General features: G+C 34.2%; 1 protein-coding gene across 2 annotated transcripts; it reads right to left on the bottom strand.

The window, feature by feature from the left end:
• Positions 1–18,082: 18,082 nt before the first annotated feature.
• LOC103487197 (uncharacterized) lies at positions 18,083–62,610 on the bottom strand. 2 transcript variants are annotated; one of them, XM_008445428.3, is made up of 25 exons: positions 62,336–62,610; positions 61,297–61,420; positions 61,114–61,176; positions 60,026–60,127; positions 59,758–59,926; positions 59,481–59,579; positions 59,190–59,339; positions 51,525–51,564; positions 49,135–49,192; positions 48,959–49,041; positions 48,753–48,851; positions 48,538–48,653; positions 48,350–48,468; positions 43,057–43,127; positions 34,909–35,014; positions 34,614–34,753; positions 34,314–34,472; positions 34,136–34,239; positions 28,978–29,147; positions 27,307–27,496; positions 22,837–22,936; positions 19,658–19,826; positions 19,433–19,515; positions 19,262–19,338; positions 18,083–18,661 (listed from the first exon to the last, which is right to left on the bottom strand). In XM_008445428.3, exons 1-25 carry the CDS (start codon positions 62,441–62,443, stop codon positions 18,490–18,492), a joined length of 2,871 nt encoding a protein of 956 aa, XP_008443650.2. In that variant the 5' UTR covers positions 62,444–62,610; the 3' UTR covers positions 18,083–18,489. The 2 variants fall into 2 exon arrangements, with proteins under 2 accessions (XP_008443650.2, XP_050937611.1); XM_051081654.1 differs by lacking the exons at positions 60,026–60,127; positions 61,114–61,176; positions 61,297–61,420; positions 62,336–62,610 and having other exon boundaries at positions 59,744–59,893.
• Positions 62,611–72,089: the final 9,479 nt, after the last annotated feature.

Genomic DNA, 72,089 nt, shown 5'->3' with positions numbered 1-72,089 from the left:
TCGTTCAAAGGTTATTGAATGATCGTTTAAATTTAATGATAATATCATTTAGATCTATTCAAATATATTTTTAACATGAACCTGCGATCCTTTCCGATAATGACATAATCGTTCACATGTTGTAAATAATCGTTTTCATATAATCGTTTAAGTACAGTTTCGTTTAATATATATTAAACAATAAGTGTAAATGTTGGTTTGTGGGCGAAAAAGGTATGAACCATCGTTTAACGTTGAAGATCGTTTACATTTTATTAACAAATTGTTTACATGCATAAACCATCGTTTATACAACACTACATGATCATTTGTGATTAACAACCTAAAGATCGTTTGACATAAGTACACGATCGTTTAACATATTACCATGAAGTAAAACATAGAAAGGGTTAAGGCGAAGTGGGGACCATGTGTAGAAGCTAAATACACGTGTTGTAAGTAATTGTAATCAATTCACATTTATTAAGCTGTCAATAAAAACAACGGAAAAAAACTTTTCCATATCTGTCGAATCATCTTCCTTTGGAACACCTACTGTAAAAAGAAGAGTTTGTTTACTTTTTGTTTGAAAATCATTTGGATTTTATTACAAACTCGTTTACTTACATAAACGATCGTTTATACAACACTAAATGATCGTTTAACATATCATACTTGATCGTTTCGATTTAGTAGAACGATCGTGTAGGCTTAGCAACAAGATTGTTTACATTCAGATCAGATATCATTTTGATTACAGTTAAATCTAGATTATTGTATGAGGTTGATCGATCGTTTACTTGTATCGTGTAGTTAGTGAGAGAGATTTCAGTTATAAGATTAAAGGAATTAAGGCCACGTAGCGTATATGTGTAGAGTTTAGGGTTTGTGGATGAAAAAGGTAAATATGTATTTATTAACTTGTCAGCGAGTACAACACAAAAAAAATCTCTTCCTTTTTCGTCTCTTCATCTTCCTTTAAAACCCCTTCTCACAAACATTATATTTTAGGGTTTCCAAACTTTTCGTTAAAATTTTTCTCTCAAACTTTTAATCTCAAACCTTTCGTCATTCCCACAAAATGAACTCCAAAACGTTGAGATTCAAGGTGTTGCTATTTGGATAAGGAACAACAAGGTCCAAAAGAAAAAGGAAAAAGCGTGCAAGTTATGAATCTCCATAAAAGACTATGGTATACTCTTATTAACTTCCTTTAGGAAAGAATCTGCTTCTCCTTTATCTTCGGCTGTCTAACAATCATGATGGTGATTTCGAAGATATTTTAATTAAAAATATAGCAAGCTCTTATATGTCAAGTTTAGCCGACTCTAGAGCTTCCGTACAAAGCAGATAACATTTACATGTAAAGCATGTATAGTTTTACATGTTACGTAACATTGGCGTCCTTTTCTTCACCCAAACTGTGATGGTGATTCCGAAATTGTCTTGAAAAGACTATGGTAAGCTCTTATATGTTTCCTACATTCTGAAACTTCCAGATCCTTCCAAGAGAAATGCAAAGTTGGCTTCACAACAGATCTCGGCTTCGATTTGCAAAGACCGTTTCAGAACTTGTAGACAAGAGCTCCACGAACTTCAGTGTTTTTGAACAAATTGGTTGGACGATTTTAGCATAGTCAAGATTCGTTGCAAAATTAGTAGATAAGAGCTCCAAAACTTCAGTGTTCTTTAATCAAATAGTTGTACAATTTTTGGATGGTGGAAATTATAAACACATTCTGTATGTACATTTACATTTTATGAATGTCCATTTTACATGTTCTGTAACATTTAGATATAATGAAAAGTTGGTTCGAGGAAGGCTGATAACATTTACATGTAATAAAGTTTACAATCAATGTATAAGAACTTTTCAGAACTTCTCTGGTTTATACTTCTTAAACTTTTACATTTAATCGTTCTGGATTCAGTACGAGATTGTTTAAATTGTATAATATTATCACTGAGATGTTGTAGAACCATCGTTTAATATAATTAACGTTATTGATTAGATATTATTGAACGATCATTTGAAATGATTAACATTATCACTTGAATTTTGGAAACAATCATTTAAAATAATTAACTTTATCGTTTATATCTTTGAAAAACATTTCATAAACATTCTATAAACAGAAACTTTCGTTTATACAGCTTTACAAGATCATTTATATATAACAACTTCATCGTTTATAAATTGACGATCGTTTTGGTTTATTATCAAATATTTTGCTCACATAAACGATTGTTTATGAAGTACTACGAGATCATTTATCATTAAAAACATAATCTTTTATAGTTTATGTATAATAACAAGATCGTTTAGACATACCCAATAACATTTGTAAGTAAACGATCATATACACATTCAACCATCACGTAAAACGTATAACAGTATCGTTTCGATTTACTACACGATCGGGTAGGTTTATCAAAATGATCGTTTATATTTATTATTACATGATTTTAACCGATTGTTTACACTTATCGTGTAATTACTGAATGTGATTTCAGTTATAAAATTAAGGTATTATGTCCACGCACCAAGCATGTGTAGAGTTCAGGGTTTGTGGGTGAAAATGGTCACTACGTGTGTTGTAAGTAATAATCTTCGCATTTATTAACCTCTCAACTCTTCTTTATAAATCTATTAGAGAGTATAAAGCAAGAAAACACTTCATTTTCCTTTATAACCATCTTACAAACAATTAGATTTATCAACTTTTTGATTCAATCTTTTCCTCTAAAAATTTTCCTCCTTCTATCAAAATAAGATTGTAAATGCTGAGATTCAAGATGCTGTTATTTGGATAAAAAAACGATAAGATCAAGAAGAAAAAAGAAATGACGTGCAATGTGTTTTAGAAAATGCCTATAAAAGACTACGGTATGCTCTTAAAAACTTCCTAGATTTGGAAGACTCTTCCGACCTAATTTGGAAGAGTATATGATTCACAATGAAAGATGACATCGGTTTTTGGTGCATGGTTCTGGCGAAGTTATCCAAGAGCTTGGTGAAGTAGACAACCCATGGACACTGTGCAGGCATTACCAAACATTGACAAAGACCTTCTTTTTGTCTTTAACCACTTACGAAGTAGGTGGTTGAGGACAAAGTAATTCGTTGCAAAACTGATAGACATGAGCTGCAAAATTATAAAAACACTCTGTGTATAAACATTTACATTTTATGAATGTCTATTTTATTTGTTTTGTATCATATACATACAACGCAAAGTTGGTTTGAGGATGACAGATAACATTTACATGTAATAACCTTTATAATGAATGTATAAAAACTTTACAGAACTTCTCTGTTTGTATAACAACTTTACATCATTTACCTTGTATAACTTTATCGGTTAGTTGTTGTACACGATCGTTTAAGTTTTGTATCATTTTCGAATAGATGTTATGAACAATTGTTTAAATAATTTAGTGTATTGTCTAGTACATTTAGAACGATCATTTATGCTAAGGACAATATCATTTAGGATTTAAGATCTAATGTTTATCTTATTATTCGGTTTGTGAAATTATTCGGTTTACGTAATTAATGATCGTTTAACATTTTATAAAAACGGTAAATACGCGTGTTTATTGGTGAAAAAGGATAATTAGTCGTGTTGTACTATTACGTAACTGCACGATCATTTAATATGAATGAAAGTGATTTACGATGTGAAAAGTTTAAGGTTTGTGAAAAGGGTAAATATGCGTGTTGTACAATTACATAACTGCACGATCGTTCAACATTGATTACCATCATGTAAAGCGTATAACAGGATCGTTTACCTTTATTAGCATGATCGTGTAGGTATTTCAACACGACCGTTTATATTTAAATCAGATATCGCATAGATTTCAGTATTGTACAGATTATTGCATAATCTCATCGTGTAATTAATGAAGAGATTAGCATCACGTGGCGAGCATCTTTGAGTTAAGGCTTTGTGGCTGATAATGGTCAATAAGCGTGTTGAAAATAATCAATTCGTATTTATTATCACAAAATAACTATTCCTTTTTCGTCCTTTCATATTCCTTTAAAACTCTTCTCACATACCATTACATTTAGTGTTTCTAAACTTTTTGTCTCAAACGTTTTTGTCTCAAACTTTTCTTCATCTGAGAAAATAAGTGTCCAAATGTTGCAATTTAAGATGCTGCTATTTGGACGAAGAAGGATAAAATCAATAAGGAAAAGGAAAATACGTACAATGTGCTTTCGAAAAAGTCTACAAAAGACTGTGGTATGCTCTTATCAACTTTCCTAGATTCCAAAGAATCGTCCCACCTTCTAGTAATCTTAGATATGGTGAATCAACTTTGCAAATATTTTGTAACGACCAAACTCTTTATACGAAGTTGAGGTCATTACTAAACAGAAACAATAACAATAGACACTTTCTTGAAAGAAAGGAAGACTAAATATTCATTAAAAACTGAATACTAAAACACTGATACATATACGCGGAAGCAAAACTGAGTCCCCATATGGCATGTCACGGATCCTTCTCTGTCGATCGCTAGCTTTCCTCTACCTTTACCTTCGCCTGAAATATTAAATGTAGAAAGAGTGAGTATAAACATATACTCAGTAAGAGACTCACTACTAGTCCCTTTAGGTGTCTGTTAACTTCCCATTAAAGTCATGTAAAGTAGTATCCCTGAAATGGCACGTTTTCGAACACGTGCAATCTGTAATCCCGTAGGAACATCTCTGGTCTTCGGTGAACCCAAAGGAACACCTAGGACAAACTGGTCTTTAGTATACTCAAGGGATGACGATCGGGTTGTAAGTGATCTCGTCGAATCACTAATAGTCATGTATATGTCATATTGGACTGGTGATCCCGTCAGACTACACAGTCATAAAAAAGGTGGTGATCCCGAGGAACACCCATGTGGGTACGACTCTAATAAATAAAGTTAACAGAACGCTCATCCATAGCATGTAGTATATCATAAACATCATAAACATGGCATGAATATTAATCTTAACATCCTTAATCATGTGATTAACGTAAATCAGTCATCATCATCAACGTAAATCAGTCATCATCATCAACATAATATCAGTCATCATCATCAATCATCAATATAATAACAGTCATTCTCAATAGCATCAAGTTATGCATTTTAGCTACCATCAATGTATAATCATAATTACATGTGGTCTCTTAAATTCAGTTCGAAGGTCTAGTACGAGAATCTCTTACTTGGAGATTTTAGCCAAATAAAGTACTCCCTAGCTGACAGTAAAAATTCTCCAATTAATTTGATCATAATCATAAAAGAAAATTTAGTATCTTAATTAATGAAATTAGCAATTGGCTATCATCCAAAAATTCTCCCAAATTAATTAACTATTTTAAAAAAATGGGTTGAAACCAATTCAACCTTGATTGGAAAAAATCCAAGATTAATTCTTCAAGAATTAGGCAATTGAACCTTTAAAGAAATCCCAAAAAGATCCAAAATTAGATTAACAAAATATTAATTTAATTTCATTAGCTTACCAAGATTACTTAAATGGAAGTTGAAAAATTCTCTTATCCTTGATGAGAAAATTCATCGCTTTAAATCTTTAAGCTTTGCCAAAGGGACCAATCTTAACTAAAACTGGTGAGGCGACGACAGTAGAGGGTTATCTTAGTGAATGAGATAAAAACCTTTTTCTTTTTCCTTTTCTTTCTAACTTAAGCATTCCAATGCTATTTATAGACCCAAATAATAACAATAATATTTATTATTTTTATTTCTTTTTCCTCTTAGGATATATATATATATAATACAAAAATATACATATATCTTTATTCCCATTATCTTTTCTCAATAAATTTCTTAAATGCACAAAATCTTAGACATTTATAACAATTAATAATAATAATAATAATAATACTTCTTTATTATTATTATTTTGCTCTCACCAAAATCTATAATAAACATATATTTATTTAAACCATCAATCTCTCTTTTAAATAAATATATATTTTCTCGTCCAATTAAATCAATTATTTCCCTCTTCATGGATTATCTTCTTTTTCAAATAAATATAATTATATTCCGTCGTATAACTAACTTCACTTTTCCATATTAATTATTTATACAAAATCAAATAATTAATATCATATTCCAACAAAAATCCAAATTATTAATTAAATATATATATATATATATTCAATTAAATTCAATTCCACCAAAACCAACTTTTCCCTCCCAAAATCTCAGATTAACTTAAATTCTTAATTCTTTTTAATCAATCAAATCTTTTCCAATAAATCACTCATAAAATTCCAACATGAATTATCTTAACTCAACCATTAAATTCTTGCTCCAATCCTTAATATAACACCCAAATAATTTAACCTAATTAATAAAAACTACTTAAAAATTTGAGATGTTACATTTCTTTTTCCCAATAATTATATTTCAGTACATAATTATCAATTTTCTTTTAAATAAATCCAATTTCTTCTCTTTTCTTATTTACCGAATCATAACAACTTCTCTCCAAAATCAATATTTATCTTTTTCTAAAATAATTAATTATTATTTATCTTTCTCCAAAATAATTAATTATCTTCCACAATAAATAATTTTTATTTATCTTTCTCGAAAATAATTAATTATCTTTCACAATAATTAATTATTATTTGTCTTTCTCCAAAATATAATTATCTTTACTTTAAATAATTATATTTCAACAAATATAATTATCTTTTCCTTTCACATAATAATTATATATATATTTATACATATACATATAATTATCAAATCTCCAACAAACTTTCCACCCCACAATTTAATTAAATAACATCCATAATTATTTAATTTAATTCAACTTCAAGAACACTAAATTTCACAACTTTACTTAATCCTCTTAACTTGTCATTTAATCAAAATCTCAACAAAAATCAAAATCTCAACAAACACCACATGTCAAAACCTCTAATTAATTAAATATTCATCCAACAAATATTGAATTAATTTCAATTCTCACATAATCAAATAATTCTTATTAAATGAATTCAAAATAACGTCCAATACATTAAATCTAATTAAACAAAATTAAGATAATTAACTCCAAAATTATCTTAATTTTTTAGGCGTTACATATTTAATGTGAAAAGACTTGTTGAGTGTGAAAACTTATTAAGTGTAAAGACCTTCTTTTTTAAGCTTTTTAGTTTCTTGAGAAGGGAATGAATGTTTAAATGTTTATCGCAATGAATGCAAGTTTACAAAGCTTTGTGAAAATAATGTATAAGAGTTTTTCAGAATTTCTCCATTTTATACTTGTTTAACTTATGTAACATTATCGCTTACGTATTGTAAAGCGATCGTTTAAAAGAACTAACATTATCTCTTATATGTTTTCAACAATGCTTTAAAGTAATTAACATTATCGTTTTGACTTAAATAAACAATCACATAGATTATATTAATCAGTATGATCGTTTTGATATTATTGGGAGATCTTACCTAACAATCGTTTTAAGTGTATCGTTTACATAGAACAATGCGATCATTTATATATATATATTAAACAATAAGCGTAAATGATCCTTCACACATATAATGTAAAAATACGCACTAACATGTTAATGAATGCGATTCGACGTTTTAAAAATGCACGCGAATTTACAATATTGTCCCTTTGGTAAAAACCAACAATATACGTATCGCCTTCTTCGTTTTCCATCACACTGATCACTTAGCTTTTCGTCTGAAAGATTTCCTATTCCCTTACTCCTTTTCTCTCAAACGTCCATTTTTCTCTTCAACGTCAAAAGGTATGATTCAGTATAACTCTAAATTTTTGTTGTTGAACTTGTCGTACTATAATGTTACGTTTCGTCTTCTTTATATTTCAAATGTTTCCACTTATGTCTTGAACACTATCGTTCTGTTGTTAAATTTTTATTCTCAAGCGTTTTCGATTCTTTTAAACTTTTATTCAGGAGATTGTTAAATGTTTCGATTTATCATTACTTGTCGATTAATTGTATCACGAATGTCTTTCTGTTAGGATTAAACGATCTATTAGATCAAGTAAACAATACTTAACCTAGACTAGAGGATTATCTATATTGGACTGAACGATGCATAGTCTAAACGATGTTTAGCTCTTACATATGAATTTTAGGGTTTAGGGTTTAGTGTTTGTAAACGATCGTGTACATAACGAAAATATATTATGATCATTATTTTAAGGATGGCTATATCTGGAGACAAATGTTTTCCTGCCACTGTCTCATGTCAAGTGCACAAGATTGGCAATCTTATTAAGGATAAACTGACCAAGGAACAGTTGTAGATGTTCCACAAAACAATTTTTGGTCCATTACTAAATGTCAGCATGATCTTCAACAACTAATTGATCCATCATTTATTGTTGAGGCAGATACCTGAAGAAGCCCACGCAAATGGAATCTGTTTTTCTGTTTTGAGAAAACATGTCTGTTTCACCTAAAATGAATTCAACATCATAATAGAGATGTGGTCAACCAATGTAACATTGGATAAAAATTATGACAATAAGCGCCTACAAAGCCTCCTATTTGAATAAGAAAACAAGAAAATAATAACGTGGTTGGAAGTTGAGGAAATTTTTAAAAATTCTAACTTTACGAATGATGACGATGCTGTGAAGGTTGCCTTAGTCCTTTTTATTGAAATTTTCATGGTCGGGAAGGATAAAAAATGCAGTTTGATATAGATGTTTTGGGAAGAGTAGACGATGAAGAAATTTTTAAGAACTTTGATTGGTCAACTTTCTTCTGCACTCGTTTGCTCAACAACTTGAAAACAATTCTATAAGGAAAAAAAGAAGCATATGAGTTAAAGAAGGCAAGAAGTTCTAAAGCAGTGGCATACTACAACTTTAAAGGCTAGTACTTGCTTTTCAGGTAACTTTTATTTATTTATACACTTTAGTTAAATACAAACTAAACATCAAAGATTAACATATTTGTTTGACTATTTTAGGTGTGGGCTTATGAAACACTCTCAACTGCAAGTGATCACCTGACCACACAAAACAGTAAGAGATCAATCCCTAGAATATTAAGATGGAATTGCACACAAGCTTCATCGTACAAAATGTTGCAGAAAAATATATTCGACAACAAAAATGTAAGTAAAAGTTGTCAACGATCATTTAAAAAAATTGCACAATCGTTTACAATTGAAATGTGATCGATCTAGTCTCATTTTATAGACGATCGTTTAACTCAATGTAATATCGTTTACATTGAATACCATATTGAATATCATATGATTTTATTGACGATCGTTTACTAGCTTAGTTTGATATATAATGTATTAACAATTCTTTGATTAGAACATTGTAGACTGTTGTTCAACCTAAACTGAAGCTATCAACCCAAGAGAAAGTTTTCATGGAGAGTCGAATTCGAGGGGATGATAACATGAAAATTGAAGACAATGAATCCATGCCAGATATTAACAGTAGTGATACCAATACTCCTGCTAATACTATGAACAATCAATCATTGGATCATAATGACTTGAATAAGTTGAGATCAACTTCATCTCCACTGCTTCAGTACAATGAAAATGTTGGTGGGCTTAATTCTGCTGTGCAACCGTCACCACGAAGAAAAGAAAAACAAACAGTGGTTGACCAGTCTAAAACGCATCCAATAACCAACAAGAAGCATTCCATATCCAATGACAAACCAAAACAAAGTCATTCGAAATCCTTCAAAAAAATAAAAAATGACATCTACGAAGTTCGTAAGGATTTATCCATATAAGCTTCTATTGTCTGTAGGATGGATAAAGCAATTAGAAAGCAGTCATTGGAGCTGTCTGAAATGAAGTACATGCTGGAGAGATTGGTCCAAGTAAACTTTGTTTCCAAAAAGTATTTCGTTTATTAGATGTTTAAATAAACGATTGTTTAACTGAAATATCCGATCGGATATCACATTTCAACGATCGCTTATCACAGTTACAGATCGTTTATATAGGATACATCTTCGTTTGCTTTTATATACACGATCGTTAAGCAATCGATTTTTTTTATTTATTTTTATTTTTATTTATTTTTTAGAATCAGAATGAGAATCAAAGGAATGATGATACTCATCACTTCCAAGATGATCTTCATGATGATTTTAATCTCGACAATATGGAAAAAAATAATGATCATTAGAATAGAGAAGATATGATCAGTAATGAGCAACCATGTGTTGAAGAACAACATACTCAAGAACTCACCGTGGTGACTCAAAGGTTAACATTTCATTCATTATTTACTTATTTAGAATTTTCGTCAATATAAAGAAGTAACAATTGTATTTTTTTTGTTTTTCTCATTTATTTTTCTCATTTTGTTTAGAAAAAAAAACTTCATCTAAACATCAAGAGGAATCAGGCAGTGATATTAGCATAGACGGCAAGGATGCAGACTTGCTATTAACTATAAGCAATATATCAGATAATATGAATGCTCAAAGTCAGAAAGAAAAAGACCTACCAGAAATGATTACTACTCTTCCACTTATAAGACAACCACTACCACTTTGTGAGATACTACCATCAAGTACTCTCAAAGATCTTGCATTAGCTCCATTATAACAAATTTTAAAAATTCACGAAGTGCCACCATCAATTTCATTAGTAAATGAAGAATGTCAACTGATATGTATACATAACAATTGTATAGTCCTTTAATTAAGAGTTTGTTTCTTATCTAATATAATGCATCGTAGAAAATACAAGAAAATGATCAAGCAGTTACTTTGGTTGAGATAGAAAAAGAAAATGAACAAGTAACTGAGGAACAAAGTTTAACAATTGACAATGTGCAGCACTCTACTTTAGCTGAAAAAATAGAATCTCAATTGGTATGTACACATAACAACTGTGTAGTTCTTTTAATTAAGAGTTTGTTTCTTATCTAATATTATATATTTTAGGAAATAAAAAAAACAATAAAGCAGTTACTTTGGTTGACATACAAAAAGAAAATGAACCAGTATCTCACAAACAAAATTCTACAATTGATTTAGAATCTCAAGTGCTATGTATACACAACAATTGTGTACTCCTTTAAATTAAGAATTTGTTTCTTGTCTAATATCACACATTACAGGAAAGACCAAAACAATAGGTTAGAGATTCAAAAAAATGACGAAATAGTTACTTCGGTTGAAAATGAATCAGTAACTGAGAAACAAAGTTCTACAATTGATTTAGAACCTATATTGGTATGTATATATAAAAACTCTGAAATACTTTGATTCAATTATTATTGTTTTATTCTTTTTTTCTTATTTAACATTGTGCATTATAGGAAATGAATGAACAACAAAAACCAATAAAAAGAAGGAAGCTATGTAAAATAGCAGATAAAAAAGTGTATGATCAACAAGTTAATCCACCCACAACATCCACTGAAGTCATATTAAAACCTACAATACCTGTCCCAGATGTCAGATTATGAGATGTAGATAGTTATAATCCCATGTGGCCAGTGGATCCAAAATTGTGGAAGGCCTACTTATCTTAGAAGAGATCTAGAAAAACAAATAATGAAGGGAGGACAGTAGTGTTCACAACCAGAAAGAATGATTTTTTCAAAAAGCTTGAAGAAAATACATAGATACTAGGAGTCGTAAGTATTCTTTCCAAATTTCATTTTATATATAAAACTACACGATCGAGTACAATATTATTTATGTAACTAAATGATCGTTTATATAATACATGATCGCTTAGTAAGTAAAAGAATGATGTAAACGATCCCTTGTATTTTCTAAACAATGGCTTGAATTTTGATAAACTATCGCTTCTATTCACTAAACGATCGTTTGATTTTTTTGATAGACCATGGATTTGTTATTGCACCGCGTGCAGAAAAAAATGTTGCATATCAAGCATCTTTGCAAATATACTTTTGCAATACTAGATTCGTCACTTATAGTAAGTTGTTACTCTTTAATATTTTTTTTTTGTATAGAAGTTAAACTGCATAATTATATTTTGACTAAATCTTTTTATTTGTTTTGCAAGACTGGAATCAATAAAGAACACTGCATAGTTAGACAACGATTTTTTGATAATCACAACAACACACTTAGCACTATCGACATTACCAGATTTAAATTACTATTTTAATTCAGCTGTTGGGGATATCCAAGATAAAGAAGGGTGGGGAGATGTCAACTATGTGATTGGCTGCATCAACATAAAAGAACATTGGTTAGCTGTTGCAACTGATATGAAGAAATGCAAGATCTATATGTTTGACTTAATGCCCAAATATGTTGAAAAAAACTTGTTGATGCAGCTCTTGAAATACCTGCACAATGCATCATCTCACTGACAATTTCTATTGGAATACATGCGTATTCAAAACGTTTCACATATGGCCCTTGGCTAGTGGTAAGATCAAATACCACATTACAAAAAGATGCTTTATTAAATTGCGGGATTTTTTGTGTCAAATTTATTGAATACCTTGTAACAGATGTAGACTGTGATTGTCTAATTATGAATAACATGAAACTGTTAGACAATAGTATGTAGTAGAATTTTGGGCAAATAAATTCTTTTGGTAAATAAAATATATGTTTTGGTTGATGTACATGTACAGTTTTTTACTTTTAAATTTTAATCAACTTTTGACTGAATGTTTGTATTCGTTTAGATAGATATCATAAAACAATTGTATAAAGATATAAAAACATTAGTGTAAAGAAATGTAAAAGATCGTGCATATAGCTTTAAGCGATTGTTTATATATACCACACTAATGTCTAAACGATCACGAATTTTCCAAATAATCTAAATGATCATGTAAGACATCATAGACCATCACGTACTTAAGTCAAAACGATATCCTAAACTATATGCAAACGTACAAGTATTAAGCATAAACGATCAGGCGATGCAAATCACGTGATCATTTAGTAAAATCTAAACGATCTTCTTAATACATGTAAATAATATTAAGCGATCGTTTATATATACCACACTAATGTCTAAACGATCGCAAATTTTTCTATTAATCTAAATGATCATGTAAAATATCATAAACCACCACGCACTTATGTCAAACCAATTTCCTAAACTATATGTAAACGTACAAGTATCAAGCATAAACGATCAGGCAATACAAATCATACGATCATTAAGTGAAGTCTAAACGATCGCTTTAATATTGATCTTCTTAATACATGTAAAGAATATTAAGCGATTGTTTATATATACCACACTAATGTCTAAATGATGTTAAATTTCCATCAAGTTTAATATCAAATGTTTATACATAATAATGAAAGAAAGATATTACACATTTTCATTAATTGTTCAAACCTTGCTTACAACTCCTACTATTATGTCATTTACCATTACAATTGGAACATCTGGTTGAACTACTAAATTCACCAACATATAGAATTCTTTGTTTTCTTGGTCTTCCAGCTTGCCATTTAAAGACTGGAAATAATATTTTCATGACAGAATCTACAACTCTCCAATCGAAATAAGATCCAACAGGTTGAATACAACCAGTGTATGTTGATAATAGTGTTTCTCTATAATAAAACTTAGATACATAAGAATAGGTATTTAAGTTAAGCATTTGTAGAATAGCAAGAGCATGCACACAAGGAATTTCTTCAACATCCCATACTCGACAATTACAATATCCCACGTTTAACTTCACAATAAGCTGTTGATTTTTATCCGTTACTTGGTATTCAATCGTACTAATTGGATCAACCTAATACGTAAGACAAATAAGGAAAATTAATAAAAATAATAACAAATAGATTTCAATCTTTGTATACATCAAATATATATAGATAGAAATCTATCTGTGCTTATCTGAGATATGAACAGAAAAATTTATATCTTTATCTATCAGATAGAAAAAGATAACAATCTATCTCTAACTGCCTGAGATAAAAAAAGATCTTACCAATAATCTTCTCGACTTTTCATGTTTTAAACACAGAACATTCTCAGCTCAAGACGTCAAACGACTCTTTATTGTAGAAGCAACTTTACTTCGTTCGTAAAACTACCTTTGCAATACGTCCCTAATTGAAATAAGCATTGTAACCATAGGTAGTTCTCTAAGACCTTTAAATACTAAATTTACACTTTTTGCACAATTTGATGTCATCATTCTATACCTTCGTTTATGTGAATATACCCGAGACCACTTCTCAAAACCAACACTACTAAGATAATCTCTGATATTTGGACAAACGGACTTCATGCATCTCATGTGGTACTCAAATTCATCAACAGTGTAGGCATAAGCACAGCTAAAGAAATATTTATCAAGTAGTGGATCCTTAAAATGGAGTTTCAAGTTACTTAAAAGATGTTTTGTGCACACATAATACTCAACATTAGGAAACACTCTCAAAACTCCATTAGAGATGCTAAGATGTCTATCATAAACAATGACTAAATTAGCTCGCTCTGAAAAACGACATCGTATCTTCTCAAAAAATCATGTCCATTATACATCATTTTCATAATCTACAATGGCAAAAACAAGAGGAAAGACTTGATTGTTATCATCTTATGATGAGACTGTTAATAGAATGCCACCAAACTTACCCTTCAAAAATGTCCCATCAACAGAAATAATAGGTCTATAATATTTCCACCCCTCGATTAATGCACCAAAAGCCATAAAGCAAAACTTAAAATGACCACTATCATCCAATTCTAAAACAGTGCATATACCTGTAATAATTACAAATACATTTCTATCGGCACAAAAAAAAAAACAGAAAAAATATGAAAGATGATAATATTGGTCTATTTAGATAGACTGTGATATTAGTCTATCCACATCTATCTGCAAATGAATTTAAATTTGATATACAAAACTGATCATACCTAGGTTAGATTTAATCAACGTATCAAAGAATCTTGAAATCAATGCATACGATTCAACTGTGTCACCATGTAATATCTTTACCATATGTTCTTTCGCCCTCCAAACTTTTTGGTAACTTATATTAACTCCAAGATTTATACGAGCCTTATGCACAATTTTTTTAGGAATGGAACGATCAGTAGACATGAAATCTAAAATCATGTATCAAACAATCGTCAATTACTGTTGAAGAAGCTTGCATGTGAGAACTTTGGGCAATACTCAATGAACAATCATGGTCAAAAGTGTATTTTCGTAGCTTCCACATATCACTCTTCTTATAACGAGAAGCCCTTACATATTATTTACAGCCTTCTTGCAGACATTTAAATTCAAGAGACCTCAAATTTGATATTGTAGTCCTAAATTGAAAGTTGGTCTTCACTGCTATTATGCAAAAATACTTTGAAAGCACTTTTTTACTTTCAAATAAACGTTTTTCCTTCAAATCAGAATAATAAGAGATGTCTCTTATAACTTCATCATTTAAAACAGAAGAAGAAGAAGAACCTATATTCAGTGACATATCAACATTCTCTCGTATACTACTAGATGAAGAAGACATTCCCAAACAATTAACACTTACATAGACAACTAATGGATGTCTACTAGTTACAGCTTTAGCAAAAGCTAAATACTAAGCAACATCATTGACTTTCTTTATTGGCACCACAGTTTGAACATTGGTTTTACCGAAATCAAGTAAAACAGATAATTCTACTGATTCATCCAATTCAATTTGTTCACATGTCAAAGCAACCAAAGAATTAAAGCTGACTCACATATCTATCAAAATTCCAGACACTGAGTAATTCTCATAAACATTGCATTCATTCCATTGACCTCCATAAAAAACAACAATAGGAATAGACATTCTAATCTGAAAAAAAAAGAATATATAATTAAGTATTTAATGGTGAAAGGAAGAATTAGATAGATATCTATCACAAAATAAGAGAATAAAATGTACTAAACAATAAAAATAAACACAATGCAAAAGATAAATAAACGATCGTGCAAAAAAGATTATAAATACTAAACGATCATTTAACAACAATAGATGATCGTATAAAATAAATTAAAACATCGTATAAAATAAACTAAACGATTATTTAAAGACACTGATCGTTTAAAGCATCGTATTGACTTAGATATACGATCGTTTAAAGACGTTAATCATACAAAATATTGAAAATTTTTGTGCTCATAAAGATGAATGATCGTGTTCATATAACAAAACAATCGTCTCTATACTGATAAACGATGATGTTGATAGAGGTAAACGATCAAGTAATTCAATGAAAATTATCGTGAAAAACTTCAAATTATCGATCTTCATAATGAAAGACACAATTCTTACAGTGATTTTTAAAAGTTCTAAACAAAAAAAAACTTTAAATTCTTACAAACAACAAAAAACAAAAACGACATTCATACTAAAATATAAATTCTTAGTTCGACGTAAACAATCATCAAAATCTCCAACCTTCATAATGAAATACAGGATGTCTTACAGTAATACCTGCAATTCTAAACATTCTATCTTGACGCTGAAATATATAATTCTGAACGAAATTTTATAATCAATTAAATAGTTCAAACAAAAAACAATATTTAGAATATTCACCGAAACCAAAATCACTGAAACGATATTAACAGAGCAATATGGACGATCTTGATTATCCAAGATGACAAGAAGAGAAACGATGTTATCGAAGATGATGGATATGAGAGCGAATGTTGTTGAAAATTAAGAAAAAGTTTAAAAAATGATCAAGATGAAAAACATATAAAATACAAGATGAATAACTCGAAAACGACGATCGTGAAAAAATCGAGAAGAAGAAGAACTATCAGATTTAGAAGATCGTTATAAAAGAGTAAGGACAAATAAGGAATTCCGAAAAAATAATTTTCCTTAATCGACTTGTTATACGGACTGTAAATAGTTTACAGTTTTGTTATATTTATGAAAATTTCCCTTATTTAAAGCCATTTTTTCAAACATGGAAAGACTTGAAATTTTTTGGTAATTTTATTTTTTACAAAATTATGCCAATTAATTCTCTCCCAAATCTCAATAATATTTGCACCTCCTTTTTCCATCACTCTCGCGATTTTTCGTTCACTTAACGGATCCCACAACCCAATTCTAAGTCCGAAGAATAACATGTCAACTCTAGTGGTAGTTCTAGACTCATGTTGGTGAGGAAATATTGAAAAATAGGAGTCATCAAAGGTAAGTATTCCTTTAACCTAATTTGTTTTAATTAGCGCTTTTTAAGCATATTAACTTCTAAAATAGTTTAGATGTATCTAAAGTAAATTGGATCCATTTCTTCCATTGCACATACATTTGTATGCTTTCTCAGGAACACATGATTTCTTTAAGTAATAAAAGGAGTTGTTTGATCTAGATATCTCGCATTGCATGTTTTTTTCTTTTTTTTATCACTTATTGGCTTAAGGTTTTAAGTTGAGCTAGACTATCAAACCAAAATTCAAGGACTTAAGTTAAGTCGATCGTTTTTGTGTTTCACGTAAAAGCATCAAGACTACTCAAATCACGTTACATGCTGCAATGCAAGGTTTAAGATGCATTGCAAGACAGAGCGCAACAACTATAGTATTCAATTTCACTAATAATTTTTCAATAACTCTATTGAATAGAATATGATTTTAAATTACAAAAAATTTTATAATAAATTTCAACATAAACTCCATGATGAATTTTCATATAGTTAATAACATCACAAGGACAACATGGTATCTTTGGTGCCTTTGTCATTCATCTTAAATTTAATTATTAATTTGATGCTAAGCAGAACTTACGAGTTATTAATTTACCCAATCTTACAGTGGCGTTGAGATTTTCGGCTGCCACATCCACTGGAGTGGTGCCACCGGTTCATCATCGGCCTTTGTTTCCCTCACGATTCACGGTAGTTTATTACTTTAGCCAAACTAAAAGACAAAAAGATTAAAAAATAATAATAATGCTCAATTCACTAAAATTTTGATTAATTACACATCATCTCTCTAGCCGTGAAATAGCTGTCAAACAATCTCAAGTATCATTTAAAACATTTTATCTTTTTAAACTTCGCTGACTAAAATTTCATTTTGAAATCCGTAAGACCAAATAGACACTATGTTCAAGCATCATGAACCAAAAATTAACTTTTTCACTGTTATTACAATAATAACTAAATGAGAGAGAGTAAAACCCGTGTGCTGCGGACAGTAAAACTTTAACACAAATTTGAATGTGAAAAACTTCAGATGGGCATAAAAAACTCAGTACATGAGATTTCCGACCCATAAATGGATATGCCAAACATTCTAAAACCTCTGTTTATGTGATTATATGATGCCCTCCTTAACTTTGCTAAACCCATAATCTATCACCTATTTTTCACATCCTCATTTTTTACCCTCTTCTAATAACACATTTTCAACTTTCAAAATGGATTTCAACGAGAAAAAGAAAAATTGTGAACCTCTACTTTTCTGCAAGACATCTCGAGAAAGCTTCCCTCTGGTGAATGATACATGCCGACTACTGCATATTCTCAGTTAATTTTTGGCTTCGGACGCCTTGGTCTTAGAAGGATGTAGAGAAGCCCCAAAATGACCATGAAAGCAGGAATGGTCGTTCCATCAAATACAATGTCTACTTTTCTCTCTCGTGAGCAATGAATCGGGTGAAGAAGAGCTAATGTTGTGTTTACCTGATCAGCAAACCTACAAAACATACAAAAGTGAGTATGCAATTCATATTCAACATCAATGCAAGTTAAAAAAGAAGAAAGAGAAAGGTTTAAATTATGGATTTAGCCTTTATAGCTCGAAGAAAGTTAGAATTTAGTTCTTATGATTTATGAAAATTTTATCAAACCACAAAGACTATTTTTGAGATTTTATCAAACTTATAAGAACTAAACTCTAACTTTTAAAACTATTGGGACCAAATTTGTAATTAAACCAAAATCATATTAAATTGCAAATCACGGTGGACAAATTATCCCGCAAGTTTAGGCCCAAAGTGATTCGGAATAATGGCCACTATCTCCTCTGTTTTTCTTTCCCAATATTTTATACTAAACGAATTTGGTTGAAGACTTAAAAGATGGAGGCAAATGTCCAGTAAATGACACCAATTTTATTATTATTATTATTTTCTTTTGGCGTACTATTCCATATCATACACAAGTGATTATAGAAAGAATGTAGATAACCAATTCTAACATACTTTTCAACCATTAAGACATCGTTTAAAGGTTAAAAAGACTTATATACGATAAACATTTGCATAAAATATAAACAATGATTTAAAGAGCTAACCCTTTGGATGCCTCATTTAGTGTGTACAACAATCTTACAGCATCAATATACCGCAGCTCTCCAGAAACGGTTGAGATCTGAGAATATAATACATATCATAAACTCGATTGTCCATAAACTAGGAAGAATGTCAGAACTACTGCAATTTTTGGAGAAATTTAAGGCACTTACTCTTCTCCACAGGCTAACAACATACTGGTGCTTTTTTACAAGGTCACGCTCCTGTGACAGGAAGAGCTTGAAGGACTTTTCAGCTAACTTTTGTAAAGGCTTTACACCCACAGAGTTTTAGTTTGAAAACAATAACACTGCATTTTAAATAAAATATTGATGCAAACTTAACCAGATAAGTGAGAATAAAAAAAATAAAAAAAAAAAGTTTCTGGTCAAGGATACTGGTACGCTCCATCATTAAAAGATGAATAGCTGAATTGACTCGCAGAATTGATTCTTCAAGGGCTGTGATGATATAACTCCGAGCAATAGTATCAGACTGAAACTGTGAAACGTACCATCCACGGGAAGTAATGGAAAATGGATTGCAGCCTACTGACCATATCCAATCCTATAATATTAAAGAGTGGTTGTATAGACGAAATACACCTAGTTAGTAATGCACGAAAACAGAATATCCACATTCAGATGTTGTCGTTATATTTACAGAAACTATGAGAAGTACAAAGGACCTGAACTCATAAATACTTTAATGAGAAACATATAAGAACACATGAAAGTAAACATGGAAAACAACCATTTCTAGGCATTGCCTACAACAGGACCAAAACAGAATGCTCTAATAATCTATACTCTAAGCAAGCATATAGAGAGACAAGTATACAAATACAACATGAATATGACAATAAATCACTATTTTTTAGATCTAAGACATGAACATGAGAAGGAAATTTAAAGTTAATGAATTTATGCATTATATGCTTAAAAAAATTGTTTGATGTATTTCATTAAACAAATATATCTTATTAAAGACAAGAAACAAGAAGATTCATTGATATACATTAAAAGAACTAAGGCTTAAAAATAAAAATTTCCACCAAGAAAAAGAAAGACAAGCAGCGAAATGCAATAAGAATAAACGACCAAACAAATACCAAAATAAACGTCGAGAACTCACAACTCTCACAAGAAAACTAAGAACGAAAAAGAAAAAGAAAAACTAGAGAATTAGGGGTCTTCCAAACAAACAAAATAAGAACTCTGCAAGCTTCAACAGGTGCATTAAAAGAATGGCTTCGATTGACAAAAAAACATTGAAAAAAATCTCCAAACAAACTTAAAATAATCTCTAAAGCCTATAAAAACCAAAGAGACCCATTTATAGGGCTCAATTAAATGTCTATTTGTGGCAACAGAGGTCTAATTTCTTTCATTTGTAAACCACAAATCTCAATTAAAGACTGAAATTTGTGATAGATTGAAGACACTTATCTCACTAATGCTGCTAATTATTTCATTCAAAATCCTCCGATCATCAACTGCAAAAAGATATCTGAAAGCTTCTTCTAAAACGTCCACAACAGGAAAATCATCAATCGCGGTATCAACTAACTGCTCTTCAACCTCCTCATTACTCATGCTAACCTCAGATGCTACATCTGATTAACCGTCATAACCAAGATGAGTGGAGTTAGATGCCTTAGTAGTGCAAGAGCACAAGGAACCTTTGGTAAAAATAACATTTGATCCTAGAGTCATGACTTCTGTCGGAGTGAATGAGGAGATAGGCTGTGAGGAGGCTCTGATGAGGAAGTAATCCAAACACAAGCTTCTTCCAAAATATTTGGATTGAACTCCTAGTTTTCAAGAATATCAAAGCTGGTAAACCTTTAAGTATAAAATAGAGGATAAGATTCAAGAAGCCCACAATTCAAGATGGGGGCTCGGACTGTAGAATTGGATACCAATAATCCGACTAAGATGACTGAAAAAATTCTGAAGGAAGATGTGTAGCCTGAAGATCATCACGAGGAATGAGACTATCTTAATTATGCAGTTGAACATGCAAAGGAAAAGAATTCGAGACAACATTTTTCCCTTAAAATTGCAAAAGTTAAACTAAAACCTTCATCCAACCTGACTTGGCTTAGTCTCTTAGAACCATTGATCGAAACTTGACAAATCACTATGATCTACAAAGCAGATTAAAAGAATGCAAACCTCCACAGAGAAAAAAATGCCAAACTTCCAATTTGTTACCTCATTTTCAACTAAATGAAATCACGAAGGTTTTTCTCCACTTTGCTTTTTTAAACGGAAACAAGATTTTCATTGAATTACTGAAATGAGATTATGCTTCATGTATATAAGAGGAAACAAAGCATAAAACTCGAACTTGCCAATAAGAAACAAGAAAAATAAGATTAAACCCACTAAAATCTGGATAACTTTGGACTTGAAAATACACCCGAATTAGCTCTATGCCCCTATCCAACTGAAACTAAAATAAAACAAATAACAGAACTAAACACATCTATAATCCAATTCATGCCCCCAACAAGCATACATCACTTATATTTTATAGAATTTTCAATTGGCGAGCGTTTTAAAGATGTTTAGGCGTGGAAGGTTTCTACCGAGGTTTATCAAAGGCAACAAGATAAGGATCATAGTAGAAAAAGAAGAGAAATTGTTGTAGATGACGGTTAAAAGTTAATATTAGAAAACCAAGAAGCACCTATACTCCTAAGATGGCCAAGTGTCATTGTTGGACACGTGTCCAACCCCAACATGCCCGACACGTGTCCGAAAAGACAGCTGGCATGTCGATTATTTTTTTTTTATTTCGGACACGCCCAGACACGTCTGAGACACAAAGCCTATTGTTCCAGCCTAAAGACAAATCATTAACCCCACATTTTAGGGTTATTAAGATTGTCTCCGACCATTTCTTTTCCACGAAAACAGATCCCCCACAGCCACAATATCCCTCATTTCTCCACCAAAGGTTCACACCCAAACAGTCACGTCCAAACCTTCATGCATAAATTTATGAATTCTACGGTGTTTAATTTGTTATTTTGATGTTTTTAAATGGAATATTTCACAATAACCCTCATTTCTCCACGCCCAAATATTCACACCCAAACATTCACGTCCAAACCTTCATGCATAAATTTGTGAATTCTATGGTGCTTAACCTGTTATTTGATGTTTTTAAGGATGTTTTTAAATGGAATATTTCGCAATATGTTGATATGCACAACATAAATGTGTTTTTCTTAATAAAAAAAGATGTGTCCCCAACATGTTGTGTCCTACTTTTTTGAAAATGGGCGTGTCAACATGTCGCATGTCAGTGTTTGTGCTTCCTAGGTAGATAAACTAATTGAGTTCTACTAAGAGATTTAAAAGGATATAACAGTGGAATTGGAACTTCGAGAAGGTAAAGAAAGTAGACTCCAGCAGAAAATTGGACAAAATCCAATTAGAGATTTTGTGTGCCAAAATTATGTAATTCAGTTTTTCTTCCTTTTAGATAAAAAGAAAAGAAAAGAGAAGAAAATAATATAAAATAAAAACAGATGGTTACTCCAACACAAAGGATTTCACTATTGTACCTCAACTGCTGTATCATGGGATGGACTGTATGCAAGATGGAGAGGGAGCAGACCGGAAAGATGTTCTGCAGTCGCAGATAGAGCAGCTTTGATTGGCTTCCTACATATAGAAAGATATAAGAAGAAACAAACAATTAATATTCTAAGATAATTCCTGATGACAGAAGCCTTTCAGATTAACTGCTAAAACAAGTGGTAAACCACATATATTGTAAATGAAGTTGTTCATATCAATTTTATCACATTTCATTTACAAATGATGGTTTAAAACAGAAAACAAACAACAAACACTGAAGCAAGTAGCACCCCTGAGATAATCATAGTGAAATATCTTCCACATGTTTAGCACTTATAAAGTTGTATCGTGGTGTCGCTGATGATTACCAACAAGTTTGGGTACTACATCTTTACCTCACCGACTAAATAAACTATATTATTATACGGTAATGTATTTTGTATTTGTTGTCCTAGTACATATTCGTACATATTGATCCAAATAGAAAAGCAATGGATTATATTTTATTTTTTCTAGTTCAACTACAAATGAGAATTTGAACCTTTGACCTCTTCTCCGAGAGTTGCCTAAACCAATTGAACTATAAATGGGTCTACCAAAGGATTATATTATTTAGATTTTTTTTATTTGTTATGAATCAAATACAAGGTCTTCTTATATAGAAAAAAGACCAACTACCAACAAGGAAAATATATTATGGACATAAATGAAGAATATGCACAATAAACATCCAAATATTATAAAAGAAAAATGGAAATCCAACACTCCCCCTCAAGTGGGTTTGTAGATGTCATTCGTCGCCAGGCCAACTTGCAGATAAATTTGTCAAATGGTCTTTTTGAAAGGCCTTTAATTAGCATATTTGTCGTTTGTTCTGTCATCAAAAGAAAAGATATGCATATTACACCGGCATCAACCTTCTTTATGAAATGCTAGTCAACTTCAATGTGTTTTGTCCTATCATGTAGAACTAGATTGTGAGTTATGTCTATAGCCTTGTTATCACAACAAACTTGTATAGGTATATTTTGAGACATTTTCAGACTTTCAGTTCTTCAAGGATCCTGTTAATCCATGTACTTTCTGAAATCCCATGGACCAAGGCTTTAAATTTCAATTCAACGCTACTCCTGGCTACTAAATTTTGTTTTTTCACGACGTCATGCTAAATTTCCTCCAACAAGCAAATAGTAGCCAGAAGTAGGTCTTCTATCAGTAGTACTTCTAGCTCCATCTGCATCAATATACACTTTGCTTGAAAATGATCATGTTTTTGAAATAATATACCATTACCTAGGGTTTCTTTCAAGTATCTCAAGATTCCATTCACTACTTCAAAATGAATATGTCCAAATGAGTGCATAAATTGACTCATCATACTTACTGCAAATGCTATATCTAGACGTGTGTGAGATAAATAAATCAATCTACAAGCTACCTACAAGTTTTTGGTATCTTTGCCTTTGTCCTTTGCTTCTTCACAAGTTGCTTGAAATTTCAAATTTGGCTCAATAGGGGTCTTGGTTGTCTAACTTGTTTCTCGAAGTAAATCAATAACATCTTTCCTCTAAAATTAACAAAAATCCACTTTTAGATCTTGCAAAACTCCATCCCTAAAAAGTATTTAAATAAAGGCTCCAAGTCTTTGATTTGAAACTCACTTACACGCTTGTTCTTAAGATCAACAAAACCTTCCTCATCATTTCCTATGAGAATAACATCATCAACGTAGACAATTAAAATTGTAGTTTTATTATTCCCAATGTCAATAGTGATTGCTTTTCCAAAGCATTTGAACCATGCTCTTGGAGATTGTTTACGACCATATAATGATTTCTTCAAGCTGCAAACTTTGCTATTTCCAAGTTCCATTTCAAATCTTGGGGGTAAACGCATAAACACTTTTCCTAAATCACCATTGAGAAAAGCATTATTAATGTCTAATTGATGAAGAGGCCAATCCAAATAATTCTAGTGGAGTTTATTTTCACAACAAAAGCAAAAGTCTCCAGGCAATCAATTCCATAGGAAAGTTTTTAGCTAATAATTTGATCTTATATCTTTCAACATTACCCTCAACACTAGACTTTTATCGTAAATACCCATTTGCACCCCACATTCTTCTTATCTTCTTCCCAAGTACCACTTTGACTTAAGAGCATTCATTTTATCCATAACTGCTAGTTTCCAATTTAGATCATCTAGGGCTTCTTACATAACATTGCAAACACAGGATTTCTTGGACTTCCTGCTCTCATATCAGGTTGAATCACCAATTGACCCAAAAGTTTAAGTCGGTGGGTGAAGGTAAACTTATTATCAACACTCTAACAATTTCTTCAAGTGTTCAAGTTCCCAAAACCTGTGCTTTTTAGAACAAGATCAAGGAAGTCCTAATCAACCTTGTCAAAGGCCTTTTTCTTTGGATTAGAAAGCTATCTATTCAAATGAAGACAATTAAAGTCCCGACGTTTAAGCCTATAAATAATTTCTATTATTTCCATATTGAAATGAAGATAATTAATGTCTGAATGTTTTTTTAAAAAGGAAACCGATCTCATTACTATTCAATAATGGTAATAATAAAGAGAGAAAGCTCAAAGAACATGAGGATATACAAAGAGCAAATAACCTGAAGATCAATAGATGTACTAGGACATCTCAACTAGGTTAACACCCCTTAGTGCCCTCATTTTTCCAACTACAAATTACAGAAACAGATTATATCAAAATCACCAGGCTGAAGCAAGCCTTTCCCCATAGGCTAAAAGATACACTTTCTAGAGCTTGGAAATATAGAGGAAAACACAGATAACATGGAAACATCTCTTCATATCGGTTAGAAAATGAAGGCATGCCAATTCAGTAATATCTCTTGAAGGGAATAATTTTGGAAACCTTGAATAAAGAACACCATGACGAGGCCTTTAATCGGGCATACTCAAGACGACCGTTCCAGCTTGAAGACTTGTCATGGAAGACTCATTGATTTCTTTCGAACCATAGCTCTACTAGTAATGTCTTGACCGCGGTGCACCGTAATGAAAGAGCATTCAAGCCTACAAAATAACTTCTTTTCCTTGAAAACTCAATGGAATAGAATCGCACCACCGCCCTAACATCTCACCTCATAATTAAAAATCCCATTAAATAGAATTCTACCGCATCCAACCAAGGTTTGAAATAGTCTGACTTTCACTCACTCATCCTCTTACTATGTACACAACATCCAGTAACTAAGTTTCCATCTAATGACCATTATACCCCTTGATACTAACATACTAATATTCCTATCTAGTAACCTAACATTTGACTCTTCATTACATACAGAGCTAGTGAAAAGTTCCTTTACTAATGGAATTTGTCTCCTGGAATACAAGAGTTTTGAACGATCCTTAGTCGAGAGTGGGCCTTAAAAGATTCTTGAAATCATTTAATCCATTCAAAGCCATCCATACCCAAAGAAGAATCAGGGGGCATTGGTGGTCTTGATTACAACTGCAAACCACACTTTTCAATCAAAGGAGATAATTTGGCATGAATTATAAGTAACTTATCTGCTTGTTGATCATTTTCACCAATTAGAAATAAGGAATCAAAACCATCTACAAAACTTAAGAAAGATCTTGATGTTATTGATGCATTTCAATTATTTCAAATTGACTTTTGTTCCTTGTGTTGTGTGTCATGAATGGATTAGCTATAATTCTGAACTCGACTTTGACCATATCCTTTGGAGCTATGATTTAGCCTGTGATGCATGAAGTTCTTCAAAGAGTTCCATCCTCACTCTCTTTTGAGAGTCAGGGAAAGGTTTTCTCTGGGAGGTTGGGTGTGTGTTGTTTCATGGGGTCTTATTGGGGTAGAGAAAGAATGGAGTCTTCAGAGGTTTTGGAGTGACGTTTAGGCTCTTGTTAGATTACAACGTGTCTTTGTGGGCTCCGGTGGCTAAGTCATTTGCTCTTATTAAATTACAACATGTCTTTGTGGCTTCGGTGGCTAAGTCATTTTGTAACTACTGATGGCAAATGCACGGCAAAGCTACTGCAACAGCATTAATGTTGGTATAGTAGTGCCTAAAAACTTCTTTCTCACGGTTTTTCTCCATTTCTCCCTTTTTCCCCTTCCTTATTTTCTTCTTGTTCTTTCCTCTTTTCCTAAACCAGCTTGATCCCAAAATCGATTTTGACAGACTGATCACTTATGTCAGAGAGAGAGAGAGAGAATAAGCAAGAGGCAGAAACAGGGATTCAATAGAAAAATGGAGAAGATAGGAAAATAGGGGAGTAAAATGTCATGCACTTGATGCCCAAGCCAATGCAAGTAACAATTCAATCAAATGAGCCAAGCACCTAGAATGATGGGAAACCAGCAAACTCTGAAAGTTGTAATTCCATTGTACTTTCAAGTCCAAACATCATAGTCACAAGAAAACTAAAGATCCTTGAACTAACCTCATATCCCACAAAAGTGATTTACCATTGCACTGCAAATGGCTTTCCCAGGATGAAATCTCTGACTGTACTACAATAACCATGTCGGAAAGTGCCTTTGCCTGATAATGTTTGTCGACTAACAAAGGTTCTGTATGAATGAACCAAAATATTGGAACTTCCAGTGTAGAACTATGAGGAGCATTTGTTCCTACAAAATCCAAAATAACCAAATTAATACTGGAAAAAGAAAAGAGATACAGATCAGGATAGAAAAACAAAACCCTTTTAATTATGCTATCAAACTTGAGATATGGTTTGAAAAGTTTAAAAACAAAATCAAGTAACTTGTATAGCCTGATTTGATGCGGAAGAATACTACTTTTCTCAGAGATCCTTCAACACATCAAGCAACTTCACCGACTTCCAGTTTGAGACTACAAACCTTTCTTTCCTCCACATATGAGATCATAAAGAATGCCTCTAATAAAAAGTCCTGAAGCAGCTTTAGTGTTAAGAGCATCAAGCTAGAAATTATGTTGCTGGTATTGAGGGGCCACAAAATTTACTTAAGATCAAACTCACTTGCATAGAAAGAAAATGAAGAAACGTACAAAGACAATGTAAAGAGAAAACTAAAATAAAACAAGGAAAGTCAAGGAGAGGAGGAGGAAGAAACCGAAGGCTAACCCTTATTATTAGAGGCCCAAAGGGAGAACATGTCCAAACTACCTTTCTTCAGCCTTATATTGTAGGAGACTAAAAGTTCAAACAGGTGAATATTCAATCCAATTTGGTTTGAAAAGTCAACATTGTGGAAGTGAAGAAAGTGCAATGCGGATGTCAACCTAGTTGAGATTTCCAGGTACACTTGCTGATCCCTAATCGCTTAGATTTTGTATCTACATTGTACTTAATGAAATGTTGATTGAAGACGCTTGTTTCATTTTTCAATAAAAGAACTTCGTGGAACAAATTTAAGGAAAATATCCAGAAATTTCGGCATCAAACATTAGTCACTTTAAGGCTGGAGAATATGTACATCATGTATTTTTCCATTATTCATGTACACCTTCCCAATGTTATAAGAATTCCACGGACTTTCTCAAAGAACAATCTTCTCAACATGTTTTTTTTTCTTTCTTCCTTCGGTATACTAAAAGTATCAGAAGTCTATCTCATAGAATTCTTTTCATGCGAGGCATTAGAACATTTCAAGTGCCATTGATGGAAGTTTTGGAGAAGGCAGCAAAGAGGCATCGAAAACACACTTGAACGCCTGAGGCCTAAGTAATTTCTAAGAAAAGATCGAACTTTTAACTTGTAACGTATGATTATATCCTTTTTGAGGCCAACATCTTCCACGTATATACTTCCTTCATCTTCATATTTTCACCCGTACCTCCTGAACTACAAAGATAGACTGTTGGTATTCTTAACTTGTCTAGGTTACATATATTTACACACAATCAAATTTGTAAGATGATTGTAGTTCCTCAGTTAATATGACTAAGAAAGAATGTCTTCTTCTTTCCAAAATGTTCTTAATTACAATAACAGGACATTTTTTATGGTGCACAAAAAAAACACTGGAGAGTTGATAAAAAGATCTAGAGTGACCATGAAATCATGAAATCCAATTAGAAACACACGCACACACCCATACATAATAAATTAAGCGAGGCTCAAAACCTTTAAGGGAATGATCCAATCTTTGCAATTGATATTGGAGTATAGATGAATCGAGATAGGTACGAATTGTTTTCCGATACGTTCCATTGACAAGCAACAGTGGAACAGCTGCTGCACGTCGTGCCACTGAGAAAGCCATTGCCAAAGCAGGATCCTCTGAGAGTGGTAACCTACAATACATACTTACAAATATTACGGGAACTATAATTCCAAAAGAAGAGATAACAATCACATTACAGATAGTAACAATCTCATGGCAGGATATGAAATACAAGGATGAAGGACTTGATGTTAGAAGTTGGATTATTTTTGGTTAAGTTTTTATTTAACTTCCAGGTGGAATAGAACTAGGTGCTTTGGTTAGCTTTTCAGAAAGGAATTCTAAAATTTTAGTCTTTCCCAGAAATTTGAGGTATTTTAATGGATTAATTCTCCCGGTGATCTTTATTTTCTTCTTAAAAGGAAATTATAAAGAATGAAGCAGAGCACAAAATACAAGATGGTTATACAGTAAGCAATTAAAGAACTAAGGATCAATAGACGCGTCCAGATATCTTAACTAGGTTGTGATACTCCGTTAGCGTCCTCATCATATCCAAAAAATAGAAAAATGAAACAACCTTGAGAAAGTAAAAATGGTCCAAGACATAAGACCTTTACATCAGCAGCCTATCAGTAACAAAAGACTAAAAAGTAAAAGACAACTCTAAATCGGGCAAAAACATGGCACTTGCCTAAATCTCCTTCTTTGGACTCAAAATGACTAAACAATAAAAGCTTGCCAGTTGAGGTAAATGTCCTTTGTGGATTGATCCTGAAATCCTTTGACCATGGAGCACCATGATGAAGCATTTAAATGAGCATAATCAAATCGATCGTACCATACTGAAGTCGTATTGTGGAACACACATGGATTTCTTTCAAACCATATTTCTACTAACAAGGCCTTGACTGCATTGCACCATAAAATTGATGAGGTTTTCATTAAATCTGGTCCAGAGAGAATTTGCAGCACATTACCACTTAAACTGCCATCATAAACCCATCTGAAATTAAAAATTTGCAACAGCCTACACCAACAATTTACTGCACAAGGACACTCTAAAAAAGGTGCTGAAGGTATTCTTGATTCATACCACATAGATGGCACATATGAGGAGATTTGCAATGAAAAGGATGCTTTTTTGCAGTGAAGAGGCACAATCTAAATTCACTTGAAGCATAATCCATACGAATATGTTAACTCTGGTAGGGCACTTAGTTTTCCGAAGCCCCCTGTATAAAGAAACATCGATGAGAGAAGCAAGCGATAGATGAGTAACCAAGGATCTATCAGTGAATAAGCCCACTTGGCTATAGGGACCAAACTTTCTTATCTGGGATAGAGTTTACCATTTTCGCATTTAAAGAAATCGTTAGTGTTTGAAAGCTAAGAACCTCCTCCTCTTTCATTAATCTTCTAAGGTAAACTACTCAGGAACTAGTTTGGCTATCCCAGAGCTATTTAAGGGAATATTATCCAACCATGGATCAATCCAAAAGTACACTCAGCTGCCATTACCAATTCTGAAAATGGCTAGTGCTTCAATCTTGCGTCATTCTCTTGAAATACTAATCCACAGGATTCTCAAACTCAAATTCTCCTTCTCGCTAGTAGTGTGGCAAAGGAAGGGCTAGATACCGTGAATACTTTTAACTACTTTGCACCGCAAAGCCTTATATTCTGACATGAATCTCCATCCCCATTTTGATAAAAGAGCCATATTTCTTATTCTCAAATCACTTAGGCCGAGACCCCATCTCTTTGGCTTTTGGTGATTTTAGACCATTTAGCAAACTGGTCAACTCCAATACTCTTTTCAAGACCAATTGTTTTGATTTATTTAGGAGGCCTCTAATGTTCCACGACATGATTTCATGCTTTCGCTTATTCAAACTTTTATTCAAATAAGATCAATTTTGCAAGTGGCAATGAATTGGACTAGTTTTGCAGCAAGTTTTTGGTCGATTCTTTACAACATGCCTTGGATTCAGGGGTGAGAAATAACTTAGGAAGATTTGGACCCAATGCATCCTCCAAATTATATGCGTCTTATTCAGCCATCACGTTGTCTCCATCCTCTAAAATCACAGGTTCTAATTTTTCACTGCTGGTGGTAATGACTATGGATTCTTCATCATCTAAACTTTTCTTTTCCGGAATTTGTAATATTTATGCTCAATGCAGAGTACCTCGCCCAAGATTAATGGCCGAATCTGGAATTGCAAGAGATAGATTAAAATTTGAAGAGATGTGAGTTTTATTTACTGCCTTTTGCATTCTAGTCCAAAAGTTTGAATTTTCACACAGCTTTCCTCAAGTAAATCAGAATTCAGGAGGGCCATCCAAGCATTTTGGAAGGAGGTTCTTCCTTTGATGTAGAATTTCTGGGAGTTCTTGAATATCTGGAGATCCTTAACCACTGTCTGAATAGGGGATTTTTCGATTGGTCCTTTTATTTTTCCTTTTAACCTTCTTTTTGTTTCTGTTGTCTAGAGAGATAGGTTGTTGGAGTACTTCATTAAGGGGTAAGGGAAAACCGTTAACTTTAATGTTTGTGGGCCTCATCTCCTCCTCCTTCTTGTTAGCATACCAGAACCCATGTGTTCCTCCTGTATAGGCTGCTTTGGTGGGACCCATCAAGTTGGATCCTTTCTTATTGGCAGCATTGAAGTTGTTTATGGGGCTGCTGACAGATGGAGATTTGGGAGAACAAACAGCATCAGCTTTAGGTGCTTTGTTGCCACTGCTCTCCTCGTCCCTCCATAAATTCCTTACCTCTTTCCCCACAAGTGGCTGTTGCTCTTCTCATTTTGAATTTGAATTTTGGCACGTGGCCTGTTCTTCTCTTTTTTCTCTAGCAAGTAGGAGGCCGGCCGGTCGGAAAAGTAAAGCACCAGCCATACTTTTTTTTCCTTCAAATGGGTTTCTATTGATTGTTGGAACCTGCTGCATATTTAGACTATTATACACCAACGGGAGGTCCGATTTCTTCATCCAAGGCTACTGCATTTAATCTACGTAAATCAATAGGATTAGTGAAGTCACTAAGTAAAAGATCTTTTTTCATCAACAGTGGAGATCGAAATTAAGGAAGAAACTTCCTCTTAAAGTGTTCTTTATCTCAATGGTTGCTAGTAGGAACCCACATAAATTCTTTCTCACCTGGATTCTGGCTTTAGAACAATCAATAAGGTTAAGAGTATCTAGAGCTATTTCTTCCAAACCTCCAAAGTGCTCACAAATTGCTTTGAAGACTTCTTTCCTCCATACGCAAAGGGGAAGGTTCTTAACTGGCTCTCATGCCCTATAATAAGTGTTGCTTCGCTATGCTTATCATCATCCCACTTTTCAAATAATAGGTGAAATTTTCGATTATTAAACCATTCTCCGAGTGTAATAACCAAATCTTCAACCTTTCCTCTTGTTACTTTGATAACGGCTCTATCGACATATAACGGGTTAATGCTGATATTGATGTTGAACAAGTCTTCAATATGGGCTTTTATGTCCTTCCATTCATCGAAGGCAAAAAACGTGATAATATCCCGAGGTTAGAAAAGTCTTCCGTAATACAATTGTCTGATTTTCAAACCCAGTGTCTTTCACCCAAATTTTTTTTTTTCCCCACTATGATTGATTGAAATTTGCTCTAGGCTCCCTTTACTTTATCTACACAGCTTAAACCCAGAGTTTGCTAGAGGAGGTCGTGATCCCGTCTTAAGCGAGTCGTGCTGCAGGGAGGAATGCCACTGTTTGTATTTATGAATCAACAAAAAGCCCTTGATCATATTAAGAAATGAAAACTATCCCTTCTTGGAATTACTTGAGAAGATGTGAATAATGGAGAAGTCGTTGGATCCCTTTCGTGCTACACACCTCATGAACCAACCTGAAAGAGTTCGAAATTTAGTAAGCCTTGGTGATTCACGTCCGTCGTTTCTGTTTCCCTAAAAGAACTTCCATTTTGGTTCTTTCACTAGATTCTAATAGCTTCCACAAACCATCTAAGTTGAAGCTTAGACACTTTTAAAATTTTTCTAAAAACCACATCTTCAATATGAAAATATCCTCTTTCAAACCATATGCAGTAAAATGAATCTTGGATTTTGCAGCTTTTCGCCTCCATGTCTGAAACTACTTATCTTGCCGGAATTCGGGGATGCCAAAGCCATGGAGTGAGGGAGGAGAAGAGAGGAGAGAGGACTTACTTTGCTTGATTTTTAGTTTGGCTGTTTCTAGCCTTGTGTTTGGTTTTCTCTTTCTTCCTTTAGTTTCTTTTGGATGCTTCAGTTTTCTTTACATTGTTTTTATCACTAGATTTCTTCGTTTCTTTATTTCTCCCCCTTATGGAGTCCATATCTTGAGTATTAGTCACTTTTCATTTCATCAATGAAATATTTTGTTTCTTGTACAGAAAAATATAGAAATTTGGATCATATTCAAGATGTTATTTAGTTCTAGCCTTCTTCTTCATGTTTCAAATTCATACGTTTTGTGGTAACTCACCGTCTAATTTGGTCTTTTTATTCAAGGAAAGAGAACTTTTCATTGGTATAATGAAAAGAGACTGGCACTCAAAAATAAAAGAAGAAAAAGAAAGATAAAAATAGCATTATAAGCAACCACACACCCAATAGAAAATAAAAGATCACCGGTGAAAGATAAAAGCTCCCAACACAGAACAAAGATTTGAAAAGAAAATACAAAAAAGATTTAGAAAGATAACAAGATGCATCCTTCCAAAGCAAAGTTCGTCCAGTAATACATTGGCAGCATAAATCCACAACAGATGATACTTAGTCTTCAAGGAAGATCCAAATATGACTTAAGAATAAGATTCTTGGGTCATATACTTAAGAAGTTTCACATAAATAAAAATTCTTTAATATAAAATTATTTAAATATCTTAAAATATTTTTATAAAAACAAAACAAAACAAAGAATTTCATTTTATAATAAAAAATGCTATTTAAGAGTTGATGATAAAATTTATAGGCTAAAGCCCATCTTTTATATATATATTTTAAAAAGGAAACGAGCATCTTCATGGAGATAATGAATAGACAGTACAAAGATATAAATATAATTAATATATCTACATGATAAACAACATACATGGTCTGACTAAATAGAGGTTTCTGTGAAGGCAACAACAAAGACGAGAGCCCATCCATTATAGCTTTAAGATCTATGGGCAATTGTTTAATGTTTCTAGCTTTCTGCATCAACAGAGTTAAGAGAAAATTAATATATACCAATGGTCCTTCCGTATATTTAGAAATATGAACCATACCTCCTGTGTGATGAAAAACAATTGAAATGATATTTTCTCAAAATAATGGAATGCCCCGTCCGACAGTGAAGGTGATATAATATGTCTCATTGACCCCCAGAGAGTAGCACCCAGATGAGCCAGAAAAGTATCACGTGCTACAGTGTAGTTTTGGAACTCCTGCATGTTACAAGAATTTAGAGAAAAAAAAATACACATTCATGTTGAGTGTTAACAACCCTTCTACAAAACATAATAAAGAATACATGAAGTGTTGCATAAAAGTCAAAAATAACAAAACCTATAAAAGTCTGGCCTCACCTCATACGTATCACTAAATAAGTTCCAATTCTCCATTCGTTTCAGTGCATCTATGGCCTTCCTCTTATGATCTTCATCATATTCTTCACCATCAAACGACTGAAGCTCATTTTTTAAGTCCCGCATCCTCTCATCAAGTTCTGTGTAGAAAGAACACCAAATTGTACACTTAGAAATCAAACAATTATATACCAAGCATCCTTTTAAAACGCAATTTATCAAAGCAACAACATCAACTGAAGTAAAATATAAAATTAATATTCAAGCTTGCATTCTAAAGGAAGAAAGTAATAACCTTCACAGAGAGCAAGTTTGACTTTCCTTCCCTTGCAATGTTTGAAAGCAAAAAGCTCATATATGTCAATCTCTGCTAAAAGAATATCAATGGCTTGATGATCTTTCTGCAAATTCCAAAACATTTGACGATTCAAAACAGGAGACAGTAAAACCTAATAAACAGCTTCAAAAATCAATATTATTCAATTAAAATGTATTCTCTAACTTTATGTAAGAAACAGAGACATATATTTCTAAAAAGAAACCAAAGAACAGCCTACGGGCAAAGGGCAGAGGTTATTCCCCACAAAACTATAAAGAAAGCATTGCAGTTCTTAATAATCATAGAAAGCTATAACAGAATTTAGCATGATTTGTATTTCTTTGGTGTTGCAGTAAAAGGCATAAAGAGTCAAAATAAGAAGACTTGTCGTCAAACACCAGGCTGTTGTTTTCCTTCCAAAGGCCCCAAAGGAGAGAATCAGTACCACATCCACAAAGAACCTTCCCTATTCCGCCAAAAATCTACCATCAAGTGCCTCCATAAGCCAATCGTCTTCCTATGTAAACACAACTCCACCCATGCCAATAAGAATAGTCTACCATCTTTTGGTTGCAAAAGGACAATGTAGAAATAAGTGGTCGATGGCCTCCTCCTTTAGAAGGCAACCAAGTGAGAGGCGGTTTAAAAGGGTTGCCATCCATATGAAGTCTCTAAGAAATTTCTCTAGACAATTGACCACTTTGTAGATTGATCTCCCTTTTGTATCCGTTCAACCTGAGCAAAAGAGAAGTCATACACAGAAAGGTTCTTTCATACAGTGCAGAACGGACTGACTGCCTATGGATGTCTCCAATTCAATGGATGAAGGGAGGAGTATCAGGAAGGTTTGCTTTCCATGCGAAGATGAGAAGAAAAAATAAAGGGTCCAACAATAATCTAACTGAATGAGGAAGAGCTCTTTATGTGGTGTCACTTGACTTTACCACCATCTGGAATGCGCTGAACTTCGTGGTAACCATTCAATGAAAATTCTCCTGTTTCTTAAATGCAATTCCCCAATTATAGTTTTTTTTTTTCCTTGAGAAAAACAATTTTTATTGAGAAAAAAAAAATCAGCCCACCAAAACATCCCATCAAGAAGGGGTTCCAATTAAGCAAAATGTTACGAATGGAATAGTTACAAGAGGTCTTCGATATCAAAGGCAAAGAGACACATGAAATCTAACAAGGGACCAAACCTCACTATAATTCCTTTCCTTACCACGAAACACCCGATCATTTCTCTCCCCCCAAATATCTAAAATCACTGTACACACCCACACAAGCCACCAAAAATGGTCTTTCTTTCTAAAAGGCAAATGGAGGAAGAACTCCTAGATCGTCGCTCGAACACTCCTTTCGCCAACATAGCTATTACCAAACTCCTGCAAAAAAGAACACCACACGTCCTGCATAAACTAACAGTCCCAAAAAATATGATCAAGGTCTTCCTTTGGCTTTCAACAAAGCAAACAACAAAACGACCCAACAAGAGACGTCCTCCTCTTAACAAGCCTATCACAAGTGTTCACCTGACCAAGGAAAACTTGCCAAACAAAAAATCCTGACTTTTTTAAGAACCTTAATTCTCCAAACCACATCGAAAACAGACACCCTATCAAGGGAGGGATCCAATAACAAACTAAACAAGGATGTACACGAGAAACCTCGACTTCGGTTAGGTCTCCAAACACGAACATCTCTCCTCCCCTCCCTAAAACTGCACCCCTCAAGCAGAGAAAGAAGAGAGGCAACCTCCGTCATTTCCCTATTGGACAAATTGTGACAGACCCCGAAAGTGAAAAACAGAATCCTTAGACCCAACCAAAAGATATGAGACCAGACGATTCTTAAAAGAGGGCAAGTAAAACAAATCACAAGAATTTACACGAAAAAACCTCGACCTTGGTTAGGTCTCCAAACACGAACATCTCTCTTCCCCTTCCTAAAAATGCACCCCTCAAGCAGAGAAAGAAGAGAGGCAGCCTTCGTCATTTCCCTATTGGACAAATTGCAACAAACCCCAAAAGTGAAAAACATAATCCTTAGACCCAACCAAAAGATCTGAGAACTGACGATTTTTAAAAGAGGACGAGTGAAACAAAAGTCACAAGGTAAGTTCTCTCTCCTCCCCCCACCCCCCCCCCCCCCTTCTCGACACTTTAAGAAGATATCAGTTTTCCGACGAGTAAGTTTGCCAAAAAAAAAAAAAGACTCGCTTTATCAAGCTCCCAACTCTGCTTGTTCCAAGAGGTTATCGAAGAACTATGTCAACAATTAAAAATGAAGTACTTCTACAAGAAAGAAAGAATCAAAAAAGGCATAACAGAAGTCTCAAAATTCAGAGTGGAGAAAGGGTGGGTTTTAAGATGCAACTTTTGGCCTAGAACAGGAGGAAGATCTTTCTTACATATCTAATCGGGCAAAGGAAAACAAGGACGATAAACGTTTCTGGAAATGATGAAAAGCTTCAAATCCAAGCACGATTATACGACATGGTTTTCAGTACAAAACAAGCGAAAAAGCAACCACTCTGAAGGTTTGGGCCGATCACAAGAAGAGAAGGATAGTTATGTGGACAAAATCAAGCAAAATAAGACCTCTGTTTTCGACCTGGAAAAACAGATTAGTTGCTAACATTGGATTATCAAGAATCCAAAGGTCTTCCGAACAGATTTCAACAATCTTTGGGTTGTCACTTGCCTATTTGAGTTCAATGGCTAGGTCGAGATTAAAGAAACTTTACAAACTTCCTTCCAATCGAAGATTATTATCAACCTGTTGTTTGCAGAGAATGCTCTAATTGATATTGATCAAAGATTATTCAATGAAGTGATAGAGCAACCATCCTAGGCAAGATTTAGGTGCCTTCCACTTAAATTTTGACAAATGGGATAAGATATTACATAGCAAACCATTGTATGGAAGAGGATATAGTTGATTGATCTCGATCAAGACCTTACCTCTAGACTACTAGGATAATCAAACTCTTGAAACTATGGGGGCCTAATTTGGGGGCTTATTAGATATATCCATGGAAACTTTGAATTTTGTAAATGTTTCAGAAGCTAAAGTTCAAGTTAAAGAAAATTTTGGGTTCATTCCGACAACACTTGAAAACAATGATGAGAAAAGAGGTAATATTTTCTTGAACTTCGGTAATATTTTCTAGTCAATCCACCCAGTAAAGTCAGAGGAGACTTATTTGTTCATGATTTTTCAAATCCGACGGATGCTGTTACATTAAATCAATTTTTGAAGGTTTAAGGGTTTGAATATGATTCGCTAAATGATCAGTTTGAGTTTCTTTTACCAGCAAGGATGCGTGCACAATATACCAAAAATCCATTAATCCAATCAGAAAAATTCAACCATTTGAAACATCAAAAGTTGGAATCTATTTCACTGGAGCCAAAGAAGGTGGTTGCATATGAGGAAAATCCAAAGGTCTTCGTGAACTCTCTGCTGGAACCCAAAAAGATGCAATCAAAGAAGAGAAAGAAAGTTCTTATGGGCTCTTCAGTTTTCTTAAATGTGGAAAGCCAATCAAAGCTTTGTAATCCAGAGGAAGTGTTGGATTCTTCAATGCATAATTAATGCCCATACAGCTATAAAATGCACTAAGACACGTTAACAATACCTTCATTTTTGGAGGGAACATTGAAGCAAAAGTCAAAGGGGTGCTTTTAACGAAGAAAGAGAGTTTGTTGGCTGCTTCTTCTTTACTGCCCACCGAGAAACCAAAAGGCACTCAGCCTATCTTCTCTGATTTAGTCCAATAGGCTAGATGTTAGATTTCTACCACTCCTTGTTCTGCCATAAGAAGATCTCTCTCTCCTGCTTCTTCAGCTTTGATTGCCCCTTCTGCAAAGGAGTCAGTGCCCATTACAACTCCTAAAAAAGCCTCAGGCCTCTCCTCTTAGTTTGTGCATTTATCTTCTTCATCTCATGCATCTTCAGCCAGATCCAGTCTAAGAGGTTTTTCTAAAAAGCATACGAAATCAAAGAAACCCTCACTTCCCTTTGAGACGTTCCCCAAGCATTTTGTGCATCTCTTAAAAAAGGTTCTTGTAAAGACAAAGATGTTGCAAGACCAAAATTCTCAAAACTCTAAATTTTTAAAGGTAAAAGACACAAGACCAAGTTGCTTCATCTTCAATTACGTCAAACATCAAGAATTCAGAAAAGACAAGTGCCTTAAGGACAGAATGGAGCTTAGATCAAAACCTTGATTCTTTGCAGGTTAATTGCACTTGGATTCAAGTTCCTTCTCTTTCAACCAGACCAAACCCTCAAAGATCCGACCAACCATATTTGAAGTATTCTGTTTTTTCCTTACCTTCCTTAAAATTAAAAGTTTTGAGTGGTTCCCCTTTCCAAACTCCAGCCCTCCATCCAAAAAGAATTGTGATTTAGATTTTGACTCTCCTTTTAGGGTGCGTAGTGTTGAAGATGATTATTTGGGGAAGCTAAATGAGTTAAAGGATCATTCTTTGAAGAACCCCTAGAAACTGATCTCAATGATTTGTTTTAGAACGAAGAGGATTTGATTGATGGAAAATAGACCTCTGAAAACCCTCTCCGTCTAAGCATCGCAAAATTCCAGCCCATTTAAAGACACTAGTAGAAAAATGCAAACTAGTTTTTGTTTGAAATCTGATTTTAGTCACTTTTTGTTCCAATAATTGGTTTCTTTACGAGGTTAGAAGGTTGCAGATAAAGAGGTTGGAATCACGTCTCTTTAACTTTTAATTCAGAACTATTTCTCCCATTAGTTTCATTGAAGAAGTTGGGATCAAGAACTGTTTCCAACCAATAGAACAATTAAAACTTTTAGCAGTTCCTGGTTTTCATTTCAGTGAAGATTCAATAAGAATGGTTGTTGTTCTCTTGGTGTTCCCCTCTTTACTCATCTCGAAGCTTATTGTGGACATCATAAGTTAGTTTCCGGCTTTTCGATTGAGTTGGTTTGTTCGTTTCATCTTCTCTTATCAAGTGCAAGAATGGTTTCCTCTTGTCAAAGAATTTAATATTACTTCGCTATTTGTTGGTTTGCAAATTGTTAGCAAGTCTTCTCGAGCACAAGATCATTTTTGGCTCCCATTAGGGTTCCGTCTACTTTCATTTTCATTTTGGCTCAAGCTTTTAGTGCGCAATTCTTCCACAAAAATTGGCTTCTTATTGAAAGACCATTCTTTTGCTGGGGTATTCTCTCCTTTTAGGTTTGCGTTATAAAGGACTTTGGCTTGTTCGTATCATTATTTTGATTTTCCTTTTAGTCATTTTTCTCCTTATTGATCTTAGTATACTACTCTTGTACTTTGAGCATTAGTCTCATTTATTATCATTAACAAAGAGGCTTGTTTCTATTTCAAAAAGAGGACAGGTGATAGAAATACGAAAAATAAGAACAAAGAGAGCTCTCCCGCACCCACTAATCCTCCCAAAAATAAGTGTCTTTACCTTCCCCCACAATGCAACGAGGAAAGTGAGAAAAAGTTGGAAGTTCAAAAGAAATATCTTTCTAAGGGTTTCAATGTGTGCCTTTTAACCCCTTTCTCCGTCCATTCAAAAGGATGGGTGTCATGCTTTCTCACAATTATTCGAAGCCATAAGGTTCGATCTCAAAGGTGAGGCATCAGAGCCACTTGACCAAGAAAGCTCTGTTGCAAATTCTTAGGTTTCCAATTTCTAATCCCCCCACCCCCCACGTGCCTTCACTAGGCGCCTCATTGCCTCCCCACCAACTGAGATCCTGTTCCTTCGTCCACCCCTACCCATAAAAGATCTCTCGTACACTTCTCAATGCACTTGCACACCGAACTAGTGGCCTGAAAAAGTAATACACACAGATGCCACTCATCACAGATCTAATCTATCAGTTTTAGAGAAGAACCATTTCTTCTACACCTCCTGTCTCTTTTAAATCTTCTCACAAATTGGATCCCAAAATGTCATAGCTCTTGGGTTGTCGGCCAAAGGGAAACCTAGGCAAGAAGAAAGAAGAGAAGCAACCTCACAAACCGAACGTCTCCGCGCACCTCTTAAGCTTTTCTTGATCACTATTAATTCCCAAAATTGTACATTTGTTCCAATTGATTTTAACCCCGAATATCTCTTCAAAAAAGGCCACTATAAGGTTAAGAATCAAGGAAGACTCCTCTTTCCCAAAGCATAGCAGAATAACATAGTATCATCTGCAAATTGAAGATGCGTAAGGCTCCCACTTTCAGTAAGCATCCAATATCCCAATAAATGAACATTACTCTAAGCTTATCCTATGGCTTATACGACCAATGATTATTAATCGACTGCTCTACCAAGGAACATTGGTGAGGCTTAAGCATTGGGTACAAATAAAATATTACTTGACCATGTAATTAATTTCATCAATGGGCACTGCTTTTGATTCATTAATTAGTATCCTATCACTTGCTCACTATTATATGTAACACCTTAGGCCAGGATTCGGAATACAGATTTAGCAACTGATAGCCCCGACATTCCTCTGCATTTCCTACGACCTAACTACGTCGCCCTTGCTTGTCTTGAAGGCTTCTAAGAGATAAAGTTGTCCCAACAAACCAATACATCCTTTTAGCATGCTTTGTTCACTCACATGCATCCTAGAAAAATTCTCAGGAGGTTATCCAACATAAAATTGTTCCAAGTCAAACACACTTAATTTTAAAGTTCCTATAATTGAATCATTGAAAAAATGAAGGTGCACCTTGTTGGTATAGGTAGTAGCTTTCAATTCTTTTAAGTCTTTCTTAACCATACTTTCATTCCTTGAGAATCCTCTTGTTCATATGTGATCACGATTCATTCATGTTCCCTTTCTAAACTCAATTTCATTACATTGTCAATTAATTAGTATCACAATAGAAAGATTCTCAACCAAACATGAAATGCAAGTGGTCGATCAACTTACTACACGCCTATGTTTTAACTTTCACATTCAATAGAGGCATCTAATTTCCCATTATCTTTCCCTCACTTTCCTCCTTCAGCGGCCACAATTTTCCCGATAAACAAACACAACCGCGAACTATGGCTTCTTCAATAATCGCTTCTCAATCTCTTCCCATTCGCCGCCCCCTCCTCCCCCCAAACCTACGCCATCCACCACCTCCTCCGCTTCTTTCTTTGTCAGCTGTCAAATCTCCATATCTTGGCCTTAGGGTTTTAACTTCCTCGTCCCTTTCTTCTTATTCACCAAAACTTTCCCATCAATCACAAAAATTTCTGATTTCATTGCTCCTTACCGGTCCGACCTGGAAACTTGCTACCATTCTTTCTATTTCCCTAGCATTTTCGACCGTAATTGTTAAACTGGTTCAAAATGTTCGGCCGATTTTGATTCCCCAATGTCTCATAAATAATCCCTGTTCTGAGATCGGTGCCTTACAGTCGGCCAACTCTTTGTTCTTTGCTGCTTTATGGGACCCTCCCGGTGGATCTCTCAGCATGCCTTTGACGACGGTTGCTGTAGGTTAGGCTAAGTGACTGGATATTTACAGTGGAGTTTTGATGGTTAGGGTTTTGCTGAGTTGGTTCCCCAACATTTCTGGGGATTGGCAGCCAATCTCTGCAATTCGTGATCTCTGTGATCCGTACTTGAACCTCTTCCGGAATATCATTCCTCCAATCTTTGATACGCTGGATGTTAGCCCGCTCTAGGCTTTTGCGGTTCTGGGCACACTAGGGTCAATTTTGAGCAGCAGCGCTCGTATGTTTTGGAGGAGGCTATGAGTGGATTTGGTTGGCTTTGGTTGGTTAGTGGCGGAATTTACGAGTAAGGTATAATTCAATTCATGGAAAGTTGGATTTGAGTTTAGGTTTTGGGATACTTTGTATTTTAATACCATAATTTGGGTTTTTTTATTCTTTCTTCAGGGGTTTTGAATTTACGAGACATGATTATAAATTTTAGTTAAAATATTCGAATTTTGACTGCTTTTAACGGAAGCATTTGTTCGATTCAACAGAGGCATCCAATAAAGCATCTGAATATAGAAGTTATAGAAGGAACTATTTGCCCAATATTTAATGGATCTTCCTAATTATCCCCAGTAACTTTCCTATATCAATTGCTTACAGACTTCTTAAGAGAGTTCATACATCGCCAAAAACAGCAAATTTCTCCTGGATAGCATTCTGCAGGCGATCTTCAGCTTCATCTTCTGAGATTTCTGCATGCCAGAAATAGGGTCAGAACTTCTGTAACGGTAATCCCAGTACACAGACATAATGATATTATAACTTAAAAATAGAGTACCAATTGTATGGCTCAGAAAACTATGGAAAGCCAAAAAATTGGCATTCACAAGAAGAAATCAACAACGGTACATAAGTTAAGACTTCATTATGGTGGATGGTAATTACTGAGCATTTTAAACGACATGAATTTCAAGGTTCTTATATGCATTCCTTTAGTTATGGTTTTAATTCCGCATTTGTAATAGCTTTAGAATTTTCGACATTGGCTATTTTGGATGTAATACTTTGTTTGCTTGCTTCCTTAATTTGGAAATGACATGGGTGGTAAAGGGGATCAACCTAGTTGAGATTCCCGAATGCACCTCCTGATATGTATTTTGTACCTTGAGATGTCTCTTTCATTAATCATTAATTCAATGCAAAAGTGTGTTTTTCTCCAAAAAAAAATTAAAAAAAGAAGGGATAAAATGCTCAGTAGTTACCAGCTGCCAGAAATAGATTAAAAACTTGTGAAACAGGTAAACCACTAAAAACAACCTTACTTGGACAGGATCTGTTCTATAAGTTGTGCATCTATGACCTTGAGTTCTAGGGTAAACCAAAAAAAAAAAAAAAAGAGAGAGAGAGAGAATGACACTCAACTCAAAAATAGAAAGCCCTTTTGGCTCAGGAAACCATCAAGTTAACATTCAGTTGAGATGTTAAGTCTCTCATTAGTCTACATGAAGAAGTATAATATATTCTGCAGGAAAAAAAATTCAAATAATATCAACTATTATTTGTTTGGTTGTTTTTCCATTATTATTAGAATAGATGTGTTATTGTTAGAAACAGTGGGCTTGTTGTCTATTGAAAGCACAAGGGTAGTTTTGTAATTCATGTTACCCTATTTTTTCTTTCCTTTTTTTAACAAGGACCATATTGCCTATTGCCTCCATCTAGCCGCACAACCTACTGCCGCTGATTTCCTCACCTGCCTCTGCTACAGACTCTAACAACCCTAGGCTACCCAACCACTTTTCAGCCACAAGCCCTAGGACAGCCGAACAACCCTCTAATGAGTTCTCACCTCCATCCTAACGAAAATTACACCCTACCGGAACTCCATAACCAGCCGGAATTTGATGTTGGTGAGTCCTCGACACAATCCAACCCAAAGATGCAGGATACCACCCGATAATAGTTGGCTTTGATTCAGCAACAACTTGCAGCATTTGAGGCAACGCTCGGAGCCCCTACACACACCTAGTCCTGACATGCCGACTGACTTGCCGATGTATTCCAAGAATTCCATAACTTCGTTCCTTAATTTGTCTCCTACTTGCATGTTTAGTTTTGTGGCATAGACTACAGGTGTCTTTACAAGGGGGAACACTAAATGGCCAAAACTACTTTTTTTGTCACAATCTATTAAAATGATCCTTGAAGGGGGCCACAAATTTATCTTTCTGAAAGGAGAGATACCTAGCCTTCTACCAAGTGATCCTCAGGAACGATTCTGGAAAGGGGAGGTTTCTCTTATTCGAGCCACATTAATCAACATGGAGCCATAGATTGGCAAGCCCTTGTTGTATGCTGCAACTGCTAAAGATATTTGAGACACAACTCAGAAACTATATTCGAAGTGTTAGAATGCCTCTCAACTCTACACACTACCAAAACAAGTCCATGAATGCACGCAGAGGACTATGGATGTAACATCCTATTTTAACAAACTCTTTCTTGTTTGGCAGAAAATGGACCTTTGCAGAGAAATTGCCTAGAACTATCCCAGTGATACAGTACTCTAGAATTGAAGAGGTTGACAGAATATACGACTTCCTGGTTGGCCTCAATTTGAAATTCAATGTAGTCCATGGGCGTGTATACTAGGCCAAGGTCCTACTCCCTCCCTTATGGAGGTTTGTTCAAAAGTCCAGCTTAAGGAAGACCGTACAAGCACTATAAATATTCTGACCACCTTTGCCATTGATTGCGCTACCTCCAGTGTGAGGTCCTCAACCTATTATTATAGTGAGAAGAACAACAAAAAACCGGTCTCTATCTGTGAGCATTGCAAGAAACAATGGCACACCAAGAAACTATGTTGGAAATTACATGGCCATCCCCAAGAGGTAAGAAACATCCTCCGAACGACAAAAAGAATACAGTGCAAGCTTATGTGAGTGAGTCTGCTAGAACTTCTCAACCATCTAGTCACACTAGAAACCAAAAACTATCCTAGTCCAGTCATACTACGAGCTATTGCCCAGTTAGGATCTTAATTCCTCAGTCTTATCAATGCAGGATTCAAGTGCCACAGAACATCTAACAGGTTCTACTAAGAATTTTGTTTTCCATTTTTTATGTGCCGGTAATGAAAAAATTAGAATTGCAAATGGCTCCTTGGCCCACATTGCTCGAAATGGGCAATTTTTTCCCTTTGAAGGGCTACCATTACATAATTTGTTGTATGGGTCCAAAATTTCTTATAATTTGCTATCTATAAGCAAGATTACTTGTGAGCTGAACTGCAAGGCAGCTTTCTTACCTAATTTTGTTTCTTTTTCAGCTCAGGAAGGATGATTGGCACTGCCTGGCACAGTAGGGGACTCTACATCCTTGGCAATGATGCTTCCTCTAGTAGCACTTCTTTTTTTTTTCCCCCTTTTTAAAAAGGAAACGAGTCTCACTATTATTAATATTGAATGTTGACACTCCTTAGTGCTCTCATCATATCCATGAAGCGAAAATAAAAACCCTAGTAGCACTTCTAGGACTAGCTTTTTATCTTCGTACTTTATTATTTTTGAAAAGATTGTATGTTTAGCATTTCCACCACCCGAATTTTCAATATACGGAACATTATTTCCCCATCTTTTCATCAATGTTGATTTTTCTACCTTACCTTCTGATGTTTGTATTTGGGCTAAACAGCATCAAGTCTCATTTCCCTCACAACCATATAAACCAACCCAACCTTTCACCTTTGTCCACTTTTGGTGGTCGTCCAAGGTTACTATCACTTCTGAGAAACGGTGGTTTGGGACATTCATTGATGACCATACCCGTCTTACCTGGGTCTTTCTCATCTCCAACAAATTTGAGGTCATTTCCATAGTCCAGGACTTCTATCACACTATAGAAACGCAATTCAATGCAAAAATTACAATTCTACGGAGTGACAATGGTCGTGAGTTTCAAAACCATTCCCTTAATGAGTTTCTGTCCTCCAAAGGGATTGTTCATCAGAGCTAATGTGCTTATATCCATAGAAAATGGGGTTACCAAGAAAAAAATTGGCACCTTGATGAGTATGATTTGTCTCTTGAAATACCTATTGCGCTAAGGAAAGGTACTAGATCCTGCACAAAGCACTCCATCTATAACTATGTCTCTTACGAGAATTTATCTCTCCAATTCATAGTGCTTTTACAACCAGTCTTGACTCCACCGTGATACCTAAGGACATCCACATTGCATTAGAGTGCCCTGAATGGAAAACTGCATTCATGGAAGAGATGAAAGCCCTTGAAAAGAACAATACTTTGGAGCTTTGTGCTCTCCCTAAAGGGCATAAAACTATGGGATGTAAATGGGTGTTTACTCCCAAGTACAAGGCAGATGGAACTCTAGACAAACACAAGGCCAGGTTAGTAGCTAAAGGGTTCACTCAGACTTGTAGGGTTGACTACTCTGAGACTTTTTCTTCTGTTACAAAGCTAAACATTGTTAGGGTCCTATTGTTTGTTGCTATGAATAAAGATTGGCCCCTGTATCAACATGTTAAGAACACGTTCTTGAATAAAGACTTAGAAGAGGAAGTGTGTATGAGCCCTCCTCCACGCTTTGAAGCCTAGTTCGATTATCAAGTTTGCAACCTTTGAAAATCCTTGTATGGGTTGAAACAATCACCGAGAGCTTAGTTTGACAAGTTTGCTACCTTTGTCAAGTCCCAAGGATATAGTCAGGGACATTCTGATCACACTTTATTCACAAAAGTCACCAAGGCTGGGAAGATTGTTGTGTTGATTGTCTGCGTTGATGACATTGTGTTATCTGGGAACGACATCGTTGAGATCCTCCAACTTGAAAAGAAGATGGGGGATGAGTTTGAGATTAAAAACTTGGGAAATCTAAAATACTTCCTTAAGATAGAGGTAGCCAGATCTAAAGAAAGTATCTTTGTATCTTAGAAAGTACACCCTTGATTTGTTGACTAAAACAAGTATGATGGGATATCAACCTGCTGATAGGCCTATCGAGTTCAATGCTACACTGAGAAATTCAGTTGATAAAGTTACAGTTGATAAAGAAAAATATCAGCACCTGGTGGGGAAGTTAATCTACTTATCTCACACTAGACCGAATATCTCCTATGTTGTGAGTACAATTAGTTAGTTCATGCAGACTCCTTACGAGGAACACATGGAGGCAGTTATTAGAATTCTGAGATATTTGGAAACTACTTTTGGTAATGGGTTGATGTTCAGGAGGACTGACACAAGGTGTACTATACCGATTCTAACTGGACAGGGTCTGTTGTTGATAGAAAATCCACCTTTGGGTATTGTACTTTTGTGTGGGGAAATCTCGTTACTTGGAGGAGTAAGAAACAAGGAGTTGTGGCCATAAACAGTGCTGAAGTCAAGTACAGGTTATGAGTTTCGGGATATGTAAGGAAATCTAGCTCCAAAAGGTTTTATCTGATTTTTGTTATGAGGTGCCTATGAAATTATTTTGCGAAAATAAGGATGCTTTTAGCATCCCTAATAACCCGGCTCAACATAATAGAACCAAATATGTGGAGATTGATAGACACTATATTAAAGAAAAACTGGACAATGGTAGCATATGTATTCCTTGCATTCCCTCAAGCCAACAAATTGCTAATATTCTCACTAAGGGGCTTCTCAGATAGAGTTTTGATTCTTCCGTTGGCAAGTTGAGTTTTATTGATGTTTACGTCCCAACTTGAGGGGAGTGTTAGAATTAGTAGGTTTGTTGTGTGTTGAAAGCCCAAGGGTAGTTTGTAATCTATGTTACCCTATTTTTTCTTTCCTTTTTTTAATAAGGCTCATTTTGCCTATTAAGTTCCCCCTCATACTATTTTACGATATAAGAAAATAATAAGAAATTCAGCCTCCCTGTACTAGGGTTTCTACATACATAATTTGAAAAAAGATTGTTTTGGCAAAACTAATGTCATCAATACCTTGAACGGCACCAACAGTCTTTTCAACATTTGGTAGGCTTAACTCAGTTCGTACACCTTCGCCACCAACAGCAGGACCCCATGAAAAAGGGCCTGCATTTAAATCAATAAATGCCCACCTATTGCAAAGCAGATATCAATGATGTAATACTGTATCATAATATACATGCACACATAGCGCTACCTACCTGTCATTGCCAATCCATGTGTCTGTGAGACATTCAGCATGGAAACCACTGAAATCAAAAGATTTTGATTCTTTATCAAGACGAAGCCTCATATCTCTATCCTTCTCCTTCAATATCTAGATCAAACAAAAATAAGAACATACCAGAAGGAAAAAAATCATCATAAACTATTGCCTAAGATATTTTAGCCACAAAAACATGTGAATCATATGTACCTGCAAAACTTTGTTTTGAATGATGTCAGCAGTCTCTTTTCCTTGATACGATTCACTGACTTTTCTTAGGGCATCTTGGCAGATGTTGTACCATTCCATCTTCATATAAAAACCATAAAGATTTGAAATCATTCAAAAATCTAAACTGTCAGTCAGTGGAGTTGATGGAATTTTATTTCAACGGTCTGATTAACAAGGATGCTTACAGTATCAGTGTCTTCAGCTATTGTCCATGCAAATTTGCTCATGGGATGCTTTTCATATAAAGGCCTTTTAATCTTCTCAAGGGCTGTCAATCATAATATCATAGAATTTTGTAAACTCTTATAACTAGTACAGAGAAGGAATTTTGAAAAAAAAACGCAAAAAGAATTGATCATACCAAGATTAGTTTCTGGGGTACTTTCTGATTGAAGAATTCTTGATTGCAAGTGTGTGTTCTATTAGAAACCAATCAATCACCGTTAATCTCATCAATAAGAGAATTAACATTATCATAAAAAATTATTTAAAAATACCAGAAACTAGAATAAAGAACCAAGGGAAAAACACTCCAAAAATTGCATGATATAAGTAAATTCGCATTAACAAATACTGAGTACTAAGCTAAGGCACCAGCTTATTCTTGTATAAGTTCCTCTTTTCAGCTATTGTGGTAGTCATTCGAATTATCTTAGGAGCTGAACTTGTTTTGATGGATCTTTTATTTCTTGGTTGTTCACTTTTGATTGTTGTTTTAACATCCTATTACGTTTTCTAATTCTATTTTCTTTCACTCCCTTTGAGAGGTTGTAGCCTTGAACATTTCCCTTTCCTTTGTAGAAGTCGTCTCTTGTTAAACAAATACATATATTATGCTAAGTTGCTAACATAGTTTCTGGCGTTATCAAAGTTTGCACGTGTTCGTCACACTTAGGCACATGGGGGAGCACTAAATTGTTCCTTTTATAATGATTTTACTATGCTCAACACCTCAAAATTCCTTTTTTTAAACAAGACAAAACCCAATACATGAAAAAGAGAATGATGCTCAAAGATACAAAGTTCCAAAATCCAAACAGCGGAGACCAAGTACCTCCCTCCAAGCTTCCAACTTATTCAGAAGTTTGAAAGCTATAATGGTTGAAGTAGAAAAATCCAAGTACATCCCTCCAAGCTTCCAACTTATTCAGAAGTTTGAAAGCTATAATGGTTGAAGTAGAAAAATCCTTCCTAGGTAACAAAAAAAAATATTGGAGCTGAATCTCAAATTAAGTATGTTTGTTTCAAAATCAATGACTCATTCTTCCTGAGGAGAGATTAAAGAAGCTATTGCAGAAAATTTCAAGTCCGAAGTTCCAATTAATGCTTTTTTGGATAGATCAAATTCTTCCTTTGGGAAGTTAGTCACAATGCCATCAATACTAATGACAGAATGCAGCACCACCTCCCCTACATGGCCATCTCTACACACTGCTGCCACTTACGTAAGTTGGGTCCTGACTCATCTAGCCTTCTTTTCATACACTGTCAATTTGCTGAGGTTTTGGAAGGAAATCCTCCCTTCTTTTGGATTCCATAAAGCCCTCCCTAAAGATACTATTGGAGCCCTCACCCTACACTCTCAATGGTCATCCCTTCACTAAACACAAGAAAATTACGTGGATAAGGAGAGAAACAAGCACTTCTTCACAGACAAGGGAAGCTCTTTTGATAGCTAATTTGATCTTACATTTCATGCTATGAGTTGGTGTAAATGCACATCTTTATTTAAATCATACAATCTTACTTCCCTATTGACCAATTGGAGAAATATCATGCAACTCCATTGGCTTTGTCTTTAGCCCCTTTTGTAAATTTCATACATCAATGAAATTCATTTCTTATCAAAAATAAATAAATAAATAATCCTTTTTTGGATGATAAAACCTTGATCCACTTCAGAAAGGATATCGGTTCTTTCACATTTGCAGGAAAAACGATACCTTCATGGTAAATTCTATTTAAAAATTGAGCATTGGTCCGAGGAGACGCATTCACTTTTAGAATTCATCAAACACTATAGGGGAAGAGTTTAATTAAAATCCTACCATTACAATTTTGGAACACCCTCTCTTCGAAGCCATAGGTATTCAACTAGGTGCTTTTGTGAGTATTTCACCACAGACACATAATTGCATTGATTGCTCTTCAGCAATATTGGAAGTGGAAAGAAACAAGTGTGGTTTTATCCCAGCAACATTAGTCATCAAGGAGAATTTTCTAGGAGAATTTTCCCCCCAAATTTGGAGATTTTGGCTCTGTTTCAGCTCCGGCCATTCTATTATCAGACATTTCCATTAGGTGCAAAGCACTTCTCAAATCCTTTGGATGGAGCTCGAATTCAAAAAGTTTTCAAAGATGAAAAGACCAATGTGCTTGAAGAAGTTTTGGAGCCAGAAATTCTAAATTCTCCATGAATTAATCACGGTGATTGAAAGGGAAAGGGCGGAAAACCTTTAATATTTGTGCATCAATAGTGTGCATAATCATGTTTCTTTGAAAATAACATACCAGCATGTTCAAATTTGTAGATATGTGTCCATGTCCATGTTTGTTACGTATGAAGAAGTTTTGAATATTTTCGTTGTTCTTAAAACAAAACAAAAACTTTAAAGAAAACAGATATTTCATTGATAAATAAAATATACAGAGGACAATGTGGACCAAATAGCGTCAAAGCCCAGAAGTAGATTACATAAAGGTTTTCCAGTTACGCCAAGAGAATAGAAAGGGGAAAAAAGAAGTGAATACCTCTTTAAGAAAGTTTATCTCAGATTCAGATAAACCTTTCCTGCAATAGTATTAAAATAATCAATTAGTATCTTTTATGTTTCAACACATTAACATCTGACAAGGCTCACTCCACAAACCTTGCTTCTATTAAAATTATTCAAGTCAGAGATCTGTATTTAAATCACTTAGATTGTTGCATTCTTGTATAATGGTGCCAGCCATAAATTATTTATAATGCTTGCATGATTTGTTCATGTGAATTTACAGCAATCAGAAAGCAAAACCAAAAAGATAAAATTGGAAGGTTCAGCTTACCATGGTGCTTAAAATTAGAAGTTGTATCATATAGTCTTCCATTATCAAGCCAAAAGACAAAGGTAGCTTCAGATTATGGAATGGCATCTTTGAACAAAAAGAGCAATTTTTTTACCTTTGTTGACTTTGTGGTGGGTGATGGGAGAGACATAAAGTTTTGGGAGCATAGTGGGTCTTTTCTGTAGAACACTTGAAAGAGAGGGTTTGCAGATTAGAAGAGAGAGAGATATCAATCGAATTGCAATCTGTGCAATTTGGATTTCCTTTATACTGTAATCGTTGATTGAATTCAATAAAGAAGAATTTTCTATCAATAGTTTCTGTGATGGATTTGAGATCCAACATATTAGTATCAAAGCATCACCTTGGGAAAATCGAAGATGATGGCTAAGAAACATGAAGAACAATTTGAATCGTTGGAGCAAGAAGTCGCGAAAATGAAGACCGATCTTTAGAAGTTACCGGTGATAGAGGAGAAATTATGAAGAACATCAAATGACTGAGTACGCAAGGAGAAAAACAACAACAGCAGCAACAGACCTTGATGAAGAACCTGGATCGATTAAGTACGAGAGCCGAAACTCAACAGCAGCGACACCAGGTACTTATGAAATACATTGAATGTATTGTTAATGAAAAATCGGATACCATGACAAAAATTGAAGGTTCATCTAGTAAAATGAAGGAAAATGGAGGGAAAAATTTTTGAATGAGTCTACTGGTGAAGAAGGTTCGGAGGAGAGTAAAAAAAAGAAGGAAGAGGACGATAAAATTGTTGATCGAAGTAAGTTTAAAAAAGTGGAAATTTCTGTGTTTAGGGGAAACGATCCGAATTCATGGCTATTTAAAGCCGATCGTTATTTCCAGATTTACAAACTTACTGATTCGAAGAAGATAGTATCGGTGATCAGTTTTGATGGACCATCACTTGATTGGTTCCGATCACAGGAGGAGCGCGATAAATTCAAAGATTGGTCTGACCTAAAGATTCAACTATTGGAGAGGTTCCGATCAATAAGAGAGGGATCGTTGTATGGTCGTTTCTTTGCGATCAAGCAAACAACAACCGTAGAGGAGTATCTAAATTCATTCGATAAATTGGTAGTACCATTATCGGACTTGTCTAACAGAGTGCTTGAGGAAACTTTTATGAATGGATTATTTCTGTGGATCAGGGCAGAAGTTGAATATTATGAACCAGTTGGGCTTCCTAAAATGATGAGATAGGCCCAAAAGGCTGAAATTAGGGAAATGATTCATAGAAAGGCCAATTTATAGGGATATATGGGAGGAAAATATCCCTATCATTCGGCGAATTTCAACAAGACCAATACCTTCCCTAATTTGAATGAGAGTAATGCAGGAAATATCACACCAATGAGAACTATTACCTTACGAGGATCAGCAAATGGAGAAGTAAAACGAGCAAAAGATTATCTGATGTCGAATTTAAAGCCAAGAGAGAGAAAGGCTTGTGTTTCAAATGTGATGAGAAATACTATTCTGGACACAAATGTAAAGAAGTAGCATTGAGGGAATTACAAATGTTTATGGTTAGAGACGATAATACAGAGGATAATGAAAGGGGAGTATTATGAACAGAAGGAGCTGAATAATGGTTGAATTAGATGAGAAAGTGAAGGTTGTGGTGGAGCTTTCGATTAACTCTGTTATAGGACTCGCAAACCCAGGTACCATGAAGGGCGGGGGAAGGCTTTTGGGGAAAGAAATAGTTGTGTTAATAGATTGTGGAGCAACACATAACTTTATATCAGAAAAGTTAGTGACTGAATTGAAGTTACATACCAAAGATACCTCTGATTATGGGGTTATCTTGGGTTCAGGCACAGACATCAAGGGAAAGGGAATCTGCGAGAATGTAAAGATCATGCTGAATGATTGGAGAGTGGTTGCTGAAACTTTACCACTGGAATTAAGAGGGGTTATCTTGGGTTCAGGCACAGACATCAAGGGAAAGGGAATCTGCGAGAATGTAAAGATCATGCTGAATGATTGGAGAGTGGTTGCTGAATTTTTACCACTGGAATTAAGAGGGGTTATCTTGGGTTCAGGCACAGACATCAAGGGAAAGGGAATCTGCGAGAACGTAGAGATCATGTTGAATGATTGGAGAGTGGTTGCTGAATTTTTACCACTGGAATTAAGAGGGGTTATCTTGGGTTCAGGCACAGACATCAAGGGAAAGGGAATCTGCGAGAATGTAGAGATCATGTTGAATGATTGGAGAGTGGTTGCTGAATTTTTACCATTGGAATTAATAGGAGTTGATGCCATCCTTGGAACGTAGTGGCTCTATTCATTAAGGGTCACGGAGATGAATTGGCGCAATTTAACAATGACCTTCCAGGAGAACAAAAAGGTGGTAATCAAGGGAGATCCTAGTCTACAAAGACTAGAGTCAGTTTGAAAACTCTGGTGAAAACTTGGACTGATTCAGATCAAGGCTATTTAGTTGAACGCAGGACATTAGAAGGGTTGATATCAGTGAATTAAATTATAGTAGAAGAAGAAATACCACAAGTTCCTACAAAGATCGATAGAGTACCGGTTCAATTGAAGGATGTGTTTGATTGGCCAGAAGAATTACCACCAAGAAGAGCCATTAAACATCGTATTCATTCGAAAATGGGAACTGATCCAGTAAATGTGCGACCTTACAGGTATGGTTTTCAACAGAAGGCAAAAATGGAACGATTAGTGGACGAAATGCTCGCTTTAGGAGTAATACGACCAAGCACAAGTCCTTACTCAAGTCTTGTGTTGTTGGTTAAGCAAAAAGACGGCAGTCGGAGATTCTGGGTTGACTATAGGGCCCTCAACAAAGCCACAATCCCAGATAAGTTCCCTATTCCTGTCATAGAAAAATTATTTGATGAATTGAATGGTGCGAATTTATTTTATAAGATTAATCTTAAGGCCAGATACCATCAAATTAGAATGAATAAGGAGGATGTAGAAAAGACAGCATTTAGGACCCAAGTCACTTTGAATTTCTAGTGATGCCTTTTGGTCCAACAAATGCTCCGACTACGTTTCAATCTTTAATGAACTCTATCTTCAGGTCCTATTCGAAAAAGTTTGTCTTAGTTTTCTTTGACGACATTTTGATTTACAGTAGGGAAATGGATGAACATTTGCAGCACTTGGAGATTGTGTTAGAAGTTTTACATGAGCATAAACTGTATGCTAACAAAAAGAAGTGCAGCTTTGCTTATCCAAGAGTTGATCATTTAGGTCATATTGTTTCTGGAAGAGGTGTGGAGGTTGATCCAGAAAAAATAAGATCTATTATTAAACAGTGGCCCATTCCAACTAATGTAAGAGAAGTGAGAGGGTTTCTTGGGCTAACCAGGTATTACAGAAGGTTTGTCCAAAACTATGGTACAATTGCAGCACCATTGACCCAATTGCTTAAGTTGGGAGCTTTTAAGTGGACAGATGAAGCTCAAATAGCCTTCGCAAGATTACAAGAAGCGATGATGACATTACCAGTTTTGGCACTGCCTGATTTTAGTGTGACTTTTGAAGTGGAGACAGATGCTTCAAGGTTTGGGGTAGGAGCTGTATTGATGCAGAACAAGCATCCCATAGCATTTTTCAGTCATATTTTGGCTGTAAGAGATCGTGCAAAACCGGTTTATGAGCGGGCGGGAACTCATGGTAATGGTATTGGTTGTGCAACAATGGAGGCCATACCTATTGAGAAGGAAGTTTATAGTGAAGACAGACCAACGTTCCATTAAATTTTTGCTTGAGCGACGCGTGATACAACCACAGCATCAAAAGTGGATTGCGAAATTGTTGGGGTACTCATTCGAAGTTGTATATAAACCAGGGCTTGAAAATAAAGTTGCGGATGCTTTATCTAGGATGCCACCAGCAGTGCATCTAAATCAACTCACAGCTCCAGCAATATTTGACTTGAAGGTTATTAAAGAAGAAGTTGAGAAGGATGAACGATTGAAGGGAGCACTGTTGAAACTACAGAATAAGTAAAAAATTATTCTGTACAGAATGAGATGCTGCAATACAAAGGAAGATTGGTGATTGCAAAGACTTCTTTAATTCCATCCATCCTACACATATATCACGACTCTGTTTTTGGGGGTCATTCAGGATTTCTTAGACCTCACAAGAGGCTGACCAGTGAATTATATTGGGATGGAATGAAACATGATGTGCAGAAATATTGTGAAGAATGCACTGTGTGTCAAAGAAACAAATCCATATCTTTAACCCCTGCTGGTTTGCTTACCCCATTGGAGATTAGGGTGTGGGAGGGCATTTCGATGGATTTTATTGAAGGTTTACCTAAGGCAGCTGGATATTAAGTTATTTTGGTGATTGTTGATCGTGTAAGTAAATGTGGACATTTCTTGATTCTTAAACATCCATAAGATGCTAAAACAATTGCTGACTTATTTGTGAAGGAGATAGTGAGATTACATGGATTTCCACAATCCATTGTTTCTAATAGAGATAGGATCTTTCTAGGTAATTTTTGGAAAGAACTATTTCGATTGGCTGGCACTAAACTGAATAAAAGTACAGCATATCACCAACAAACTGATGGCCAAACAAAGGTAGTTAACAGCTCTGTTGAAATTTATTTAAGGTGTTTCTGTGGAGAAAGGCCAAAGGAGTAAGTTAAGTGGATTCCATGAGCAGAGTACTGGTATACTACTACATACCAAAGATCTTTGGGCACTTCCCCTTTTCAAACAGTCTATGGAAGAATGCCACCACCACTCATCTACTATGGTGATCAAGATACTTCTAACTCTACCCTAGATCAACAACTTAAAGGAAGGGACATAGCGCTTGGAGCAATGAAAGAACATTTGAGAGTAGCACAAGAGAAGATGAAGTCTTATGCAGACATGAAGCGCAAACATGTTGAATTTGAAGAGGGTGACATGGTTTATTTGAAGTTACGACCGTACAAGCAGGTTTCTATGGAAAGAGGAGGAATGAGAAACTTTCTCCTAAGTATTTTGGCCCTTATAAAATCCTCAAGAGAATTGGGCCTGTTGCATACAAATTGGAACTACCACCGGCAGCTACTATTCACCTTGTTTTTCATGTGTCACAATTGAAAAGAGCTTTTGGTGAATGCCAGAATCCGCAAGTACCAGATGAGGCTTATGGATATCAGAAAAATGATAAAGGTAGTTGGGAGGTACTAATGAGCTGGAAAGGATTGCCAAGTCATGAGGCGATGTGGGAGAACTATGATGATTTTCAACGGTCTTTTCCTGATTTCCACCTTGACGACAAGGTCAAACTGGAAGGGGAATGCAATGTTAGACCTCCAATCATACATCAATATCGTAGGAGAGAGAAGAGGAATGAAACAAACTGTGATAGTCTTTAGTGAAGGGGGGACCACTAGGAATGGGAATAGAATAGCCTATAAATAGAAAGGATTGTTACAATTAGAGTCGGTTAGCATTTTATGAGAAATAAAGGGTCTTTTTTGTAGAACACTTGAAAGAGAGGGTTTGCAGATTAGAAGAGAGAGATCAATTGAATTGCAATTTGTGCAATTTGGATTTCCTTTATACTGTAATCATTGATTGAATTCAATAAAGAAGAATTTTCTATCAATAGTTTCTGCGTTGGATTTGAGATCCAACATAATAGAACCAAGCTTTCGGTGAGGTTGGAGGCTTCGGGTCAATTTCCAACTAAGTCTACTTTCCTTAAGTTGACAATGAGGGCCACTAAAGTCAATCTCCCATTGGCCAATCTTATTTGGAAAATTCCTAGAAAAACAAAGTTCTTCCTTTGGTCCCTCGCCTATAGAAGTCTGAATACCCAGGATAAGCTCCAAAGGAAGTTTCCAAATTGGAATCTCTCCCCTTCCATGTGCCCTCTTTGTCAGAAGGAGGCTGAGACTTTAGACCATATTTTCTTACGCTATGAGTTCACTTCCAAAGGGTGGAATAGGATTTTTGATACTTTTGGGTTGGATGGATGTCTCCCCTTGCAAATTGATGATTGGATGATGGAGGGTTTGAATAAGGGCAGCTTTTGTGAAAAAGGAAGAATTTCATAGAGTTGTGCAATCCACGCAATTTTGTGGCATCTTTGGAACAAAAGAAATAGTGGGGTGTTCAATGATAAGTTTAGTTCTTTTGATTATTTTTGAGACCCGGGGGGGGGGGAGGGGGGCCTCAACTCACGCCCTTGGGCTGTTATCCCCTCTTGATATTTATATATATATTCTCTGTTTCCTATCAAAATATATATATATATAGTCTTCCATTATCAGACTTCAGACACAACAGTAACTATAGCTATCTATTTCCTTAGTACAACAAATGTGAGCATGGAGATTTGATTCTCCAACCTCAAGGGAACAAGTAGATGCCAGCTACCAGATACCACTAAGCTATGCTCGTGTGTGGGCAACTATATCTATTTCCTTTTAACCAGAACCAAATGAACTCACATAATAGCAGAGTGTTCTTCTCAAGGAAGATAGTGGGTGTAAGAAACGGAAATGGTAGAGAAAAGGATATGTGAAGGTGAGGTAGTGTGTCTCACCCCGTTGAATGTTGCTCAATGGAGATGAGAGAGCCAAAAGTGTGGGCCTGGTGGGGAGACTATGAAGGTGGGAAGGGAAAAGGAAACGAGGTGGACTGGGTTGGGGGATAGATAGCTCATCTCTTTCTATAATTTTTCAAAAATTGCGATATTGCCTATTTTATTATAAAAGTATATCATATCACTTTTCTACGACCCTAACTAACCCTCAAAGGACTAAACTGGAAATTTTCCTAAAACTTAGAGTTGAAAGTGTAAGTTTTCACAACCTAGAGACTGAATAGACAACTGTTCTCAAAAAAAAATAATAATAACAACCCAAAAAGGATTGCAGCCTGCAAAGCTCTGCAAAAATCAGACTAATACAAGACCCAAATGACAATGCCAAGTGCCAACTTCCAAACACCACCAAAGGAAAAGAAGAGAAACATGAGAATCTAGAAAGAAACATATGCACATCTTCAGCCTTTATTTAAAGAGAGTGTGATTCCAGTTTATTCAAAATAACTAATTTCCTTACGCAAGATTAACAAACAAGGATATGCTGAGCTGACAATATTCTAACTGCTTTCCATGAACATGGTCATACACTTTCTGTGGATTTGATTTCTTTATAAGATACAATTAGATTGCAATATTTAACAGATTCCAAGACCATTCAAGATGGACCAGAGAGAGAAAGGAAAAACCTCCGTTTCCATCGCTGAGGGTTCAACTGTCTGGTAGTATTAGAGTTCAGGAAAGGAACAAAGCAAACAAACAAAAATGCAGTAAGGATTTGCTAAGAATTTTACATACCGGTATCCATATCTGGCCCTTTCTGAGTCACGCTTGAGATTTAGAATAAAAATGTTGTAAGCATTTTCAAGTTGAAGGTACTCCACAAAGCTAGTGAAAAGTACATCCATCAGGTCCACGTCTACTTGCCAAAGAGCATCATTCCCATCCCTGCAGCCATGGGATACAAAAATAATAAATTTTAATTTAGAAAAATAAAAAAGCTAACATTGCTCAAATAGCTTCAACAATGAGAAGATATTGAGATAAAAAATGATAAAACTAACAAAATTACAATGCTAGAAAAGTTACCCATTATTGGATACAACTTCTTTGCGGGATAAGACATTTCTTGCAAGCTCAAAGATTGAAGTAACCTTCTCACCCGTTTGAATTACATGAACAGAAAAACTGCAAGATTTCAACAACATTTTCATGAGAAGATTAAAGATTTCATTTCAAACTTTGTAGGCATGAGCTAAATTGTCATTTGCTAACTTATGACAAACATAAAATAAGAAATCTAACTTTCTCAAAGAAGTACACCAACTTCGGCACCCATATATACAAAGTACCAGTTAAGCATTACTTGTAGTTTGTGTGACTGATGAGGGGTAGTTGGTGCCTCAAAACTTTGTCCATGCTCATCTTATAAAACGGGGTTAGCACCTCCCTAACTTGTGGAATCCGTGTATGTTCAAAGATATGATCAAGTTTAATGAACCAACGTTCAAGCTCTTCTGGATGCAGCTTGAATTCTAAAAGAAAGAGACCTCTTAGATCATCCATATAACAACTTCAAACCAAAGTTAAAAGTCCAACCATTAAACAAGTTCACATTCAGGAGAATTTCATACCATGGTTGCCTTTCCCTTCAAATCCTATAAAAATGAAATTCACAGGGACTGGAAGGTACAGGGAATCAACTTCAAGAAGCTTTAAGTAATTTGCTACATTACCTGCAATAGAAGTTGGACGTGAAAAAGAGACTTTTAAGGTGCCCTTGCTTTTTCAATGTATAGGTTCTCACATCATATTACTGTAGAGACTTCAAGAAATTTCACTATAGAAATTTATGGAAGAAAGAGATGTAGAAAAGAATGAGATTTAGCATAGACCCAGGAAGGATTAGGAAATTACCAAAAAGAATAAATAGTTCAAATAATAATTATATGAAATGAGAAACAAACATATATATTTTCTTTTAAACGGAAACAAGCATCAGTACAAGAGAATTATACTTAGGAACAATAAAGAGCAAAGAACAAAGACGTATAATAAAACTCCCTTGTCACTAACACTCAAAATGACAATACAAACAATATTCCGCACACACTCCGGATCCAAGTAGTTGCCATAAAATACGTATTTATCTTAGATCATCTTTCACAGGTACTGAAGACTTTCTAAAGGAAGATAAAAGATGAAATAATAAATTCTGTAAAACCCAACAACCAAGCTAAAGGACCTCCCCTCCAAAAACATATATCACTGTGTGAAGATCAAAAAAAAAAACTTTCTACATTTTCATTTGTAAGAAGAAACATGCAAGGAAATGAATATAACAATTTCAAGAATGTGGATAAAAATCAGCAGGGCGAGCTATTTCCCAAATGGAGGTTAAAAGATATTTCAAATGGCTCTGTATCCGGCATGAATCCATCTGTGTTGTGTTGCTGGGCTGAGATAGGACTAATTACTGAAGAGTTTTGCATTAAGAACTTTGAGATTTTGGAAGACTTATCACTCTCCCAACTAGATTTTCATCCCAGTAAAAATTCAATTTTTCATCTCACTCCACGAACTCCTCCACTTATGTGACATCTAACCAACTCCCGTCCTAAACGTAATATAAAAATAAGAAGGGCCAAAAGCCCCCAACTGTCGCAATATTTATTACACTGAGAAAACAGAAACTCTTCACTGGTTAGATGCATGTCATTACCTGCCTTTGTGTAGTTAACAACACTCATTTTCTCAGTGGTGGATGATTCCAGATCATCAAAATCTAAACACATGAATAAACAATGTGTCAAAAGAGTAAAACAAAAAAGCAAACCATTAGCAATAACCATGATTAGAGAACGTATAAGCTTTGAAGTAACAAATATAAGAAGGTTAGACATACCACCACGTATGACTGTCTCACTCCAAAACTTGCTTTTATCTTTAAGGTTAAACAAGGAAAATACAGAGGACTTTCTACTTTTACGATTTCCAGAGGAAGATGCAAAGGGTCTTGCTGCTAATAGCTGATAAGAGCACATGAAAGAAGTTAATACAAATGTATTTGCAAGTTAACACGCTAATCATTTCCCAGAGTTCATTATCCATTCTATTATTAAAAGAACTAAATGGTTCATCAGTGTTCTAGATGAAGCAGATAGCTATTGGAAACTCGTTCAAGGCTGTGCAATTTCTGACTAATCCCAAGCAGAGCAGAGTTATCCAATAAAATATTTGACGATGCGTTTTAACATAAATATTCGTTACACATTCAGAGGGAGTGATTATATACTTTTCTAGCGGAATAAGAGAGAGATTATTTTTCCAGAAAACTTTTCGTGGGTAAATGAAAAAATACATAATTTTCAAGGAAACGATGACCCAGTAGGAGAAAATTAACAACTACCAAACATAAAATCAGCTATACAAAAAGGCCAAAACAGAAACCAACAGGAAAGACTAGTTTTGATTCTGGGAAAACTAGTTGCGAGTACAACACGATGAAGAGTTGAAGGCAATCTGGTTCTGGGATTAATTTTAGGGAAAGCCTAGCGCCTTGAATGGGTAGAAATTGCCAACACTCTTTACGTATTTTCTGTTAATTTCCATTTCAATTGTTGTTCTTACATACCAATTTCATGAATTATGGTATGTTTTACTATTTACTTTTATATTATCGCTAATGTAAATTTCAGGTATCTCGGTCTAGGTCTCTCTCTTTCATTTCTTTCACCAATTTCCTTCTCCGAGACGCGATTAAACTCCAATAACTGGTTTGTTCAACTTCATGAACAAAATAGCTTAAAACAACAAATGAAAGCAATAAATACAAAAATATCCTAAACGAATTTCCAATGAAGAATGTGAAAAACGAGATAATCAACCATAAAATTCCCATTGTATTGAGAACGGAAAAGAAAATAGTTGTAATGGAATGATACCAGCAAAACAAGAAAGAGTAGCTGCAATCGCATAATCGTGAATCTCCCAGACAAGCTAAAGAGTTTAGCAGCAGCAACTGTCGAAGATCCACGATCATGACCCATCATTGATCGCAAAAGAGTTTTAGAAATTGTCGTTGAGGAAAGGTCCGAGTCGCTTTATAGTTTGCGTTCACCTCTACTAAGCAGTCCAGGCGAGGAAGATCCAAAATGGGGGAAATGAAAATGTCAATGTAAAGCATTCCCAAGGCGTTTATCAAAAATCAAAATGGTTAGAGATTTTTACTTGTTTGAGTTTGTATATTAACGGTGTTAAAAAAAACCGGTAACCCAAATTTTAATTTAGAATTGGGTTTGGTTAGACAATGAAATGAGAAAAAATTGAGTTGAGCAATGGGTCGTACAAGTAAGGAGTCGGGTTGACCCAATTCAAACTGATTATATAACTCTTTCCAATTTTCGATTTATATGTACAACATTCTTTATGTAACTAAACGCTCATTTTGTATATAATAATTGATTGCTTGGTTTTGAAAAGAATTTTATACACTATCACTTGTATTTGCTAACCAATCGTTTTAATTTTGATAAGCAATCACTTGTATGTACTGTCATTTTATTTTATTTTATTTTTGTAGACTATGGATGTGTTATTGTATCACGTACAGAATAAGATGTTATGAATAAAACATCTTTGCAAGTTTCGTTTTACAATAATAGATTCGTCATTTATTCATTTACGGTTAGCTATTGTTTTTTTAAAAAAAATTGTATACAAATTAAATTGCATAATCATATTTTATAGCTAAATTGTTTTATTTGTTCTTTAAGTTTGGCATGAACAGAGAACCAATGCTTAAAGAATGTCTTTTTAATGATCGTGTGCGTAGAAGAGAAAGAGGAGGTTGAATGGTCAAACCAAACTGCACACATGGCCATATCGACAAGGCCATATTTATTTTACTATTTTGATTCAGCTCTTGGTCTCATTGAAGATAAAGTAGGGTGGGCAGACGTCGACTATGTGATTGGCTGCATCAACATTAAAGAACATTAGATGCTATTGCAGCTGACATGAGGAATTGCAATATCTTTGTGTTTGACTCTATATCCAACTATGTTGGAAAAAACTTATTGATGAAGCTTTCATAATATACCTATACGATGCATCCCCTCACTGGCGGTAGCCATTGGACTGCACGTAACAATATCAATTTTCCAATTCGGCTTGTGGCCAGCCTCTTTGTAAACACAAGGTTGGTCAACATTCTGTTTAAAACCATAAGACTTATCCCAATATCAAATCTTAAGAGGGTGTTTGGCCCTCATACTATAAAGGAGTGGAAGGAGTTGAGTGGCTACTTTAGCCTGCTCCATATTTGACCTAAGGGTTATTATAACTTTAGAATTAGGATTAAGACTATTTTACTCATTCCCCCATTTCTCCTTTGTCACTATTCCCCATCTTCAATTTCTCATCTGTCATTATTCCTCACTCTCTCAAGCGTTATTATATATTTTACAAATTTTAATTATGCCACAAGAAAAAATCGTCTATTGTATTTTGTTCATATATATCTCTAAAGATTTAGTTTAATTAAAAATTAGATAAAAATTTGCGTAACATAAAAAAATTAAATGATTATAATATCATTTATGAAAATTAACATGACAAATGACTATTTAACGGCACCTTAACTACCAAATCAGTTTCCATCTTTTAATTTGAAACAAGTTTAAAGTTAAATGATATTTTTCTAGTACAATTTTTCAAAAGTTTTAAAGAATGTTAGTAATATTACTATCATAATAGAATCAAAATTATTAAAATTTAAATGACAAAAATTTATAGGAAATTTTCATAAATATAACAAACTACTAAAGTATTTACAGCCCGTGTAACAAAACTTATAAAGTTAGTCATTTTTTAAATATTCCAGGTTTTCCTTTCCATCTTTCTTCTCATTTTCGCTGCGATTTCTTTCTATCGTTTTTCTTCCTTTCCTCTTATTTTTTTCTGCTGCGATTTCTTTTCATTGTCTTTCTTCTTTCATCTTCTTTTTTATTATGTCGTTTAGATTTGGGTAACCAAATCTGATTTTTTCTATCGTCTTTCTTCTTCTTCTCTTTTTTTTTTCGCTGTCATTTATTTCCATCATCTTTCTTCTTTTCCTCCTCTTTTTTTATGTCGTTTAGATTAGAGTAATCAAATCTTAAAAATCATGTATAAAGAATCTTGAAAAATCGTTTAGATTGAAGTAGCCAAATCTAAACGATCGTGTAAAAAGAATAAACGATCGTGTACCAAAAGAACTAAAAAAATCGTTTAGCCAAATCTAAACGACCATGTACCAAATTTTGAAAAAAATGTCGTTTAGATATCGGGTAGACAAATCTAAACGATAGTGTAACCAAATTAAACGATCGTATAACCAAATTAAACGATAGAATTAAAAAAAATAAATCGTTTAGATTTGGCTATCCTAATCTAAACGACCAAATCTAATGATAGTGTATAAAACAATAGCCAAATCTAAATGATCGTGTACCAAATATACTACACGTGGTTGACGACGTGGTTGACGGGACATTTTTAGTATTTTCCATTGTGGGTTTTTTGGCTTTTTCCATTTTCGAAATTGTTCTATACAGTGTAAATATTTTGCCATTTTGTTATATTTTTTAAAAGACCCTAAAATTTATAGTCTAAGTAAAATATATAAAGTTTATAAGTTTAAATAGAAATTTTGAAAATCTAATTAGTATAAATAAACATGTGAATGTAATTAATTAAAATAGCATTTAAACATTCTTAGTCAAATTTTCACTTTTTATCTTTACAAGATTCTCAAAGGCGATCTCATGCTCACCAAACGGTCATAAATTGTCATTAACCCAATACTCTCATGACATATCATGAATAAAACTCCTTTACTTATGTAAACGCAATTTTTTAGTCACTAACCATTGTTTTTTCTATATATATATATATATATATATATTATTCGAGTTATTTTTTTTAGCATTTATGTTTGTTGACCCTTCCTATGTACAATTCCTTATAATGACATTCCCATATGGCATTCACGAATCCTTCTTGTCCTCGCCGGTCTACCGCGTACGTTACCCTTACCTGAAAAGTTAAACATAAAAGGGTGAGTATAAATTATACCCACTAACAGACCCACTACTGGTCCTGTTAGGGTAATAACTATTAACTTCCTATTAAAGGTACCCTGCACATAACAATCTAGCGGTCTCGTAGGGCGCACACATCAATCAGTCTAGTGATCTTGAAGGATGCACATATGAGGCTAGTGATCCTGTCGGATGCACATATCAGTTTAGTGATCCTGAAGGATACACAATATTTGGTGATTTCGTAGGACATTGTGTCTGCAAGGGACACTACCCTATAGATAAAGCTAACTGTTGCCCCTCAGTTCTTTCTAAACAGTCACATCACAATATAGCTTAACTAACAGTCCAGCCTCTAAACATAAATAGCCAGACAGTCTAGGTTCAATCACTAGTATTACCTGTCACTCTACATGTGTCCAATTCACACAATACAGTCTCGCTACTAGAATCTAGTTAACAAACAAATTATCACTATGCAATTACACCCGATAATCACATCGCCTCAACCCAAAAAATAACACAAAATACAAGTGATCTACACTGTGAATAACGTCTAATTCAGTCTGCAGCACAGTCCCTCAGTAAATATATAACCTATACATGACGGAGCCGAATACTTAACCCATCAACGACATAACCCAACCATATGCATAGACTACTTGGAACCTTCAGATAACACTACATCATTCACAGCACAACCCAACCATTTATCTAAGTTTAAGTTACATATAGCAATAAAATCTCCATCATCTAAATTTAATCAACATCACGACCCATTTGTCGGCACGTGCCCGAGACGACGGGGAGCGGTCGACGTCCTCAAAATGGGTTAGTTTTTAAAATAAAATATGAGTTGCCACCAGTCTTTCTTACGATGTGATTGGACATCGAAATATAGTAAATACCTTTTAAATAAAATCATTAAAAAATGGTCTGGGAAAACTAGAGTTGAGTTCAGGAGTCATTTATGTACGAGGAAGGTGTTAGCACCCCACAACACCTGTTTAGAAAACAGTGGCCAAATTCCAAATCTTGAATTGAAAATATTCTTTAATTTCTTTAAAAACTAATGTATTATTTTACCCCTCGTTACTCCAATATTTGAAGCAATGATCTCATAAAATAAGTGGAAAACATTCCATCAATTAGACTATATTGAAGAAAATCTTCTCACCTCAAGAAAATGAGAAATTAGTACAATTTCTAGAAATTCGTTATAGGAATAGTCTTCTAATAAAGAGATTTTTAAAAAAAACATTAATTAAAATCATTTTTCTTAGGATCAAATCTCGGAGTCTCAAAGATGTGATCCCTCATCTCAATAGTTTTAGAAAATCGGACTCCCAAATTTCCTAGATTCTGTTGTAGGATTTCGTTTAGGGAAAATGGGATAAGTTATTAGGAAATATTGATTAGTAAACCTTATGAAATCATAGATTAAATTTTGAACATTTGAAAAATATATATAAAATAAATATATATATATATATATATATGTATGTATATATAACTTTAAAAGAAAAAAAAAATTTAAATGATTTAGAAAAAGAGTTTTGTGCAAGATTTAAAAACTTGGATAATTTTTATTTAAAAAGATTTTAAAACATTGAGAATTTTAATTACAAAGAGTTGAAATTATAAATAGGAAACAAAATGAAGCTTAGAAAGTATAAATACAGAAGAGTAAAGAAGCGTCATAATAAATTATGCAAACATAAAATAATATATTGAGATTTTAATAAAAACATATTGGAGGTCGATCTTGAACTTCCAAAGAATCGATTTTCTCACCTCAAGAATTCTAAGAAATTGGACTCCAAATTTCCTAGATTCGATCGTCGGATATTTTTAAAGAAAAATAATTTAAAATGTTAACAAATTTAAACAATTATTAGTAATAACATATTAAGTTGATCACAAAAGAAGGAAAAAAAATAATATGTAAAAGACAAGAACATATTAAAGTAACAATAATCAATATGAGAAAATATTAAAGAAGCAAAATCAATGCTATAAAAAGAAAAAATAATTAAATAAATAAAAAATGCTAATTACATATAAAAAAATGTAAAGAAACAATATATAGAAAATAAAGCTTAAGAATAAATTAATAAAGGAAAGATATAATAATAAATAAAAAATAGATAACAACAAGGTATGAAGAAATATATAATAATAAATAAAAACTATAAAAGAGGAGCTCACAAGATAATAAATAAATAATTATAAGAGAAATAAAAGTAGAGAAATAAGAACAATAACAATAAGAAAATATTTAATCAATTAGTCTTTTTTTTTTTTTTTGCATCTTTTTATGGAATTAGCTTAAAGAAAGATAAATTAAATAATGAGAATAGTAAGAATAAGAAAAAAAAATAAAGAACTTTGAAAGAAAAATAAACAAAATAATAAAAAGAATAAGAAAAAAGAAAAGAGACATATTGAAATCTTAACACACTAAACTCACTTTGTTTGAGGTGTGGATCATTGGAACCCAAGCCCTACCGTACCTCCAACTAAGTTAGAGTTTTTTTTGTGTGTTGGATTATTGGCATTGTAGGGAGATAAATGAAGATTTAGAAAATATAAAATGGATGTTGTAGATCTTTTTGGTTTTTTTAAAAAGGTATGAAGATTAAAAGAAGTAGGGTATGGAAGTTAGAGATTTAGATGAAGAAGAGGGGATATGAAAGTTGTAAAAATTTCTAGGGTTTTTTGTATGACATTTTCTTTTTGTTGTGTTGTGTGTATGAAGAAGAAGAGATTATTTATAACCAAAATCATTTCTTCAAATGGCTAAAAATTCAAAATGTTGGGATTTTTTGCATTTGAAAATAATACTAACTTTAGCATTCATATCAAAATGGCATGGAGCTTTTAATAACCAAAATCAAATTCAAAAAAAGTTATCACTTTTGGTATTTATCCACCTACCTTAGTTACCCTAACTAAATGATTTAGTTACTTTAACCAAACTACCTACAAAATTTAAAAAGTAGTTAAATAACACTTTTTTTAAGAAAAAAGTAGTTAATCATAAAATTCAAAATAAGCCAAATTAAGGTAAAACTTAATCTAGCAATTAAATTAATTTGAAATAAGGTCGAACAAAACTAGGTGACTACACCAATCAATCCAAGCAATTTACACATAATAGTCCAAACATTCAAACTCCATCAACAGCACAACCCTTCAATATGCATAGACTCCACATGACATCCCAAACACAAATTATGAACTATTCATAACAGTTAGATCATATGAAATCAGTCAAGACGTATACTATTAATGCTCTCTACATACACGCACATCATTTAGTCCAGTATAGTCAATATAATTATAATCTAACTTTCATATCAGTCACTGCATTCTACGTTTCAAATGAGGTCCAAAGTAGGAATTCCCTTACCTTGAAATAGAAAATCCCTTGCTTAAGCGAAGTCCAAAGAGTCAACCTAACCATAAACAAGAAATCAATCACTTTTGCAAACACAATCGTCCATTCACCTAAACATGACTTCCACAAACTTACCCAATCAATGGAGACTTAACCCCACACCAACCTCGTTGTCAATATCAATAATTTAATGTCACCTCTCCAATCGCACCTTCAAGAATTTAAACCATAGTCAAACTAATTAATATGACATCAAGACAAAGACAATGGCTATGAAAACGGACAACCATCCACAAGTTTCACCTCTAACACAAACCTCGACGGCTGGCGAATCTGTAGGTGGCGACGACTCTGGATGCGCGAATGGAGAGGGAGGTGGACAGAATGTGACGGCTAGGTTCGTGAGGAACGCGAAGGGCGGATGAAAATGGGAGCAACCCGCGATGGCATAACTGGGCAGAAGAAGAAAGTGAGGCTGAGGCGGGCAGCGGTCGGGGCTTCGCGCGAACGACAGACGAATAAAGGCTCGCCTTGACAAAACGAGGATGCGACAGAGGGATGAGCGGCGCTAGCGGCTAATGGTCAGACAAAGAAGAAGAAAAGATTGGAGGCAGTGGGCGGTGAAACAACAAGAAGAAGAAGGGACGACTGCTAGTTCACGGGAAGAAGGAGAAGAAGTTGAAACTTGGGGAGGGGGGTGTGGCTGGAGTGAGGAAGAAGAAGATGTTTTTTTGTTTAGGTTTTAATAACAATAATAATAAGGGAAACTTTCCTAAATATAACAAACTATTGAAATATTTACGGCGCGTGTAACAAAGCTTATAAAGTTAGCCATTTTTTTAAATATTCCAGGTTTGTCCTTCCATCTTTTTCTCCTCTCTGCGATTCTTTAATCGTCTTCATCTGTACTAATTATCGTCTTTCTCTATACTCTTATTTTTTAGCTGCGATTTCTTCAATTTTTTTTTTGTTTTTAGATTTGGATAACCAAATCTATTTTTTTATATCGTCTTTTTTGTTTTTCTCTCTTTTTTAGATGCGTGCATGTCTTTCTTCCTCTTTCTTCTTTTTCTTTTTTTTTTATTCACTGCATGCATTGTATCATCTTTCTTCTTTTCTTTATTTACGTTTAGATTAGGTAACAAAATCTGATGGTGTATAAGAATTTTGAAAAAATTGGTTAGGCACTCAAATTAGGCTAACCGAAACTAAAAGATTATGTATAAAGAATATTAAAAAATATCGTTTATACCAAATTTTGAAAAAAAACATCGTATCTAAACGATCATGTAGCCAAATCTAAACGATCATATAGCCAAATTTAAACGATCGTATAGCCAAATCTAAACGATCGTATACCAAATTTTGAAAAAAAAAATCGTTTAGATTTGGCACTACAAGAAAAATGACATATTATGACAGTTGTATACATCCCAAATTGAAAAGTGAGAAGAAAAAACTGTCATAAAATGTCAAAAATCGCGTTTTTGACAGGAAAAAACGCTGTTTTCAGATTGCACTCATTTATGACAGTTATTTGTTGTCATAAAAGGTAAATTCATTAAATAATTTTTTAAAATAAAATTTATTCAAAATTATTAAAAACTCATTTAATAAAGGTAAATTCATTAAATAATTTTTTAAAATAAAATTTATTCAAAATTATTAAAAAAATCGTTTAATAAAACTCCTTAAACCACGCAAAGAAACCTTTCCTCTCCCGCTTTAAATGTTTCCCCTTCCCTTTATTCAAAATTATTAAAAAAATCATTTAATAAAACTCCTTAAACCACACAAAGAAACCTTCCCTCTCCCGCTTTAAATGTTTCCCCTTCCCTTTCTCCCATTTCTTTCCTTTTTCTCTGCAAAACCCTAATTTAGTCTTTCTCCTAAACACAAATTATCACTTCTTCACCACTGGGGGACCTGAGAACACTTCTCTTTCTTATCGTCTTCTGGTTGTCTCAAGTTCTTCGCCTTTAATTAATTTCACTTCTGTCCTGCTTCAATGGTAAGTATTTGTTTTCTTTTATTTTTCTACTGTTCACTTTTCCTTTTTTTTTAGAGGTGTTGTCATATGTGCTTGACTAATTTGTCACTTTCTTCAACATCTAAACAAGAAAAACTAGAAAACCAAATTATAATTTTTTGAATTTATAATTTCAATATGTTCATCTCCATCGCTGAAATGGACTGATAATTTATTTCCACCAACGGCCAAATCTATCTTCTAAGATTTCTCATTCAATCTCACTTTTCCTTTCTGGCATGCTTATTCGATTCCGAATTCCCACCCTTTTGCTCTCCATGTTTGCCACCTTTGCTTCAATCTATGCCGCTGGCCGGTTTGTTCACTAGTACAAATTTGGGTTTTAACGACACTACAAATCAAAACATTGTGTCGTTAAAAATAAAAAAGGATAGGGTAGGAGTAAAATGTGTCGTTGAAAATAGAAGTGACACATTATTCCTTGACACAATTCTATTGTCACAATTTAATTTTTCTTGACACATTTAAAGTGTCATTAATTAACGACAAATTCTTTGTGTCATTAAATAAATTTTGAAATAAAAAAACCAAAAAATAAAAAATTTTCAATTCCCTCTTCGCGCGACATTCAAAAAGAGTTTTACAATTTGCTCGACCTTTTCTCTCTCTCCCTACCAAAAAACGGGAAACAATGTAACTCATCTGCAAATCTAAGAGATTGTCGTCAAACCCACTAATCTCACACCGTCGAACAAGCAAACACTGTCTAAGGGACTGCCGTCGAACCCACCAATCTAAGAGACTACCGTTGAAGAATCTTGGCCGCTCCGATTTCTCTTCTCTCTCGACTACTAGAAAAATAAGTTTTAATGATACTACTAATCAAGGAATTGTGTCGTTGAAAATAAAAAAGATGGGTGTGAGGTACAATTGTGTTGTTGAAAATTATTTATTGACACAATTTAATTTTTCTTGACACATTTAAAGCGTCGTTAATTATCAACAAATTTTTTGTGTCATTTAAAAAATTTCGACATAAAAAAATCTCAAATTTCAAAATTTGTTAATTCCCTCTCTCACGCAATTAAAATTATATGACAATAGCATATTTTCTCTCAACATTTTCTCTCTCTACCAAAAACGCGAAAGTCTAGGCTGTCTCCACCTATATCATGCATATATTCATTATTTTTATAATTTTACATAGAATTAGAATCTAGACTCTA

Source organism: Cucumis melo, chromosome 2 (genome assembly GCF_025177605.1).
Source record: "Cucumis melo cultivar AY chromosome 2, USDA_Cmelo_AY_1.0, whole genome shotgun sequence".
NCBI classification, from domain to species: domain Eukaryota; kingdom Viridiplantae; phylum Streptophyta; class Magnoliopsida; order Cucurbitales; family Cucurbitaceae; genus Cucumis; species Cucumis melo.
The sequence above is the reverse complement of the archived record's forward strand: the minus strand, read 5'-3'. Positions and strand labels throughout refer to the sequence as shown.

Excerpts from the sequence above, each read along its gene's own strand:
- LOC103487197 (XM_008445428.3), bottom strand. The coding sequence starts at position 62,443 with ATGATGGGTCATGATCGTGGATCTTCGACAGTTGCTGCTGCTAAACTC. Across the intron at positions 61,177-61,296 it reads TGAGACAGTCATACGTGGTG|ATTTTGATGATCTGGAATCA; the intron begins GTATGTCTAACC and ends TCATGTGTTTAG. Across the intron at positions 51,565-59,189 it reads AGGGCCAGATATGGATACCG|GAAAGGTTTATCTGAATCTG; the intron begins GTATGTAAAATT and ends ATACTATTGCAG.